We start from the raw sequence: 72089 nt of genomic DNA, 5'->3' as shown, positions 1-72089 counted from the left end.
CGGTTGAGCTGGATCGGCTTTGGCGCGGACCACCGTTAGGTGGCATGACCTTGGCCGAGCCACTCTTTGGTGGCTCGGCTTTGGCCAAGCCAACATGAGGTGGCTCAGCCTTGGCCGAGCCAATATGGGCTGGCTCACACTTTCTGATAGTTTTGGGTGTTGTTCGAGTTGTTTTCGACGCCGTTTTGGACTTTGGCCTCCAGACTTGGCGTAGTTTTGATGGTTTCTTGACCACCTCTTCCCTCTACAATTTCTATGCCTCCTACACAAGAATCCGCACGTGCGCGAGTAGTGCACAATGCTTTTGGATGCGTTCCTTAAGAGTTGAACGGGTCCTTTTGATGCGGATCCATTCATCAGTTGATGGTCTGGAGGAGGAGTCATTTGGTCACTTCTGAGGTGTGTGACACTTCCTGAATTTCAGATCTGCCTCATAGCGAATCCCGTTAACCGGCTCTAGGACTTTGGCTAATTGACGCGCGAGGCGTTGGCGTTGCCTCTGACGAGCCCTTTTCAACAAAATCGGCGTGCCTTCAGAAGTTAACCCATTGACTGATGAGGAGTTCAAATCAACAGATCCAGCTTCGTTGGACGCCGAAAGGGCACTGTAAGGGGCAACTGTAGCAGCAACGGGGAGACGATCATCATCTTTGGTCTTCAGATCTAAAGACCGGTGGACCTTCCTCGAGGAGGAGATCCTCCTATGCTTGTGAGGGGAGGAGGATCTAGAGGAGGAAGACATGTACTCCTCGTACTTTTGTTGGTCAAACTCATATTCGACCTCCGTATCAACCGGGATTAGGATACTTGGTTGCGACACTATAGCCTCGACAGAGAGGCTGTCGGCTCCTATTGTGGTCGCCAGCGTGTTTGCGTCAAAAGTTAGTTTATTCATGGAACTCGATACAACTTCAGCTGTTTACAGTAAGTTCAAAAGAGTTAGTCTTTTTATAAGACTTTTCTTACACGAAAAAAATGAAAACACAACTCTCTTCAAACATACGCAGAGGACGTTTATCATCCGTTGCTTGTATGAGATTTTTGCCTGTGTCAGGGACGCATTAGTCCGTGAACCACCGCGGATCAGATCCGGTTGACAAAATGAAAATTTAATGCTCTTGCTTCACAAAGGAAACAATCACAAAAGTGATAATCTCGACCAAGTGAGATTACGATTCTTCTCGAGATCAAAACCAAGTTTGATCCGAAGGAAAGAGAAATGAGCCTCAGATCCTTCGAATAGCTCTCTCTTTATGCTGAAGTTCACCAAGATCTTCTAACCCTCCTCTGAAATTTGTGAATCACTCTTCAATTTGACAGCACATCGCCTAGATTTCAGATCCCCCTGCATATAGGGTCATAGACTTGTATTTATAGGCTTCGGTTGTAGTGTTTTTGGATAAAAATTGATGATTTGACGTTATCCTTAGTTAATAACTGATTAACCATGTTTAGGGATAGCTTCAAAATAGTTGGAGAGGCTCTAGAATGAAAGAATTCCGAGAAAACTATCGAAAAAATGCGTTTTCAACATTTCTGGACGCGAGCCACCAAATGGTGGCTCGGCCTTGGCCGAGCCACTGGCCTTGGCTGAGTCATTTTCGACGCGACTCGGCCACCATGGGCTTTTCTAGTTTGTTCCTGTTCTGGCACTGATTAACCATGTTTAGGGATAGCTTCAAAATAGTTGGAGAGGCTCTAGAATGAAAGAATTCCGAGAAAACTATCGAAAAAATGCGTTTTCAACATTTCTGGACGCGAGCCACCAAATGGTGGCTCGGCCTTGGCCGAGCCACTGGCCTTGGCTGAGTCATTTTCGACGCGACTCGGCCACCATGGGCTTTTCTAGTTTGTTCCTGTTCTGGCGTTACACGTATTTTGTCATTTCGCTGACTTGTACGCTTCACCGATTCGCTTCATGTGTTTCGTTAACTTGGAGGTGGCTGACGAGTGCGCGGGTCACTTGGAGTTGGCTGGTGAGCGTACGGGCCACTTGGAGGTGGCCGGTGAGTGCGCGGGCCACTTGGAGGTGGCTGATGCTACGTCATCAACGGTTCACCGCTTTGTTGTTTCGACGGCTCGTCGCCATATTGTTTGACGGTTCGTCGCTCGATGGCTCATCGTCTCGAGCTGTGTTCGGGGACCTATAGGTAAGTTTTGACGCCTACAATGGAACTTTATCGTCAACATAGCACAGGGAGGTTCTTCGCTACGTAACCGTATGTCATGACTCATGCCAATGTTCTTCATTACCTATGACTCCAATCATGCCAAGATCAAGCTATATATAAACAATCGCTCTTCATTACCTATGACTCCAATCATGCCAAGATCAAGCTATATAAAAACAATCGCTCCATATATTCTTTTCATCTCTCTATCCACTTTTTCATCTCGCTATCCACTGTGCTAATCTCAAACCGAAGCGAGATAAGAAGATCATATGTTGTTTTGGCTTTTCAAGTAGAGTATGCAGGCTTGTAAACCTTATAGCTTTCTATTCACTAGGTTTTATGCATGTACAATGCATGTGGTTAAATATCATGATTAAGTATTTTTGATTTATTTCCTTACTAAAATTTATTCATTGTTCTACTTTAATTGTTTTTGCTCACTTATGTCTGCTTTAATATTATGATTATTTTTTCTTTGATGTTCATTTAAATGAGCTACACCCAATTTAAATTTTCATGTTGATAATAGAATTAATAAAAAAATAAATGTAATCCAAAGCCAATTTGACTTATCATGTCATTTGGACCGACATTGAAACCCAGCTTTACTTGAGAAAATATAGTGTTGCAAAAATAAAAAATACTTAAAAATAACGTCATAAATAAAATATGAATAATTAAAGCTAATAAGATATGATAATTGGTTAAAATTGGAGTAAAACAACACAAAAGAGAATATAGAGTTTGTTATTAATTCTTGATAGAAATTTTTTAAAAAAAAATTATAAGCTAAAGATTAATTCTAACTTTAGTACACTTTTATATGATGAAAGCATCCACATAAGCATATAAAAGTACTAGAACAAGTTCATGAAAATTCTTTCTAAAAATTCTTAATTTACCCAAAAATAAACTATTCTATAAAATTTCAGAAAATAGTATCTTTCATTTCTTTTGTTTTATTTTTTTTATTGAGACGATATCACTCCTTCTCCATCTTTATATCTTTTGAGAAAATTAGACTACTTTTAGATGTTGAAAAGAGATAGTAAATCTTACATTGAAAGTTAAATTTACATAATGAAAGAATATCAAACAACTATTCTTTTCTTTGCTAAGTTTTGAAATTTTATCATTTAATTGTGATTTTGAATTGTTGATGGTGTGTTTTGTAAATTTTAAAATTTTGAGAGTTTGAGATTTTTAAGTTAGGTGCTTATAATTTCCATATTTTATGTGTTGGTGGTAAGTTTTCGAATGTCAAGATATTTCTTGCAATTCTAAAATTTTGAGGGTGTTTGTAACAATTATTGAAATTTTGTATTGTTTGTTATAAAATTCAAATTTTCCGCTGTCTAAAGATAATATCTAAATTTTATATGTATGGTTATAAGTTTTGAAATTTTAGAATTTTTTTGTGATTTTTAACTTTTGAAGGTTTTTGCCAAAATTTAAAACATTGAGGTCATTTTTCTTGTAAATTTTAAAATTTCAAGTGCCTGGTGATAATACCTTGAATTCATCTTTGTTGTCTGCAACTTTTGAAGTTTTAAAATTTCATGGTGATTTTTTATTACTTATACTTTTAAGGGTGTTTCTATAATTTTTAAAAATTTTAAGGGTGTTAATTGTAAATTTTAAATTCTTCATAGGTTGTTGTTAGTTTTGAGATTTCATGTTTATTGTTTTAAGTTTAGAAACAACAAAATGTTTTGTGTGATTTTAAACTTTTGAGAGTATTTGTGTAATTTTAAAATATTTTGGGTTTTTTGTAATACTTCATATATTATAACATGTTAGTTCTTTACTTTAACAAACTAATATTGTAGTGTTGTTTCATGTATTTTCTTTTTCTTATTTTTTTTAATTGTTGAGCTCTAGGTAGTTCAAATAGAATTCGGATAGGATATAATTATGATTAGGATAGATTAATATTTAAATAAAATATTCAAAATAGTAAAAAGTAATATTGACAATGAAAAGCTTTTTCTGAACTCATATTTTTAAAAGTGAGTATGATTTTATTTGTTACACTCGATCTATTTCTCTGTACTTTAGGACTTTTGGTTTATTTTTCACATCCTAGAAATTAAAACTGAAAGATATGTGTTTTCTTTAGAGTTTAAAATATTAGCAGATGTCTTCTAATTATTTTACGAATTTATGTTTAACTGATGCTAATATGAGTATTAGCTTTTCAGAGAGCATTGTAATCTAACTCTTTGTTATAGATTCTATTCCTGGCTGTTGAGGTGGAAAATAGGCAATCTTTACAGATTTTAGTTGATCTTGTAAATTTGTACACAATAGTATTTTGAAATTTACATGATAATAGAAGAAGTAATTTAAAACAAATTCAATACATGAGAATCTGCTTATATAAATTTTAATTTATAGTAATTTATTGCTAAGCATGTTTAGACAATAAGTAAATAGATCTTAATTTGGCTGCATATATAATACACAATTTTGCTATTTTAAATTGAGACATGCTTAGCAATATTTATTTTATTCCCTTGTTATAATTTGATTTTAGACCTCTTATAATATATATTACTCTTTAGTCAAAATATGATTTTACACCATATATAATATATAAAATATAAGATAATCTTAACTAATCAATGATGATAAAACCAAATTTTATATTTTCTTAGATTTTACCGCTATTTTTTAATTTACATCATATAACAATTATGTAATTATATAAGTATTTAAATTTAAAGTAAATAATAATTATTATATTCAAGATGTTTTGGATATTTTTATTATTATATTCAAGATACTTTGCATGTCTATAATTTTTTATTTCCCACTTTTTTTTTAAGTTTAAATTTATATGTAAATTAAATTATATGCCAAATTTCTTTTCGGCATACTATCACAAATCAACAACATTTGTATAATAACAAATATTAACTCCTCAAATTTCGATTTCATTATATAATGCAAGTTATGATTTTGTGTCTTTATTTTCATGATTAGTATCCAATTTCTTCATTTATATATGTCAGATAAAAGAATTTTAGATCTAAATATAAGTTTTTATAATAGATGTTGATGACCATTTAATTAGTATCACAACTCAAGAAAAATGAAATAAAATCCAAATATAAATTTAGAAATTATGAAAATAAAGATTTCCAATTATATAAAAATAAAAAATTCAAACTAAAATTTGTATATTTAGTAACTAATTTATTTGCATAATAATTCCAGAATTATTTAAAAAATATAAATTAAATTTTCACAATTGTGAACAGATCTAAATTAGGTAGTTAAATGAAAGAAAGATTCAGTAGTTTAAATTGATAAATTGTATTTAGTAATATTAATTTGATAATTAATATTAGGTAGTTAAATGAAAGAAAGATTTAGTATTGTGGTATTATTCCAAAAATATTTCTAATTAAAATAATTAGAAAAAATTTTAGCACGATCTAAATTAGGTAATTAAATTAAAATAAGATTTGGTAGTTTCAATTGGTAACTTGTACTTGGTAAGATTAATTTGGCAATTTAAAATTTTCTAAAATTTTAGTATTATTTAAGATATATTTTTAATTATGATAATTTGAAATAAGTTAAAAAAATTAACACAATCTAAATTAGGTAGCCAAATTAAAGTAAGATTTGGTAGTTTAAATTGGTGACTTTTATTTGGTAAGGTTAATTTCATAATTTGAATTTTACTAAGATTTTGGTATTATTTTAAAAATATTTTGAAAATTAATATAATTTTTTTTTAGACCGGCCATTGTCCTTACACTATTTTTATTATATTTTTACTTGTTAAATAATTATTATAAAAATATTACACATGTGATGATGACAAGCGGGCAACAAGTTACGCCGCTAATCCTTTCTGAATGATATACTGGGTAATTTAAAATAAATTAAAAAATCGTGAACAAGATTTGGAATGATATATTGGGTAATTTAAAATTTACTAAATTTTTTGGTATTATTTAATTCACTTTCTACTAAAATTTGTTGTATTTTTAACACAACCATCTAAAAATAAAAAAAATTAATAAAATTTGTAAAATTTGGAAACTAATTTATTTGGGGAAAATTTTTTAATTGCAGATAATTTTTTTAAAAACCAAAAATATATTTTCAAAAATATTTTAAAAATGAAAAAAATCTAAATAAAAGTTTAGAAATTAGAAAACTAAACTATCTTTATAAGAGTTTAATTTCAATCATCATATTTAAAAACACAATAAATTCTCATATATTTGAATTCAAGAAATCTTGATTTACATGAATAATTTTGAATTCAATAAACTTTCAAAAATTTATAAAATTAAAAAATCTAAATTTTAAAATTAATATCAAAATTTTATTTCATAATTGCTATTTTTTTAAAAACAATCAATGCCTTTTATTCTAACATATTCAATAAATCAAGTCTAGAAAATTAAATCAAAATATGCTTTGAATTATAATTGAAAATAAGTATCAAATATAAAATATATTAAACACATCAAAATAAAAATAAAAATCATGATAAAGTTATATTAAATGCTTGGATTATTTTCTCCAAGCACAAAAGCACCCTGGGTTAAAGATAAAAAAATCACTGATTTATTTTCCGATAGTAATGTTTAGCCGAGATAAATTAAAAATACAATAATTAAATATAAAAAATATTAAACATAGTAAATTAAAAATAATTATTCAAGAAAATTATAAAATCAATGCTTGAATAATATTTCTCCAAGTAAGAGTTCCTTGGATCGTAGATAAAATATCGGAGAATTATTACTCAAAATCAAAACTCAAGATCCTAAAAACAAATTTTCAATAATATTTAAAACCAAGAAAATACTACACAAATTAAAAATTTTATATTGGACCAGAGTAGATAAAAAACCTGAATTATTTTCCTCCATGCAATGAAAAAGCCATGGGTTGAAAATAAAAAAATCAACATTATTTTTTGCATGCATTAATTTTGTCCTAAAACAATTAAAACAACAACTAATATATATATATATATATATATAATAATAGTTAAACATATAAAATTAGAAATAGCTAATTGAGGGTTGCGTAATAAATACCTGAATTATATTTGTCCAAGAAAAAGGGCGTTGGGTCATAGATAAAATATAGCAGAACCTCTAAGTTACTAAATATTAATCTCCACAGAGAAGTCAACACGTGTCTTATAGTTTGCCTAACCGAACTGATACAAAACCAAGATAACATCAGAGATCCGACTCAGCGCGGCCGACTTGTTTGGCTGACATCTCGCATAACCGAGTCCAAAGGCGGTACTACTCGGCCAATCCCCCAATTGACTCCGCAAGCGACCCGACTCAGCCAACTGTTCAGTCGACATCTCGCGCAGCCGAGTCAAAAGACGGTGCTTCTCGGCCCTGAACCTGACGTGTCGAAGGATGGTAGTTTCCTCGAACCCATCACCATCTGACTACTCTCGTAATAATTGCTCTAACAATATCATCATTACTCTAGCCCCCATAGTTTTTATGACCCATTGAACCCAGTCAGCACTAAGCACATGTTGTCGTTCTCATAATAAATGACCCAGTGACTCACCTCCTTCAGCAACCGACACATGTCACATGTCTACCAACTCAGATGCCTAGCTAAACTCAGCCCAAGTTACCTTCTTACCCCTTAACCCACTATAAAAGGAGCGTCACTGCATGTGATAACGCTCTCTGGCCTTTTTTACGTAACTAAGAACTAACTCTACTTTTTCCACTCAAGATCAATTACTATCTCTCAATTCTCCTTTTGGAGATGTGACATAATCTCTTGTGTCATAACGAAGCGCAATTCTCATTGGTCAATTTTCTCTTTACACCTCAAGTGCTTAATTGCAAGGTTTCATGATATGAAGCAACCATATCAAGCAAATAAAGGTTATCAGCATAAGAAAAAGAACTGGTACCAACCAAATTTGAATTTTGAAAAAGACTAAATTTACCATTTTTAAAATAATAAAAGTAACCAAATTTGTCCAATACATAAATAGAAATTAAATTCCGTCTAAATGACAGAGTTACATAAGTCTCTTTCAAATCTAAATAACAACTGGACTTTAACAATAACCTGTAGGATCTGATCCAATCACACTAAAACACTAGAGGGGGGTGAATAGTGTTCTTTTAAAAAATTTATGCAAAAACGATTATGATTTGCAAAGAAGATAACACAATCACAAAAAATAACAATCGCAAACATAATATTTTATACTGGTTCCACCTCCCATGTGTACATCTAGTCCCCAAGCAAATCCCGCTTGAGAGTTTTACTATAATTTTAAAAAATTTACAAAACCAAAACAGCAAACCTGACCAATTTGCAAGTCTCTGCAAATTACACTCAATCTCTTCACCAAGAGATTACACCTCTCACACCCAAGAGAATACTTTTCTTGAAGGAAGAACACAATTCCTATAAGCCTTGAATGTGTAGTAATGTATAGCAGTGGTTAGGAACTTTTTAATCTCTAAAAATTGCCTAAATAATTTGTATATAGGATGAAGATCAAATGCTATTTCAGAAATTGATTTTTCTCAACATTTAGGCAAAAATCTGAATTTTGAACTCTTGAGAACGCACAAATATTAAAGCTTATGGATAGGAATCAATGTACCAAATTTCTGAGCTTATAACCTATTTATATCCCTTGAAAAGATAATTTTTTAAACAAAATAAACGGCTATATACAGTTTCAAAATCAAATTTAGATATACAGAAAAACTGTATCTGTAGTCAACTACAAGACATAGTAGTTGACTACTCTGTATTAATTCTCATTCTGTATAGTCTGGAAAATTGCTTAGTAGTCGACTATAATGGTCATTAGTCGACTACTCTGTAAAAACAGAAGTTTTGAAAATTTGATTCTATACTTAGTAGTCGACTACAAAGTCAATTAGTCGACTACACTGTAAAAATACAGATTTTGAAATTCCGTCTAAGAGTTGATTAGTCGACTAATATTAGTATTGGTTGACTACTAAAGGTTAGATATATGATTTATTTTGAGACTCGTTCTTTAACTATAAACTCTAATGGTTAACATAGGGGATTTCTATTGTTAACCACACACTAAGCATGTGTTAGTGTGTTCTAATACTATGTGTGTGTATGTGTTGTGAGTGATCAAGGCTTGTACATAAAATCTAAGCAAAGAAAATGAGAAAAGTTATATTTTTGACACATAACATAGCTTGTACATAAAATCTAAGCAAAGAAAATGAGAAAAGTTATATTTTTGACACATAACATATCTTCTTCATTGCTTCATGTTGCTTTGAACCCATCATGTACTTTGTTCACATATCTCGATCATATTTGATATTGATAGCTGCATTGATATGTTAGTGCATAATAATACACATAGTACATAAATTTTTATCATCAAAACTATATATTTGGGACAATATATCCAACATAACCTAAATGTTTCAATTGCCTCAACTGCAACCTTCTTGTCATGGCAATATAGATGTATCTTTCCCCCCATCACTTGGCTTTCGGTAGCTTAGGCAATTCTGCATAGACACACTGATGTCAGTTGTGGTAGCAGAATTTAACCATCACGTGTGTCTAGGTACCGAAGATAATAACCTCAGAACAAATAAAATTGAAAAGTTTACCTTTCTTTGCATGTCATGCATAATAGTTGGTACAATTTTTCTTCTTATATTCCACAGCCCCACAGAAGAGACAACAATCTCCATTATTTGCTTTTTGTTGTTTCTTTTGTGGTTCAGCTTCTGCAGCTTCCTTATTTTTTCATTCTTTTCATCCCTTTGTCCTTATAAGTACTAGCCAAATGAGCACTTTCTATCTTCTCTTGCTTCAACATTTCCTCTTCTTGTACACATTGTGAGATGAGCTCATTAAGAGACCAAGTCTCATTTAGGTAATTGTAGCTCACTTTGAATTGACTGAAGAGTGTGAGAAGGGATATAAGAACCAAATGCACAAGCAAGTACTCAGAGAGTTCAAACTTAAGTACCTTTAGGTTTGAAGCAGTATGAGGCATCTCCATGATGTACTCCCTAATGTTCCATTTTCCTTTGTATCTCATTGAGATAAGATTTGCCAAAAGTATACTAGTTTAAGCCTTTTCATTCTTAGCAAATCTTTTCTCAATGTCCTCAAGGAACTCTTTGGCAATAGTTATCTTCTCAAACATAGTGCCCCTGAATACTTCTGGAATGGCCCTCTTCATGATCATCATACACATGCGATTTGACTTCTCCCACCTCTCTATGTCCCTTTTCTCATCAGTGAAACTTTTGTCCGTAAGAGGTGCAGGAGAAGGAAGCATTAACGCAAGGTCGAGATCCATAACTCCAAGCACTATCATAACGTTTGCTTGTCATGACTTGCAGTTAGTGTCATTTAGCATAGGAATGGAATTAATATTGGTAGTGATATTTGAAACAGAACTAGTACTTGAATCAGAGAATAATATAAGAAAATACATAAGCTCACATAAGAAAACAAATTAAAATTTATAAATTCAAAATTGGCAATACTCATCTCAAGATACCTAACACAATATTAATATTTACTCTTTGGACAAAAATATTAATTTGTAAGTGGTACTCTTGGTGTAGTGATCAAACATTGACAATAAGACATGTCAAACAATAAACCTTTCTTTGGACCGATTTATTATTCACATGTAAAACCGAATAATTATCCATGTTTATCACCATATGTATGCATATGATTTATTCAAATATCAACCTCCTTTGGGCTGATTAATATTTAAATGAACCATACACACACTACCATATTGGTGTTTAAAATAAATTGATCTACACAAGACTTTGGTAACATGTTATTTCAATCAATTCTTTTCAACACATCATATATCTTTAATAAACTTTTATGCCAATATTTTGAACCCAATAAAATAAAAAAACTAAATTCCAAACAAAAAAATATAGAGATATTTTTAAAGTTTGGATGATATTATACATGCAAATAGGACAAAATTAAAAATAAAATAAATCTTAAATGTCAGGCCATCACTGCATGTGGGTCTGATCCAAATAAAAAGAACCCAAATTCCAAAAGCCCAACCTACAGTGGCCCTTATCCTTAAAAAAATAAAAGAGAGCCCAACATTAAAGTGGGCCTGGATGATTTTATTATTATTATTTTTACAGCAGACAAAAATGGAGCTGCAGCCCAGGTCAATGGTTAAAAAAATTTCGTCATTACAGTAAAATTGTTTTGCCACTGTAGCAAAATTATTACGCACTATAGAAAAAAGTTTGGTACTGTAACAAAAGTTGTTTTAAAAAATGGGCATTGTAGCAATTTTTCGCAGACACTATAGCGGCAGAAACAACACTGTAGCATTTTTTTTAGATTTCTATTATGAAATCTTCCTTTGATGTTCTTTGAATTAAATCAAAAAATTAAGGAAAATTTGCTTCAAGGCCCCAAAACTTAAAAAGTTATGTTCATCATCCCCCTATACTTTTACCCATGTGTATAAACCCAGAATACAATGTAAAATTGTGTTTCAGCCCCGCTAACTCAGCATGATGGGAGAAAAATTTCTAATACCCTATTCTACCCCTCCCGCCCACAGCGCTACAGTGTCGGCGTGTTGGTAACCGCGCCCACCCACTTTGTATCTCAAATCAAGGCTCCCTCTCTCTCTCTCCCCTCTCTCCCTCCCGCCCACAGTAGCTAGCGAAATTCCTAAATCTCCACTTTAGGGTTTTGTCTCAATCGGCAAAAGATGGCCAAAAAATCGACGACGAACCAAGATTCCCCAACTTTATTAAGAAAAGACGATGAATTCGAAGTTGTTCGTCGTCCTCCTCCGCCGCTGCAAGAGCGAGAACCTGCACCGACGAACGACGAGCGACAAGACTTGCCTTCGATCGAGGCTAAAGACCTCCCCTCGCCGGCGTCGAAGTCTTCATCCACCCATGCGTCATCATCAGGGAATGGAAGCACTGATGAAGCCACCCAAACCCTGTTAGGCATGCAAAAGGGGTTACCGAGAAAAATGACAATTACAAGTTCAAAACAAGAATTAAAGAAATCCATAAAAAATTAAGTTAACGTTAAATTTTCCAATTTAGATAGATTGATATTACAGATTAATGTTGGTGCATTGTGAACTACATGCCTGGATCCGTAAAATGTAACATATTAATGTTAGCAATGAATGAATGGCTGTTACGTTTTGTTATAAGCTACTAACGTTTCTTATAAACTGTTAACTCTGGACATTATGCGTTAAGTTTTATTGATGGATAACAAGTCTAGCGATTGTTTGTTAAGGTGTATAGCATAATTGTTATATTTCATTGTTGCCTCTTAACTACTGGCCATTGGATGTTAAGTTTAGAGAGGTTGATGTTAAATGTTAAATTTTAATACAGGAAAAAGTCTAGTGTTGCTGCTAAAATTAGACCTACAGCTAGTTTCAACGCATATTATGATTTTATGAAAGTACTCGAACCGAGGATGAGGCGGTGTCACTGGGATGCGTACAAATGGTGTACATTTGAGCATTATGTATTGTTTGGTCCCCCAGCAGTAGATCGACCGACACTTGAACTTGTTTTAAGTTACTATGTAGGAAATAAAGTGATGTTTTCTCTGCCCGATGCCGAAAGTGGGAGAGAAAAGATAGTTAATTTTGATATGGACTTGGTTCATGAACACACACTAGTTTCCCAATTGATGGGGAAATAATTTACAGTAATAGAGACTCTCACCCTAGGCTTTGGATGGAGTACTTGGCTGAGCAATTTACTAGAAGTGAAAAAGAATAGCCGAATGCTATGCAAAGATATGTGGAAGGGCTACTGGAATCTATTGTTGAATCAAAAAAGAAGAAGGATATTGAGGAATTTGTGTTGCTGCAGATTCTTTATCAGTATTCAATGGTTTGGTTCCCTAGCAGTGTCCAAGGCATCCCTAGGCTCTTGTTCAAATATGTTGATTGCATTGAAAGAGTGAGGAATGTGGCTTGGGGGAAATACATTTATGACCAGACGAAGAAATGAATTAAGATTGCTAGGGAAGGTCTGAACAAACCAGGAGTTTCATATGTGCCTGGATGCATGCCTCTGATCCCTATAAGTAGTATTAACTTTTTTTTTATTGTTATGGTTAACATGTGCATGTGAACGTTTGCCTATATTCTGTCAACTAAAGTTAAAAGTAATTAAGGTTAATTGGTTCATGTTAACTATATTGAGGTCAGTGTTAAGGTTTGTGAGGTTAGTGTTAACTATATTTCAGTTCAATTCTGTTAACTATAATCATGTATAAAAAATAGTAGTGCATACTAACTGATTAATTGGAACTATTTGTTTGCAGCTATGGTACTACGAAATGACAGGGATTAAAAAATATGCCCTAAGCAATTGATTCAAACCACCCCTCACTAACTTGGTGATGATTGGAGAGAAGTCTGGATCTATCTGAAAGGACATAATAGTTACAAAAGTTGGAAAAGCTAGCATTTCTATTGTACAGAAACTGATAAGTGAATTTGGCCCATAGGTAGGCAAATATCCACTCAAAAGGCCAAATATGAGGGACGATGATTCTATGAGGATTAGAAGAAAAGGGATTCAACCACTCCTAGTAAAGAAGCAGATACGATATTCTCCAAAAAAAGTTATCAAGGAGAAGAAAGCAGATAGGAGCAAGAAGATTGGAGAAGAAAAGAAGGGTGAAAAGAAGGAAGAAAAGAAGAGATCATCAATAGGTTTGGTAAGATCTAAGATCTAAACCAGTGTACATTAAGTTTGTTATTTTAAGTATTAAGAATATTAGATGAACTATTAATAATTAGCGCATATAAGTTATGGATTTAAGTAGTATTAGATGCATGTTAATAATTAGCGCATATAAGTGAACTTTCTAGATTTAAGCAGTATGTGTTAACTGTAGGTCTTCACATGTTAACCTTTATAAGCAATTGTTAACTGTTTTATTTTTTCTAAATTATAGATTATATCAAATGCTATTGATGATGATTTTCAAAGGAAAGATGAGATTAAGGAGTTACCATTTGAGGAGGAGCTCAAATTCTGGAGAAATGTTGCTAAACTAAATCAGAGAATATGTCGTGCACTGAGGCTCTCAAAGAAATTGTATTGTCAAACCTTCATGAACAAGATTCGTAGGCTTAACGAAAAAGTTAAAGGATTGGAGGGATTTGGTGACTTAATAGATCCTAAAGTATTAAAGGAAAATATGAAGAAGCTTATTGCACAGCAAAAGAAAGGAAAGCCAACTATGGATGAAGCTGACCGACATGATGCCAATAGAGAAATCCTTGATAATGAGTTCGTGTATGATTATGAAGAGGGTAACCTCCGGGAGCATTTCAGTGGAGACGAAGAAGTGAGAGACGAACTAAACATGAATGAAGAGGACAAGTAGTTGGATGAGAAAAGATCTGACATGGTGGAGGAGACACAATTTCAGACTGGGGATGTGCATACGCAGTAGCAGGGGAAAGGTGGGCTTGAGGATATTCCACTCTGCAATTTTATGAAGAGGCCGAAGAAGACGGTGATCAAAAACTATGTGGGTTATAGGAGTAGATCTCCAAGCACAAGAGCAACCAAGAGATCACAACTGGTTAGGACATCATTCACCGAAGAAAAGAAATCGAAATCTAAGGAAGGGGAGCACAAATGTGAACCAATTATTGTCAGTGATAAGGTAGACAAAATAACGGTTTACTATGAGGACAGCGTTGCCAAATGGGTCGTGTTAAAAAGTACGTATTTGAAGGATGTTGATTATGCTGCTTTGATGGAGGCGAATAAGGGTATTCCTGATGTAGGTAGGTTTAGCTTACGAGTGTTGGATAGCGGTGAGGATTTTGTACATAACCCTACAGAATACTATGCAACGTGGCAGCTAAACTCATAGCTGAGAAGAACAAATAGCTTGCGCATTACTGCAAGCAGAAATGTAGCCAATAAGTGCTGATCAATGTTAATCCTTTTACTATAATATTGTTTTATTATCTGTTAACTCTCTGCTATAAGTTGTGAATGTCAAAATGAAATATGTTATTTTACATGTTTAAGATATTAATATTTAGTATTTTAATGTTAACCCTCTTTAATAAGTTATGAACGTTACTAGCTGCTTGTTATGTTTCAGTGTTTAGATATTAACTTTTATGATTTAGCTTTTAACCCTCTGCAATAAGTTATTATTCCGAAAGGAATATGTTATGTTTTAGTTTTTAGATGTTAACTTAGAACATTTAGCTTTTAACCTGCTTCCTAACCGTAATTTATTATTTTTAAGACACTTGGGTGTCATCGTAACGTTGAATAGCACGATTACGAGGACGGAACTACTTTATTTGATCCGAGGAGGAAGGAACGATGACAAAGTAACTTGCATATTTAAACACGTTACATATTGAGTGAGTCATTATGATTTGAAAGAGTAACATTTGCATTTTTATGACAGGTAACGAGGCGCTATTAGATAGAATACGGTCATGGTTATAGTTGCCTGAGAATGCTGCTATAAACAAGCAGTATGGGATCGTGACATTATTTTTTGCATAAGATTGTTACTCGAAATCCTCAACTTTATATGTTACAACTTATGGATAGCACGTTGCAAATTATAGTTAACATGTTGTCTTTTACATTTAACATGTTACATGTTATAGTTATCATGGTTCATTTATAGTTAACACGTTGCTAGTTACAGTTAACATGGTGCTCATTAAAGTTCATGTGTTACAGTTACAGTTAACCGCGTTCATATTACTATTAACATGTAATCAATTATAGTTATCAGTTTATATATAATAGTTAACATGTTAACTATTATGGTTAACATGTTACGTGTTATGGATAACATGTTAGATATTACCTTAAGTTGCACCGTAGAAATTTAATTACTTAGCATGATAAATAATTGCTCTTGCTTATTGTCTTATTTTTATAAAATAGCATTCACTCTATGGAGACCGTCCTCATCTGCAACAACTATATGAAGTTTATATACAAAATCATATTGTCGCTGGCTGATCAATACTCATTGTCTCAATTGTTCGTCATGACCATTAGCATTGTCTCGAAGTCATATTGGATGAAAATGTAGTTTTTCACTATAGCTCCCCAACTCATAGTTCTTACCTTGAGCCTGTTAATAAAATTATCAACTTCATGGACCATATGAAGGCTGCATTTGATCCTGATAAAGTCTGGAGGGCATATCAATATAAGGAAATCCCATGCGAGCCTCAAAAGGGAACATATGTTGCAAATGAACTGTATCACTTTATTAAAGAATTTTTATCCACAAAACTAACCACAACTAAGTTTTATATTTTATGATTTGTAGCTACGACTGTGGAATATACATTTACCTTTGTGTACGGGCTATTCTCCAAAAAGGTGATGTACTACATATTACGCCTATTGATGATTCGTTTGAGGTAGTACGTGCAAGGCTAGCAGCGGAGCTGATAATAGAAGGTTGGGAATTAAAAAAGCTCAATGGCACACTAGACACAAATGACCCAGAATTAAAGGAGAGTGCATCAACCACAATTGTAAAGGCCGAGGAAGAATCTTAGCTAGACAGAAAAAACAATCTTTCCTTTTTGTTTGTATAACTTATCAATCTGTGGGGTGTAATGTGATACTTATATGCTACTCTTTGTACATTGACATTAACTTATGGTTAACATGTTAAAATATATTGTCAACATCTTATTGTTAATAGATAATTCATTATAGTTAACAGCTTACAAATTATAGTTAACAGATACTTTATTATAGTTAATAGCTTACAAATAAGAGTTAGCAAATAATTCATTATAGTTAACAGATTACAAATAAGAGTTAACATATACTTCATTATAGTTAACAACTTACAAATAAGAGTTAACAGATAATTCATTATAGTTAACAGCTTACAAATAAGAGTTAACAGATAATTCATTATAGATAACAGCTTATAATTAAGAGGTAACAAATAATTAATTATAGTTAATAATTTACAAATAATAGTTAACAGATAATTTATTATAGTTAACAGCTTACAAATAAGAGTTAACAGATAATTCATTATAGTTAACAGCTTACAAATAAGAGTTAACAGATAATTTATTATAGTTAACAGCTTAAAAATAAGAGTTAATAGATAATTTATTATAGTTAGCAGATTACAAATAAGAGCTAACAGATAATTCATTGCAATGCATTTTACAAATAAGAGTTAACAGATAATTCATTGTAGTTAACAACTTACAAATAAGAGTTAGCAGATAATTCATTATAGTTAACAGATTACAAATAAGAATTAACAGATACTTCATTATAGTTAACAGCTTACAAATAAGAGTTAACAGATAATTCATTACAATGCATTTTACAAATAAGAGTTAACATATAATTTAGAGTTAACAGCTTACAAATAAGAGTTAGCAGATAATTCATTATAGTTAATAGATTACAAATAATAATTAATAGATACTTTATTATAGTTAACAACTTACAAATAAGAGTATTAACAGTTTACAAATAAGAGTTAACAGATAATTTATTATAGTTAACAGCTTACAAATAAGAGTTAGAAGATAATTCATTATAGTTAACAGATTACAAATAAGAGTTAACAGATAAGAAATTATAGTTAACAGTTTATAAATAATAGTTTATGAGTAAGAGTTAACAGATTATACAATGCATTTTACAAATAAGAATTAATAGGTAATTTATTATAGTTAACAGTTTACAAATAAGAGTTAATAGATAATTCATTATAGTTAACAACTTATAGTTAAGAGTTAACAGGTAATTTATTATAGTTAACAGCTTACAAATAAGAGTTAACAGATAATTCATTATAGTTAATAACTTCCAGTTAAGAGTTAACGGGTAATTAATTATAGTTAACAACTTACAAATAAGAGTTAACAGATAATTCATTATAGTTAACAGCTTAAAGTTAAGAGTTAACAGATAATTCATTACAATGCATTTTACAAATAAGAGTTAACTGATAAGAAATTATAGTTAACAGTTTATGAATAATAGCTTATGAGTAAGAGTTAACAGATTATACAATGCATTTTACAAATAAGAGTTAACTGGTAATTGATTATAGCTAACATCTTACAAATAAGAGTTAACAGATAATTCATTATAGTTAACAGCTTACAATTAAGAGTTAACAGATAATTGATTATAGTTAATAGCTTACAAATAAGAGTTAGTAGATAATTCATTATAGTTAATAGCTTACAGTTAAGAGTTAACAGCTTACAAATAAGTGTTAGCAGATAATTCATTATAGTTAACAGCTTACAAATAGGATAGCAGTGTTAGGAAACAACTAATGACTTATAGTTAACAGGATAATATTGTTAGTTAACAGATTATCGATAACAGTTAACAAATAACGACTTATAGTTAACAGCTTACTAAATGTTGTTATCAATTTACCAGTTATGTTAACATGCTATATATCATAGTTAACATGGCAAATCAGAATGTTCATACATGAGTGTGCCGCTGCATTTTACATTATACTTTAAAGAAACACAATTAACATATTAATATGACAGCAAATTTGTACATCATTTATATATCATATTTTGGTTATAGTTCACATACATACAAAAGTATTTCACTTCATATATACAACTATTACATACATACAAAAGTGTTTCACATCCCTAATATCAAGAAGCAATCAGTTCGTTGCCCAAAAGTGTTTCACAACCCTAATATTATGCAGCGATCGGTTCGTTGCGCAAAAGTGTTTCACATCCCTAATATCAATCAGCGATCGGTTCGTTGCAAGTTGCTCGGTTGTGACCTTCGACGTGGCACCGAGAGCATTTCAAAGGCCGTTTGTAAAATGTTCTATTGTTGATACGTCGTGATCTATTTCTCCCCTTTCTTTTGATAGTATGTGGTGGAAGTAGCTCAGTCTCATCCCTTGGCACAATTCGCTTCTCAAAATCTAGTATAGGATAGAGAATTGACTCATAACTACTTTTAAATGCTTTAATAGACAAAACTCATCGCAATATTGGTAAATGTCTCTCTTCATGTACAAGATGATTGCAAATGCATGTTTACAAGGAATTCGCATGACGTCTCAAGCACGGCAAGTGCATATCTTCTTCTCCAAATCAACCCGGGTAGTTTTATGAGATTGCACTTCAAATATGTCATTTGTAGCTTGTTTAACATCCAATGGACGACCTTTCTCTATATTTTCTTTAAGCACCATCTCTGCTTTTGGACAGAGATATCCACCCCATTTATCTACAAGTACCCGATGATTACTCATTCGGACCATTATTTGTTTACGAATATGCTCAACCATTTCTAAAATTTGTAGCATTCTAGCCTCCCTTATCCAATTATTAAAAGACTCATCGATATTAGATGTTAAGTGCCTATACCTAAAAATATATTAGGAGAGCATTAACCGTTATACAATTTCAGGTCATATATATATCATTAACAGTTCATATATATAGCTAACAATTTCAGGTCATATACACGTTAAATGTTGATAGTTAATAGATTACAAATAACAGTTAACAGATAAGGGATTATAGTTAACAGTTTTAAGATAATAGATAACGGATAATTTATTTTAGTTAATAGCTTACAAATAAAAGTTAACAGGATAACAGTGTTAGTTAACAGATAATGGATTATAGTTAACATGTTACTGAATGTTGTTCTCAATTTACCAGTTAAGATTAACATGTTATATATCATAGTTAACATGGTAAATGAGAACGTTCATACATGAGCGTGATATAGAACCGCTGCATTTTACAGTACCCTTTAAATAAACACAGTTAACAGTTAACATTTAATAGTTAACAGTTAAAAATATAAGTTAACAGAGAACTATTGACAGTTAACAGTTATATATTATAAGTTAGCAGTTCTAGAGTGGACGTTACCTTATTCCCAGAAAGAATGTATTTGCCCACTGATCAGGAGAGTAGTTCACATTAATATTGTATACTCTTGGATCAATTTCATATATCTCTTTCATATAATCATTCTATTCTGTTGTTGTGTATTTATAACAAGCAGCTTGGAGCAAGTTCCCCAAAATATGAGTGTCCTTCGATTTCATGCCCAAGTCCTTAAGCTTTAACCTAAAATTTTCAACGAGATATAGAACACACCTCGAGTGTAGAGCTTCTGGAAAATATTCTTTTACTGATTCTTTAATTTTTTTTGTTCGCATTCAAAATTATAACCAATTGGTAGGAAGGATTGTAAGGTTCAGCCCTCTCATAAAGTATGGACCATAGACCTTGGAGGAACCACTTCCAATTCATCAAATTCTCCTGATCACATATGCAATACACTAAGGGAAATATCCATTGGTCTCCATCGTATGCTATGGCGGAAAGGAGTATACCTTTATATCGATCCTTCAAAAATGTACCGTCCAAAAATAGAATGGGTTTGCATCCACTCAAGAAACCATTGATGCATGCAGCCTAACAAACAAAGAGTCTTAAAAACCTTCCCCCATTCTGTTCAACATGAATATAGCTTCCTGGATTTGTCTCTTTTAGCATGCGCTCATACCTAAAAAAGTAACAAGCAATCATCCAAAGTTAACATGTAATCAGTGTAACTTAACAAGCGAACTGTAAAAGTTAACATGTTACCAGTGTAACTTAACAAGCAAACTGTGAAAGTTAACATGTTATCAGTGTAACTTAACAAGCTAGCAAAGAAAGTTAACATGTTATCAGTGTAACTTAATAAGCGAACTGCGAAAGTTAACATGTTATCAATGTAACTTAACAATCGAACAAAAAAAGTTAACATGTTCCCGATGACATTTACCAAACAAATTGCAAAAGGAACATGTTATCAATGTGTTTTAACAAGCAAATGATGAAACTTAACATATTATGGTTGTAGCTTAACATGATCAACAACAGACTTAACATGTTATCTGTGTAAGTTAACAAGCATTATAACAATAAAGCTCAAAATTTACTATCGTAGTTGATCATACGACTCATATATATATCCCCATACAGCTTCTCTTATGCTCTCTCTTTACCCCCACCATATCTTACTGTAATCAATTATAAGGTTGTAGTTTGTGAGGAACTCCTTTTGCACGTGAACAGGGCGGATTTCTGGATGGACCTTTAGGAGTGGTTGCAATTGTGTTGCAATGAATTTACGTGATGCCCTTGAACGACCTGCATTTTGCCCGTGTTATCCACAAGTGTGTTCATTCACAAACTTCTTGATCGAAAGTCTCTTTTCATTCTTAACAGGAGAAGCAAACAACATCCATGGGCACTCGTAAGTTTCTTTATATCTACAATATATACGGATACATTTTGGTTCGTTCTTTTTAAATTCATAATCAAACATTTTGGCCATAGAATAGTATGTCAAAGCCAATCTTAATTCATCAGCACTTTTAAATTCTTGACCCTCTTCAGTTAATGTAGTTTGCCACCAATCAGGAATCATTATTGTGTTGTTAATAATGTCATCAGATCGCATTACAATGCTACCATTGTGATTATCATTGGGAATGCTTTCTGAACTATGATTTGCTGCTGAAGTGCTATCAATAAATTGTGGCTTCAATGTAGTCATGGTGCTGCAAAAATATAAATATTTTTTCTTAAAATAATGATCAGGGCTTGTAGTTAAATTCTACACTTTTAAAAGTAAACACATATACCGTAAAGCTTAACAACCGTGCCAAACAATTAACATATATCAGTCATATATAACATTTAACCCGTAATAGTTTGCTATACTACTCATTTCTCCACCTTTTAATCACACAATTCACAACTTCTCAAAAATTTAAAGATAACTTACATTTCAGAAGGTTCCTTCGGAGTGTTCTGACATTTGGAAATATCTACATCTATAGTAGCTCGAATATGGATCTCCAGACACCCAATATTACGGTTGTTGTAAAACCCTAAAATTTTGAGATAATATAATTAATGTGTGATTAATTATTTTAAGTGGATATTTATTGAGATAAATATCATTAAATAGTGTATGAGTTCATTAACTAGTATTTTGAGTATAAACAAGTCCATACATGAGAATAGAACGAGTCGAAAACATGCACAAAGGTAAAATCTTGAGAAACTAGAAATTTTCAGTCCGGTTGACCGCAGCTCGGTTGACTGCCACAGTCGACTGCGGAACCTGTATTATGTTTTCCTTTTTCAACTTGGTTTCGGGTATTTTGAGGCCCATGTTCGTTTCTCTGATATATATATATCATATATTCACGAGGTTTTTAGTATTATTTCATACTTTTAAAACCCTAGTAGCCACCAAATGATTCTACAAACTCTAAGTTGATTTTTGGAAGAGTTTAAGGGCTTTCAGAGTAGGATTTCAGTTTTTTTTGGATTTTGGCTTAGAGATCTACCTTGGCATTGCATCTTGCATGTTTTTCAATAAGTCTCGGGAGAGTTTCACCTCTGCTAACCCTACTCCCAAGTTTTTAAACGTTTTTAATGAGTTTTAATATGATTTTATTGAGCCTAATCGACTAATTTGAGTATAAAAGCAATCTTTTTGTATTATATGAATAAAGATCGGATCTTTCTGAGTTTAAAAGATAAAGAACGATTTACAGAGATGTTTTAAGACCTGAATATATTTAACAATATTGTTTAACTGAGTTTTGATGATTTATTCTTCGTATCGATGTTTCGTGCATGTTTAAGAGTTTTGATGATTTATTCTTCGTATCGATGTTTCGTGCATGTTTAAGGGTTTAAATATGATTTATTATGCGATTAATCATGTTTCACATGTTTGATAATTTATTATGCGATTAATCATGTTTCACATGTTTGATAATTTCCTGAGATGTTAATCTGATGTTTACAACGTACTTCACAAGTTTTTATGATGAATTAAACAAGTTAGATCATGAAAAACATGCACGAACATAGATATCACAAAACCTGCAAAGTAGGCTGCTGTTTACGGTCCGGTCGACCGCCGTATATATGCGGTTGGCCGCGTGCTAGGCCGAAGCCTAGGCAGCTTCTAAATCGCAACGCCGGTCGACCGTCGCTTTATCACGGTCGACCGCCAGTCAGGCAAACAGCATGTGCATGTTTTGACTCCTGTTTTCATTTTTGAGGGATTTCTCGATCTTTTCAAGTTATATTATGATACTTATGAGCTGTTTGACATGTGTAGGGTTGATGAACACCAGATATTGACACGCACACCGAGATTGGTGCACGTACACTTAGTATGTATTGATTTGACATGTATTGTCAAGATTTTTGACACACGTTAAGTTGATGAAAGTAAAATAACATATGATAAAGCATTGCTCATTAGTTATGGATGCTCAGTGTGGTTGTTTTTCTCGTAATAAGACCTCGATTGTACCACACTAGGAGTATTTGGTTGTTTTTCCCGTAATGAGACTTTGGTTGTACCAAATATTCGAAGGTGATCGGTGTATTTTTTCGGGTTGTGCTGATGTGCCTATTCACTATTGTACGATCATCTAGAAGCATATCCGGAATAGGGAGATAAAATCTATTACTGTAGAACGATTGAGTAAGAAAGTTAAAGCCACATGTCATTGTGCGAACCTTACAAGACTATCGTTATTTTATGTAGCCGGAATAGGGAGATAAAACCTATTGCCGCATAGCGATTGAGTAAGAACCTTACAAGAGTATCGCTATTACAAGTAGAGATGCAAACATATATACAGTTGTAGTATGATTCCACTATAGATTATCCAAGAATAGGGTATACCTTTGATACGTGGTATACATGATATGGTCTATTGTGGTTTTGAGTTGGATAATACTTCCTTATGATTATGTCAACTACCCGAGGGTAGTTCGAGATGTGACATTGGTTCATTATGGTTGAGGTTTGGAGTATTTTTCTTTTATGTGTTGTATTTCATTCATAGGATTGGAATTGGTATTTAGAGATTTACAATTTAAGACATGGTATATACATGAGGGTTTTCTTGTTTGGATTATTTCGCTCGACGTACTAATTCTCGTGTTGTAGATTTCTAAATACCAATCTTCATTTAGAGTTATATGAATGCTTTTATACTTATATGTACTGACTCTATTTTCTTATATACTCCTACTCCTTCCCCCTGGGGCGGTGGAGATGATCTCGCTAGCACTTTGACGCTCGTTTTTTCCCCCTTTCAGGCAGCGAGTCCGGCGCACGGAGAGTCGCAGGTTGATGGGATTGCATCTTAGATTCCATCTAGTTACTTATATTTGTAGCTATTTCAGAACTCTACATATAGTTGTTTATTTTCAGACTCTAGACTTGTATTTTATTTTGTAGAGGCGGAGTGCCTTAGAGAGATTCCTTTTGACTCTTTATTTTGAGACATGATATATTTGTTACAGTTTAGAGATATTCTTATTCTACTTTAGTTGGACTCATTTGTTGATTATTTCTCATATACTTCTTCTGTGCATATTTTGTTCTTGTACTATTTCCATTATTTTCATATTTTGTACCTTCACCTATTTATTGAATCTACTATAGAGATAGTAACTATGATGGTAAAACATGTCGTAGCATGATGTTGGTGCTTGGCAGGTTTGCCAATCCAGATTTCACCTTGGACTGTAACCTTGTGTGAACCCTGGGGCGTCATAATTGTGCTCCACCATACACTTCATGTGACACCCCCACTTTAGTCCCACATGCACTAGTGTGAAGAAATATCAGTTGTTTAAATAGATAAAAGCCTAATGCTCAAAAACAACTAGTGCTAGCATTTTGGCCGTGAATTGAGCCAACGCTCAAGTTGCTCTCGATGGGTCCCACGGCTTGAACGCGTCAACAGACTCATGGGCCCGGGATATGACAAATTGTATCATAGCAGTTGCCAACCGAAAATGTGGAGCTAAGTGCTTTACGAGGCTAAGTGCTACCCCGTGTGGATGCAGTGGGAGCCATTTTTAGAGCCCGTAGGAGCCACCTCTAGAGTCCACATCGTCTGGCGGTGATACTGGTATGTGCCAATTGTTATATCGTGACGATGAAGATGTCATCTTTGTAAGGTGAGGTGATTGTGACACCCTCACTTTAGTCTCATATGGACTAGTGTGAAGAAATGTCAGTTGTTTAAATAGATAAAAGCCTAATGCCCAAGAACAACTAGTATTAGCATTTTGGCCGTGGATTGAGCCAACGCTCGAGTTGCTCTCGGTAGGTCCTGTGGCTTTCACGCGTCAACGAGTCCGTGGGCCCGGGATGTGACACTTCATATCATCATCATTCTCAATCTCAAAACTGAGATCATGGATCATTTCAAATTTATACACCATTGATAACGCGTCAAATGGAACATTCAATCTCTCAGTCATGTCAAACTTGAATTCAAAAAAAGAGGTTGCATGTGTTATCCTTGAGAGCACTGCTTTCTCACCCCAAGGACACCATGCAAATCAGGGGTTTCTCTGCCATAAATAAAAGGGATTTAAGAGGACTAATGGAGGGAACGTTAGGACAAGAGGAGTGTTGAAGATCATAATCCCTAAGTTCATAAATGTGCACTTTCCACCATAAATGAACTCTATTCACAGAAGAGTGGGTTAAGAGGAGATATAATGGAGGGAAACCCCAAAACTTTTCCCCCAAAACCACCATCAAGTCACCTTAATTGCGACCAGGAGCGATCTCCAGCTTCGGATCTCGATTTCGAGGTTGGGAGAGAAAGTGAGGGGTATTTTCGGGTTTGTGGGTGAAAATACGGGTACAGGAAGATATCTTAGAGTTGGGTCACATTATTTTTTATTTTTAATGGGTTTAGCATATGGGCCAAACTACATGGGGCTGGGCCACTTGAATACTCTATTTTGGGGCCTTGAAGCAATTTTTCCAAAAATTAAATAATCATAAACACATAATAAAAATTGAATCAAAGCATCCAAAATTTTCAAAAATTATACATATTCATAACATGATAAACAAATCCTACTTTTCAATTAAACATGAACATTTCTAATTCGGATTCATACAATTCAATATATAATACCACTTTTGAATCCGAAATCATGAAGAATATATATAAGAGGAAGAACTACTAAGTATTATTCTCAAATTAAACAATACAAAAGAAATGATTGTTAGATTTGAGAACAAACAAAAGAATCACATCACAAATTGAAATGGATTATCAATAGATTAACATGCATGAACACCGCTCTTATACCAATTGTTAGTGTAGAAGAAAACTTTTACTGTAATAGATAAAACCCTAATCAATCCCAAGATTGTTCATGTCAAACTATTGAGATAATTAAGAAGATGTGGAACCATATCTGAATCCATGGAGTAGGAAGTGATATATTTTTGAATTTTTGAGATGTAGATCTTTCAAATCTTGTATGTATATATCCTCTTTAGAGAAACCCTAATCCTTCTGAAGATGGAAAATCAGAAAGAGATTCTACGTAGAGATTTGGGGAATCACAACCCTATTTATATCTAAATGAGTTATTCATAATTATCAATTCAGCCCATCATAGAATTAACAATTATATTTTGGTCTCTATATATATAGGAGGCCCATACTTTTAATTATGCATTAAAAAACTAAACCCTAAATTAGATAATATAATGGGCTAACATTGATTGATAGCATACAATACATATCTATTTAATATATTGGCCCGTATATTGGATTTAAATCTAGCAATATTATCTAATATACAATAATTATGACCGCATAATTACATATAATATCTCCAATACTTACTAACTAAAGTAGACCACTATATATAGAATCGCGGTAAGTTTCAGAGCTAATGCAATGTAGAGAGAAATAAACAATTAACTGAAAATAGTTTGAGAACTAAATACCTGTGCACATCTCTATATCAAATATTGGTGAAAAAATATTGGAGCATGCTTTACGTATTCATTACTCTATCTGTGCTTCAAGCTCTCAACTATATCAAGTTATTGAAATTTATGAGATAGTTTCATCAGATAAAAACATAAACAGATAAGAGTACCGAATGTAACATCCACAGCTAGAGTATACAGGCTAGAAAATGAAACAAATTTTAGCAGAGACATGCTAAAGAACATACGTTTACGGAGATTCTACTAGAAATTCTCCATATTTAAGCAACTAATTAAAAGGTGTTACATATTGGCTATCAGCAAATACCATTGCAAATTTACATGAGCTGCATGCAATGGAATAACTATCTATATTCCATAAGTATTCATCATCTATTAGATAGTTATAGAATATTCCACTGCATTAATCATAGTCATTAATTTGTCCATTAGATAGTTATAAAATATTCCAAATCTAACACTCACTATACCACTATGATTTGTACTTATTCCCTAATTTGCACTCAAAGGTAAATCACAACCACCTATTTTTAAAGTAAAGGTTGTGACATAGGTAGTGGGTTCTTCACTATTTTTTTAATAGCGGAGAGTATCCAAATCCACCTGAAAGGACCCAGAGCAGCCTGCTACTTGGTTAGATTTAACTTGAGTTAGAACATGGTAGGTGTATCGATAGAAAAACTTGGGTCAACCTATGCTAAGATGAACAGCCTAGAACTCAAGCTAAACCCAAACTTTCGGTCGTTCTTGTTGATCACCAGCCAAAAAGCAAAGATCAACCATCTCCGACGGCTCATCAAACCTCATACGGCTGAAAAAAATGGAGCTGCAATGTGCATTATGAAATTCCCCGACTCATCCCCTTTTCTCTTACTGTAGTAATTAACATATGGGTTTGTTCTCTCCAATAAATTTTTATGATTAGTTGTGATAGACGCATAATGATATTTTGTATTTCAACTCTATACCTCTAAGAATAGAAACCAAATAATCACATTTCAGATTCTAACATTGTTATTATGTACTTTTCCCTATCAAAACATCCAAATGGACAGCTTGGTTTATAGTCTTCAGCATTCTCAGATTGCCAGTTGAAGTAACAGATTCAGCTGTTCATGAAATTCCTTCGGTGGTTATTTAACACATCCGAATGCACTCAAGTCTGCGGAAAATATACAAGTTTTACATTATCACGTCAAAATAAGTTTTCACAGAATCGCAATATTGAAAAACAAATGAATTTCCGTCGAGATTTGTTCTTCATGCCCCCTCTTTACCACCTCAGCTTGCTGGAACTGAAGTGAGACCTAGTCTGGACCTCTGTTGAAAATTATTACCAAAGAATGTCTCCTTGATTTATAATATTACTTCATGGCAGCGTCTCTGCCCCCAATGAAAACTAAAGAAAAACCAAAGAGCCAACAATACAGCATGTTGTTGAGAAAATTTTCTATTACACAAATATAATGGACAAAGAAGGAATAAGAAAAAAAACCCTACATTTTGCGTTCAATCATGTTTCTACAACCAAATCAGCATGTTTCTACAATCGAGTTTGCTCGCATTACCCTCCATCAGCTATGTTTTTACAGTTGAGCAGTTGCTTTGATTTCTGAGAGTTCCTTATTGGAAGCTTACTCAAAACTTATTTGCCAAAGGGAAGGAGAGTTCTTGGAAATATTTACGGAGCATTATTTGTGCATATTAAGCTTGCAGTCCTTTAGCCGGAGTTGTCTTGAAGCACTGCAGGAAAATCAAACTGTTCAGAACTTGTGACCCCCAGATCAGTGGCGGTGAGTGCACAGGGACAAAAGAAGAAAAATTATGTGCAAATTACAACAAAATCCCTTGATCTAGAGCCAGTTTTACAAAAGAAAAAAACCTCGTTAAGTTCAAAAAGAAAAACCCTGTTAATTTACAACAGTTAATAAAATCCTTGGATTTTAAGTAGCCTCAGGCTAAATTTGTGATGCATGAAAGACAGAATTCCACTGAGAGTTTTGTGCAATTCAGATATGGTTTGTGGACTTTTAAGTTTAATCCACTTACAAAATAAATCACAAGTTTAACCTCCAACTATTTAAAAACTAAGTAAGGATTGTAATAATTACCATAAGTCAGGGGGTTTGTTGTTGGTGCCGCCATCCATAAGAACGGCTTAAATTTTTGAAGCTAGAGGCAGTCAAAGGGGATTGATAAGGCAATATACTTCAAAATCCAGCAATACATGTACCGATTATGCGAGACTAGAAACTCATATCACAATAATCACATGAAATTCAGAATAAAGTTCGGCAACTAGGTGTATCTATTGAAGAACGTCATGACCTGATCAGTAATCAAGTTGCTGAGACTGATGAAGTAACCTAGCGCAGAGAATAGGTAAAATCTCGATGACGTAGTTAAAACAAGGCCAATTCAAGTCAGAGACTGAATAGAAAATTAAAATTGTGAAATGACAACTATCTGAAGAGCTAAAAAGAAAGAAATTACTCTTGCTACAAGGAGTATATTCCCAACAATAAAAAAGTGGGATCATGTTGTAGAACTTGTTCTAAGAATCAAGTACAAAGATATACGCAGAGAAGATGCAACTATGAAGGAGAAACTGAGATATGCCTGTCAAAATATAGCTATAGAAGTACTACTCGACACACTGAGTCCAGAAAAAGTAATTTCTTTTAAAAATTCAAAACTAGCTCTTAATTCCGCTTACTAGAAAGAAAATATATGGAGTCAACTTTACAATAAAATGCATATTAAATGATGAGATAACATTTACTGTCTACCTCCAAGAGATTTCTCGAAGTTTATCAGTTGAAGCACAAAACCCAAATTTGGTTGAACTTGTGGTCGTTTACTCCTCACAAGTTCCAGAGCTTGAGACCGGCTCATCCTATGCTGCTTCATCAAATAAGCAACAACAATCGTTCCACTGCATTATTATGTTATAAAAAAATTAATGTCATAAAGATATTGGTATGGAAGAGGTAAAGTCAGTTTTTAGATAGATTATTATAAGCCATAAGATACTTTATCCAGGGAAAAAAAACAGTTCTAAAGGAAAGGTTTGAAAATAAACAATTTTGGCTCTTCAGTTATAAATGTCAGTGAGCAATATTATCTAGGAAGATGGAAACATAATCACTGGACATTAAAATCAAATAGGCTTCCTGAAAAAGTGAACAGTCTCCAATAACAGGTAAAACATGCCGCTGCATCAGAAGGTTCAAACTTCTTTCTAGATATTTAACATCATCTAACTGCTTCAGTTTGATCTCAGATTATAAGAAGCAAACTTCAAGCAATTTGATGTGATGTTTTAAATAGCTTGGTTTTCTGAGATCTAGTGCGGGTTGAGGTGGGCCTAACAAAAACATCTGATAGCTAGTCTTATAGCAATTTAGATGTGAAAATTTGTATGTTCGAAAAAGCTGCGAATTACATACTTCATGGGTCCCATGTAATTTTTCATTGACAATATTTTGATCTCGTACCCTCCAGATAGACCTGCATAGTTGGCAAGGTTATAAATGTCGGATGTCGGGTTCATCCCAGACGGCTGAAATCCATGTTGGATAGCGGAAATCGGGGATATATCGGGGGACATGAACTAAATATCGGATTGCCATATCGGGTGGTTCTCATATGTATAATTGTTGGCCTTCTTATTTTGATGATGATTTAACAAACAATTTACATCTAATATTGTTTGTCTAGTATTTGTTTATTTTGTAGAGGCGGAGTGCCTTAGAGAGATTCCTTTTGACTCTTTATTTTGAGACATGATATATTTATTACAGTTTTGAGATATTCTTATTCTATTTTAGTTTGGCTCATTTGTTGATTTTTTTTTCTCATATACTTTTTTTGTGTATATTCTGTTTTTGTACTATTTCCATTATCTGCATGGTTTGTACCTACACATCCATTTGATTCCACTAGAGGATATAACTATGATTGGTGAAACATGTTATTGCACGGTGTGGGTGCATAGCAGGTTTGACATCTTTGGTTTCAGCTTGGACTGCAGCCTTGTGTGAACCTAGGGACATCACTCTAATAGATAAAAGCCTAATGCTCAAAAACAACTAGTGCTAGCATTTTGGCCGTGAATTGAGCCAACGCTCAAGTTGCTCTCGATGGGTCCCACGGCTTGAACGCGTCAACAGACTCATGGGCCCGGGATATGACAAATTGTATCATAGCAGTTGCCAACCGAAAATGTGGAGCTAAGTGCTTTACGAGGCTAAGTGCTACCCCGTGTGGATGCAGTGGGAGCCATTTTTAGAGCCCGTAGGAGCCACCTCTAGAGTCCACATCGTCTGGCGGTGATACTGGTATGTGCCAATTGTTATATCGTGACGATGAAGATGTCATCTTTGTAAGGTGAGGTGATTGTGACACCCTCACTTTAGTCTCATATGGACTAGTGTGAAGAAATGTCAGTTGTTTAAATAGATAAAAGCCTAATGCCCAAGAACAACTAGTATTAGCATTTTGGCCGTGGATTGAGCCAACGCTCGAGTTGCTCTCGGTAGGTCCTGTGGCTTTCACGCGTCAACGAGTCCGTGGGCCCGGGATGTGACACTTCATATCATCATCATTCTCAATCTCAAAACTGAGATCATGGATCATTTCAAATTTATACACCATTGATAACGCGTCAAATGGAACATTCAATCTCTCAGTCATGTCAAACTTGAATTCAAAAAAAGAGGTTGCATGTGTTATCCTTGAGAGCACTGCTTTCTCACCCCAAGGACACCATGCAAATCAGGGGTTTCTCTGCCATAAATAAAAGGGATTTAAGAGGACTAATGGAGGGAACGTTAGGACAAGAGGAGTGTTGAAGATCATAATCCCTAAGTTCATAAATGTGCACTTTCCACCATAAATGAACTCTATTCACAGAAGAGTGGGTTAAGAGGAGATATAATGGAGGGAAACCCCAAAACTTTTCCCCCAAAACCACCATCAAGTCACCTTAATTGCGACCAGGAGCGATCTCCAGCTTCGGATCTCGATTTCGAGGTTGGGAGAGAAAGTGAGGGGTATTTTCGGGTTTGTGGGTGAAAATACGGGTACAGGAAGATATCTTAGAGTTGGGTCACATTATTTTTTATTTTTAATGGGTTTAGCATATGGGCCAAACTACATGGGGCTGGGCCACTTGAATACTCTATTTTGGGGCCTTGAAGCAATTTTTCCAAAAATTAAATAATCATAAACACATAATAAAAATTGAATCAAAGCATCCAAAATTTTCAAAAATTATACATATTCATAACATGATAAACAAATCCTACTTTTCAATTAAACATGAACATTTCTAATTCGGATTCATACAATTCAATATATAATACCACTTTTGAATCCGAAATCATGAAGAATATATATAAGAGGAAGAACTACTAAGTATTATTCTCAAATTAAACAATACAAAAGAAATGATTGTTAGATTTGAGAACAAACAAAAGAATCACATCACAAATTGAAATGGATTATCAATAGATTAACATGCATGAACACCGCTCTTATACCAATTGTTAGTGTAGAAGAAAACTTTTACTGTAATAGATAAAACCCTAATCAATCCCAAGATTGTTCATGTCAAACTATTGAGATAATTAAGAAGATGTGGAACCATATCTGAATCCATGGAGTAGGAAGTGATATATTTTTGAATTTTTGAGATGTAGATCTTTCAAATCTTGTATGTATATATCCTCTTTAGAGAAACCCTAATCCTTCTGAAGATGGAAAATCAGAAAGAGATTCTACGTAGAGATTTGGGGAATCACAACCCTATTTATATCTAAATGAGTTATTCATAATTATCAATTCAGCCCATCATAGAATTAACAATTATATTTTGGTCTCTATATATATAGGAGGCCCATACTTTTAATTATGCATTAAAAAACTAAACCCTAAATTAGATAATATAATGGGCTAACATTGATTGATAGCATACAATACATATCTATTTAATATATTGGCCCGTATATTGGATTTAAATCTAGCAATATTATCTAATATACAATAATTATGACCGCATAATTACATATAATATCTCCAATACTTACTAACTAAAGTAGACCACTATATATAGAATCGCGGTAAGTTTCAGAGCTAATGCAATGTAGAGAGAAATAAACAATTAACTGAAAATAGTTTGAGAACTAAATACCTGTGCACATCTCTATATCAAATATTGGTGAAAAAATATTGGAGCATGCTTTACGTATTCATTACTCTATCTGTGCTTCAAGCTCTCAACTATATCAAGTTATTGAAATTTATGAGATAGTTTCATCAGATAAAAACATAAACAGATAAGAGTACCGAATGTAACATCCACAGCTAGAGTATACAGGCTAGAAAATGAAACAAATTTTAGCAGAGACATGCTAAAGAACATACGTTTACGGAGATTCTACTAGAAATTCTCCATATTTAAGCAACTAATTAAAAGGTGTTACATATTGGCTATCAGCAAATACCATTGCAAATTTACATGAGCTGCATGCAATGGAATAACTATCTATATTCCATAAGTATTCATCATCTATTAGATAGTTATAGAATATTCCACTGCATTAATCATAGTCATTAATTTGTCCATTAGATAGTTATAAAATATTCCAAATCTAACACTCACTATACCACTATGATTTGTACTTATTCCCTAATTTGCACTCAAAGGTAAATCACAACCACCTATTTTTAAAGTAAAGGTTGTGACATAGGTAGTGGGTTCTTCACTATTTTTTTAATAGCGGAGAGTATCCAAATCCACCTGAAAGGACCCAGAGCAGCCTGCTACTTGGTTAGATTTAACTTGAGTTAGAACATGGTAGGTGTATCGATAGAAAAACTTGGGTCAACCTATGCTAAGATGAACAGCCTAGAACTCAAGCTAAACCCAAACTTTCGGTCGTTCTTGTTGATCACCAGCCAAAAAGCAAAGATCAACCATCTCCGACGGCTCATCAAACCTCATACGGCTGAAAAAAATGGAGCTGCAATGTGCATTATGAAATTCCCCGACTCATCCCCTTTTCTCTTACTGTAGTAATTAACATATGGGTTTGTTCTCTCCAATAAATTTTTATGATTAGTTGTGATAGACGCATAATGATATTTTGTATTTCAACTCTATACCTCTAAGAATAGAAACCAAATAATCACATTTCAGATTCTAACATTGTTATTATGTACTTTTCCCTATCAAAACATCCAAATGGACAGCTTGGTTTATAGTCTTCAGCATTCTCAGATTGCCAGTTGAAGTAACAGATTCAGCTGTTCATGAAATTCCTTCGGTGGTTATTTAACACATCCGAATGCACTCAAGTCTGCGGAAAATATACAAGTTTTACATTATCACGTCAAAATAAGTTTTCACAGAATCGCAATATTGAAAAACAAATGAATTTCCGTCGAGATTTGTTCTTCATGCCCCCTCTTTACCACCTCAGCTTGCTGGAACTGAAGTGAGACCTAGTCTGGACCTCTGTTGAAAATTATTACCAAAGAATGTCTCCTTGATTTATAATATTACTTCATGGCAGCGTCTCTGCCCCCAATGAAAACTAAAGAAAAACCAAAGAGCCAACAATACAGCATGTTGTTGAGAAAATTTTCTATTACACAAATATAATGGACAAAGAAGGAATAAGAAAAAAAACCCTACATTTTGCGTTCAATCATGTTTCTACAACCAAATCAGCATGTTTCTACAATCGAGTTTGCTCGCATTACCCTCCATCAGCTATGTTTTTACAGTTGAGCAGTTGCTTTGATTTCTGAGAGTTCCTTATTGGAAGCTTACTCAAAACTTATTTGCCAAAGGGAAGGAGAGTTCTTGGAAATATTTACGGAGCATTATTTGTGCATATTAAGCTTGCAGTCCTTTAGCCGGAGTTGTCTTGAAGCACTGCAGGAAAATCAAACTGTTCAGAACTTGTGACCCCCAGATCAGTGGCGGTGAGTGCACAGGGACAAAAGAAGAAAAATTATGTGCAAATTACAACAAAATCCCTTGATCTAGAGCCAGTTTTACAAAAGAAAAAAACCTCGTTAAGTTCAAAAAGAAAAACCCTGTTAATTTACAACAGTTAATAAAATCCTTGGATTTTAAGTAGCCTCAGGCTAAATTTGTGATGCATGAAAGACAGAATTCCACTGAGAGTTTTGTGCAATTCAGATATGGTTTGTGGACTTTTAAGTTTAATCCACTTACAAAATAAATCACAAGTTTAACCTCCAACTATTTAAAAACTAAGTAAGGATTGTAATAATTACCATAAGTCAGGGGGTTTGTTGTTGGTGCCGCCATCCATAAGAACGGCTTAAATTTTTGAAGCTAGAGGCAGTCAAAGGGGATTGATAAGGCAATATACTTCAAAATCCAGCAATACATGTACCGATTATGCGAGACTAGAAACTCATATCACAATAATCACATGAAATTCAGAATAAAGTTCGGCAACTAGGTGTATCTATTGAAGAACGTCATGACCTGATCAGTAATCAAGTTGCTGAGACTGATGAAGTAACCTAGCGCAGAGAATAGGTAAAATCTCGATGACGTAGTTAAAACAAGGCCAATTCAAGTCAGAGACTGAATAGAAAATTAAAATTGTGAAATGACAACTATCTGAAGAGCTAAAAAGAAAGAAATTACTCTTGCTACAAGGAGTATATTCCCAACAATAAAAAAGTGGGATCATGTTGTAGAACTTGTTCTAAGAATCAAGTACAAAGATATACGCAGAGAAGATGCAACTATGAAGGAGAAACTGAGATATGCCTGTCAAAATATAGCTATAGAAGTACTACTCGACACACTGAGTCCAGAAAAAGTAATTTCTTTTAAAAATTCAAAACTAGCTCTTAATTCCGCTTACTAGAAAGAAAATATATGGAGTCAACTTTACAATAAAATGCATATTAAATGATGAGATAACATTTACTGTCTACCTCCAAGAGATTTCTCGAAGTTTATCAGTTGAAGCACAAAACCCAAATTTGGTTGAACTTGTGGTCGTTTACTCCTCACAAGTTCCAGAGCTTGAGACCGGCTCATCCTATGCTGCTTCATCAAATAAGCAACAACAATCGTTCCACTGCATTATTATGTTATAAAAAAATTAATGTCATAAAGATATTGGTATGGAAGAGGTAAAGTCAGTTTTTAGATAGATTATTATAAGCCATAAGATACTTTATCCAGGGAAAAAAAACAGTTCTAAAGGAAAGGTTTGAAAATAAACAATTTTGGCTCTTCAGTTATAAATGTCAGTGAGCAATATTATCTAGGAAGATGGAAACATAATCACTGGACATTAAAATCAAATAGGCTTCCTGAAAAAGTGAACAGTCTCCAATAACAGGTAAAACATGCCGCTGCATCAGAAGGTTCAAACTTCTTTCTAGATATTTAACATCATCTAACTGCTTCAGTTTGATCTCAGATTATAAGAAGCAAACTTCAAGCAATTTGATGTGATGTTTTAAATAGCTTGGTTTTCTGAGATCTAGTGCGGGTTGAGGTGGGCCTAACAAAAACATCTGATAGCTAGTCTTATAGCAATTTAGATGTGAAAATTTGTATGTTCGAAAAAGCTGCGAATTACATACTTCATGGGTCCCATGTAATTTTTCATTGACAATATTTTGATCTCGTACCCTCCAGATAGACCTGCATAGTTGGCAAGGTTATAAATGTCGGATGTCGGGTTCATCCCAGACGGCTGAAATCCATGTTGGATAGCGGAAATCGGGGATATATCGGGGGACATGAACTAAATATCGGATTGCCATATCGGGTGGTTCTCATATGTATAATTGTTGGCCTTCTTATTTTGATGATGATTTAACAAACAATTTACATCTAATATTGTTTGTCTAGTATTTGTATTTTGTTATTTATTATAGACAAACAATATGTTGGAGGATGGATGGAATCGAGCATTCACGATCATATCAAATGGAGGTTGGCGGAATTATGGAGTGAAGCCTATGCAATTCAAATTGAAGATCCAAGTTCTAGCTTCATCCGCAAGTGTACCAAGTTGAGCTACTACGAATATCTATTAAGCTTGGGTAATTTAGTTTAGGTTTTATATTATGTGTGTTGTTACTTTAAGCTCAATTATATACACACATACACATTTTGGTTTTTGTATATATATAGTTATATATATACATATATATTTTGGTTTGATAGTTTTCAAGTTTTAATATGAAACAATTAAATATAATTAGAAAACATATTTTTGTTTCATACTTACATGCATATATATGATTTCATCAATGTCAATTTTATTTAGTTCAATGAAATCATATTTACTTTTGAAATGTTTGTAAAATATGCAATTTTCTAAAAATATTATTTTCTTGGTTTATAGACTTAATAACAATTATATACATCTTTTATTAAGTCTATATAATCATTTTGTAAAGTTTCAAAACATGGTTAAACTAAAATATCAAAACTCATATGTTTATATTTTCATGTTTTGGACTATTTTGCAAAATGATGATATTTTACAAATGGAAAATATAATTTGAGAAATTCCTTTTGTAACATGTTCATTTACATGTTTATATACATTTTCCAAAGTTTTATTATTTTTTGACATCATTTGTTATATTTAACAAATTTTTAAAATCAACAAAAACAGGTTCAAAACCTGAATATTTTCAGTATCTGTTTGCGGTCGACCGCTACGGTCGACCGCCCCTGAGTCCAGAGACTCAGGAAGTTTTTCAGAGGCTCCCCCCCCCCCCGAGGGCCGCCCGCCCCTGAGTCCAGAGACTCAGGAAGTTTTTCAGAGGCTCGCGGTCGACCGGATGCTCTCGCGATCGACCGCCACGGTCGACCGGATGGAGTCCAAAGACTTTCCTCTGTTGTTTTGTTGCTCGCGGTTGACCGCGATTTTTCCACGGTCGACCGCCGATCGCCCAACGGTCATATTTTGTACAGAATCAGATTTCTGATTCGTTGGGATTTCTGGTCTTTTGTTTGGGGTTTTTGCTGTTGATTTCTCTTCCTATATAAACCCCTCAAACCCTCTTCTACCAACAACACCCATGAGAGTGTTTTAAACAAGTTTAAGAAAGTTTTAACAAGGGTTTATGGTTGGTTTAAGTTTGTTTAAAAAGATTTTAAGCATTTGAGAGTTTGATTTTGTGAAAACAATTTCACAAGAGCTTGAGGAGATCATCAATTGAAGTTTGGGCATTCAACTCATCTCTCTCTCACTCTTGATCTATAGAGAAGTTTTCCTAAACTCATTCTAGCTATTTATTGTTTTGATTCTAATTTTCATAAGCTAGATTTATTTGAGTTTAGTTTGTTTTATTGTATCTCATTATTTACACACACAACCATTGAGCTTATTGTATTTCATACATAGTATAATTTGGGTTGTAGGGAGTGTAACTTAGAGATTGAGCCTATATTGTGTTCTCATCTATTGTAGAGAACAAATTATTTGTATTTGTGAGCTTCATTGTGAGGATACACTTTGTAATACACTTGTACACCGAGAGGAGTGGTTGGTGAGAGACAGGGTCGAATTCAAGAGGAGTGACGTCGGTTGACGAACCTAGGGAGAGGTCGCATCCGAGTACTTGAGGAGGACACGGACTAGGCCAACACTTAGAGGGTGTAGAGTGTGATTACAAGTGTGTAGTTGTAAAGTTTTCGGTTAGCTAAAAAACCGAGTGTGAGGTGTAAACGTTGTTCGAGTAAGCGTAGAAAACCCGGTTGTGATAGTGAATTTCTCCCCGGGAGTAGGGAGCGAAGACGTAGGACGGAAGGTCCGAACTCTGTGATCATATTGTATGTTTACATTGTTTATTTGCACACTATCATTCTTGTTTTGTTTATGTTTATTTCACCCTTGTGTTAATTTGTATATCCTTACATATATCTCATAGTATATCTCATTGCTAGGATATATCTTTTTGTTCATATTGCTTATCCTAGCTTATATAACTTGTTATATTTCATACTTGTTAGGATAACTTGTTATTAGTTTTAATTGGTATAAAATCGGATTAGATTAGCATAAGACCCTAATCACCCTCCTCTAGGGTCTAACAATAATATCATGTCCTAAATATAATCTAAGCATTTCTAAATTCAATATAAGCATACTTTACAAATTCTAGAGGCGAGGCAGAGCCGGCGACGGGACGTCGCAGGGAGGCAGTGGTGGGGCTCTTCTTCTTTGTCTGCTCAGGGTCCTTCAGATGAGTCACCGACCACCCTCTTTCTTTCATCCCGACGACGGGATACCCTGCCGCCCTCGGGTTCGATTGGGGTTCGGAGTTCGGGGCGCAACGGGAGATGGACGATGGGGGGCCGAGATTGAGGTGGGGAAAGGACGTCGTCGTTCACGAAAGGAGTGATGGGTTCCCAAGTCCACTGCAACCCTAATTTTTCTCTTTTCTTTCTATCGGGTTCATAAGAAACCCTTAACATGAGAACAGGTCAAACGGGCTTGAGTTTTTATCACTAAACTCAAACCCGATAACAAAAAATAGATCTAAAAAAAGGGTCATATTGGCCGATTTTTCAAAGCTGAAAAATCGGTCGATATGCTCGATGTGGCCCCGATATTTCCGATTTGGCCCTGAAAACCGATATACGAGTTGAAAACGCTCATGTCGTGTCGCTCAAACCATCAAACAGACATGTCGGCCGACATTTAAAATCTTGATAGTTGGGTAAATTGACAAGGACATCCTAACACTTTATTAGTGTAGTAAATCCATGCTGCTGATCATGGTCAATAAAACGTAGAATGCAAATATTAAAAACTCAGGGTTTATGGATGCTTCTGCACCATAAAACACATTAGACATGAGCATGAGCATTTATTTTTAGTATGTTGTTAAACGGGGATAGTTATCTAGCACAAGTGAAAGTACTAAAAACTCAATAAAATTTTGTGCAAGCTTTTCATGTCCAACTATCAACCCACGCTAATCATCTGTTCATTGAAGCCATGTTCAAGTCATAGCCAAGAGCAAGTGAGGTCTCTTCTATAAACCATTCAAGGTATTTAATTTTGCAGGGAGGTAGACCTCTCTTTTTCATTTCTTGAGCTATAAAATAGAGTGAAGCCATAAATTCCATTAGGCAACCTAGGCATAATAAGGGTGTGAAAGATAAAATGATAACTATCTCCTCATCAAAATCGTCACTTTCCAAATCGCTTATAAATCCAAGATGCATAACAAATTTTCTACAGACTATTACTGTAGAACCCCGAAATTCTTTTATATGAATATATATAAATTATTAGTAAATAAATAATTCTTTTATGATAAATAACTTGAGGTCATTGATGTACATGATAACAAGTTATTTGAGATGATATGAGAGTATGGGTGTAGAGTTTTGTGTGTTGGTTTTGCAAATAAGCAAAACATGCACAAAAACTGAAAATGTCCAGATCAGTCGACACATCAGTCGACTGACTGTATCAGTCGACACATCAGTTGACTGATACGCTGATTTCCAGTTTTTCAGGTTTCGGGTCTGTTTTGATTTGGTTCGGGTTTGGGTCGGGTTTAACCGTTGGTATATATCCCCTCTCACCCGAAAACACCCCCTCTCATCCTCAGTTCAGAGAAACCCTAGCCCTCTCTCTCCTCTCTCAAACCCTAGCCTTGTTCTTGGTGATTTGGGGAAGGAATCGGAGGATTTTCGGCGGGATTTTTAGTTTGCAGCGAAAGGAATCACTCCCCCTCAGATCCAGGAGCTCTTCATCACCTCAGAGGCGAGTAACATCTCGCCCAACCTTGTCCCATTCTCTTTAAATGTTTTCAAATGGTTTTATTGAGATCTCTTTGGCCTAAAACGTATTTTGTGTACAAAGATTGGATTTTTATTGCATATAACATGAAGATGTGCATTTTCAGTTTGATAAATAACCTACTAATGTTTTGTGAATTTAAAATCCAGATCTGAAATGTTTTATAAGAGATTTAACATGGGTTTTGCCTAAAAAGGGATTTTTAACATAAATACACATGTTTAGAGTTTTGTTTATGTATTTGTACATGAAAGTTATGTTTTAGTTAGTTCATACATGTTAATATACGTATGGTACATGCTTGGGATTGATGGGGATGTGTTTAGATCAGTTTGAGGTGAAAAACAACCTGAGCAGAGTTTCTGCAGGCCATCGGTCGACTGATCCGTCGACCGACGGGCATATTTCCAGTCATCAGTCGACTGATCAGTCGACTGACGAGCTGGTTGTGTTTTCTCAGCTTCTCGGTCGACTGGTCAGTCGACTGGTGAGCTGAGGCTATGCTGCCTGAGCTTCATCAGTCGACATATGAGTCGACTGACGTCATCAGTCGACACATCAGTCGACTGATGAGGTGATTTACAGATTTTTGATCTGTTTGAGTTGTTCTTCAGGGTCGCCTCGATGACCTGACACTTGTTCACCATGTTAATGATTTATCTGTACATGTGGGTTGACTTTTGACATAAGTTTAGACATGTACATCGGGATGCGTGCGAGTTTAGATTTGGTGTATCTTTCCGCATATACTTTACACAGTTACAAAGTCCTCGTGCTGGACTATGATCCCTAAAGTCCTCATGTTGGACTATAATCCCTAAAGTCCTCGTGTTGGACTATGATCCCTAAAGTCCGAGTGTTGGACTATAATCCCTTGAAGTCCTCGTGTTGGACTATAATCCCTTAAATGCAAGTAGTAATATGACATTCATGTTAGCTATGGTTTGGCACTGTAATTTGTTCTGAGATTAGCTGTATTTCTTGATTTATTGATTCTGTAATAGAACCTCGGGTTTGGTGTTTAGAGATTTACAATTTGAGATACAAGGTATATACATGAGGGTTTCCTTGTTTGGATTATTTCGCTCGACGTACCTATGCTCGTGTTGTAAATTTCTAAATACTAAAACCCTCTTTAGTAGGATCAATGATTTTAGATCTATTATATATTATCAGTATTTTCTTATACAACGAGCCCTATTCCCTTGGGGTTGGTTGTGATGTTGCTCGCTAGCGCTTTGACGCTCGTTGTCCCTCCCCCTTTCAGGTAACAAGCCAGGAGCCCGGAGAGTCGCAGGTTGATGGCGACATATCTTAGTGTTTAGCTGTCTAGTTCTGTTCATGTTGGAGCTCCACTGTAGTTTTTATTAGACACTTGATAGTATTGTTCTAGAAGTTGTAAAGGCTGTGTGCCTTATTTTCTTCTTGTCAGACATTTGTATATGAGACTTGTTGAGTATTCCAGATTTATCTACTCAGATCTTGACTATGTATTTCTGTATTGTTGGATGATGAGATATTTATGTGACTGTTATCATTTCATCAGTATTCTTTGTATAATCTTTTACCTGTTTTGTACCTACACCAGTTATTGATTCTACTAGATAGATGTTAATTGTGATGGTGAAACATGTTATTGCACGGTGTGGTGCATAACAGGTTTGACATTCTTGGTTTCACATTGGACTGCAGCCTTGTGTGAACCCAGGGGCGTCACAATTACGATGAAAATTTTCTTTTAAGGCATATTGTCTTCAAATTCTAACTTACAACCCAGGATAATTAGAGAAGAAACCTCTGAAACATATTTGAGAGAGCAACACAATATGATGATGACTTGATGAAGCTAGAGAAATCTATAGAAGTCCTTATGGCGCCTATCGATGACAAATTACGCAATGATTCCGTTTTCCAATCTGAAGGAATTAATAGGATTCCATATAGAAAGATCTCCTTTCATCCTCCTTGCTAGCACATTTCTTAGTTATATCATCATTTCAGCCTTTTCACACTAAAACAGGTAACAATAGAGCATATCTATACATTTAGAAATCTTTTGTGCGAATATGGGACACTGCAAAAGTAAGAACCTCTAATGGAAATGAGCATTGCTAGCCAAACTTCAAACCCATGTCAAATTCCTAAGGCTTCGTTTGGATACCATGATATTTTTCTTGTTGTGTTTTTGTAAAAAATTGTAAAAAAACACCATGGTATCGTGTTTTTCCCTTAAAATGTTTTCAAAACACCATATTATATTTTTTGTCAACACTAGTTTGACCCATTATAACATTAGTATTAAACATATTATTAATATATTATATATTAATTATAATAAAATATATTATAAATGTTATTATTATATTACAAATATTTTAATATTATATAATATATTATAGTTTTTAATATGTTAGAGTTTATTAATAGTACTTTAATAATATATTAGTATTTATGATATAAATACATATTATTATATTATGAATATATTATTTTTACATTAAAATTTGTTAGTAATAAATTATTTTATTATTAAAATTTATTTTACTTTATAATAAATTATATTATTTATTACATAATATATTAAATTATAAATATTATAGTACATTTACTATACAATATGTTATTATAATATTATTATTATATTGTTATGTTACTATTAAATATGTTACTATTATATAATATTTTATAATTATTAACTTATTACAATTCATTTATTAAAAAGTTAATAATATTATAGCGATTATACTATTGTATAGTATATTATTATATCATTATTATATTATTATTTATTATCAATAACTTTGTTATTATTTTTTATTAGTTTATTTATATTTTATTATTATTTATTTATTATATAATACTTTACTAACATATTAAATATTGGTATTTAATATGTTATTATATTATTTTTTAAGATATTCTATTTATTATATTTTTATATTATTTAATAAATATTACTAATATATTAAATTAACTATAATATAGTATAGTATAGTATAATATAATAAGCATGTTGATAATAACTCTATATTAATTATATTTAATATATTATGTTAGATATTATATTAACACCTTCTTAAACTCAAAATCAAAACACCAAACTTAAAACACCTAAAAGGTGTTTTAAAATAAGTATTGTGTTTTTTGTTTGAGGATGATTTAGCTCAAAAACACCATGGTTTTCAAACGCATGGTGTTTTGTTTTTGCAAAAATACCATAAAAATAAGTAAAACACCATGGTATCCAAATGGAGCCTAAAAAACATATTACAGGAAAGATAGGGTTTTGCTAACAAACATTCAAACGCTTGGTAGTTTTTGATAGATTGATAGAAAATCCTAATGTATTAGACTTAAAAGTTGAAATCGTACAACTTCGATAGTTTCTTACAAAATGCTTTTAGACTAAAAACGATGAAGACGGAAAATGTAAAATTCCTTGGAGGGATAAGCACCAAGCTGGAAAAAAATGTACAAATCCAAATATGTTCATTCAGACTACTTATTCTTGGGGAACATAATTACCAAGCTTTCTCCATTGGCAAGAACTGGTTGCCAAAATACCTTAGTCACACTACAAAAAATCAGGTCTTTAATGACCAAAATTAGTGAAGAGACTATTTAACCATCATTAATGTGTGTAAATTAACGACGGTTTTAATAACCTTCATCTAGTTATAACAAACATAAGAGTAACGTTGTGAGATGGGATAACAGTTTTCTATTCCCTTCATTGATTTGGTTCCAATACCGTTGTTATTGGGTCTCTTAAAAGACGAAGGAGTCTATTACCATCATTAATTTGAACTCATAATTTAAATAAGAGTACTAATCAAAATAATATAAATAACCCGAAACCCAAAACCCTCTAACCGTAGCTATTTAATTAAAATAAACCCTAGATTAACTGTAACTATTTAAACCCTAGAATAAAACATCGGTCTACTGTTCACGAGGATACCCTGTCTTGCCGATCGCCTGAACTTGCCCAGCGTGCCCCTCCCAGACCGTTACAACCTTATTTCTTGCGATCATCAAAGTTCGTCGCCCAAAACCCCGCACCCCAGGGTCGCCCCCGCCCCAGAGTCACCTCGCCTGCACAGCAAGCCCCGCACGTCTTTAGTGCGCCCAAGAACCATTGGTCGTCCCTGCGATGCCAACGACGAGCCGCTTGTCATACGCACCCGAGGCGGCGTCGGTCCCGACCGCCGCATCACCGTCTCCAACCCCATCGTCGCCCAAGGAAATCGTCCCAGCACCGCCACATCACCGCCCCCCAGCCCCATCGTCGCCCAACGGTAATATCAGCCAGCATTTTTGTTTGCTTTAATTGCAATTAAGTACTAATAGTTTCCCTAGTTTGCACTTTTGCCATAAAGTACCTATACTTAAACTACCTTATAGTTTTTGTTTGATTTAATTGCACTCTAGTACCCTATACTTAAACTACCCTATACTTTGCTCAATGATTTATTTAATCTCATACTAGTACTGGACATTCGACTCTATAAAACAAAACAAAAAACAATATTTTTGTTTTATTTATTTGGACAAGGAAATCGGTTTTTGCTCGTATGCATGACACAACACAGTAAGTTTATAATTAGTTTTAAACAACATATCATCACATACCTTACCCAATGTTTTTTCCATTAACTTACACGTTGCTTCAATGTTATTGTCAATTTGAATTAAAATGTTTTATATTTGACATCATCTACAATCTTATGTATAACAATCCAATGATTATATTTGACTGAACGCTTATGTATAACAAACCATTGCAAATTAATGTATAACAAACCATATTGATATTTATCACTTACATAAAACAATCCATCACAAATTTATGTATAAAAAACCATATTGTTAATTATTATAGCATTTGTTACTTGTAGTTTGGGTCACAAAGATTTTAGAAACATAAAAAGAACGAGTCAATTAGGTTGTTTGTTATTTTTTTCCATCTCTCTATTAGGTTGTAAAATTCGAAGTCATGTGTACAATTTTTGTAGTACATCTCCATATTTTTAAAGGTCATTAATATGGGTGTAGAATATCTAAGAATAACTTTTCTCAGACAATAGCAATATATGCATCTTAAACAATAATAGTAGATGTGTTTCATGAGCCTAGAGGTGGTGGTGGAAGTGAACCAATTAATCAATAAACAGTTTACTTATTATTCATTCAGCTGTTCGATCATATTTGATTCGCTATCTCATTTGACAGTAAATGAATAGCTATTTGTTATTCAGTTCATAAACAAATTGAAACTAACTAAATGTGTATTGGATTTGCTTGGTCATTAAATATTCGTTCAATTTGAGACATAAGCTTAAATCGAAAAGACAATTTAGAGGGCAAATTAGTAAAATGGTGCTTTGGAGGGGATATTTGCAAATATATACAATACTTGTGTGTACAAGTAAAATATAGTCGATTTTTATTAAACCACAATCTAATTATAAACTAATTATATTGTTTTTTTTTGTTTTATAGAGTCGAATATCTAGCATTAGTACATTGCTTGAAATGACACCGAATAAAGATTGGATGGACCTAGTAGATGATGATAGACTTGATCCAAAATATGAAGAAGGGATTAATACCTTTTTAGACTATGCATATGAGAAGCTGTTTAATAGTTTCAATCAAAAGAATGGCAACATTAAAATTCGATGTCCATGTGTTAAATGCAGCAATGTGAAGTCTGATAATCGTGAGTCGGTAAAGACCTACTTGGTTGTTCATGGAATTATTAAAAACTACAGATTTTAGTGTCATCACGACGAAAGACAGGGTGAGTCCATATCTGAGTCTCATGAAGAACAAGAAGAAATGGCAGAAGAAAGCCAGAGTGACGATGAAATACAAGAAATGATTAGAGATTTATTTCATAATTCACCTAGCGTTGTTGCACCCGATACCACGTCGAGTCAGGATATTCTTGAGCAGGAACCAGATGGACATGCAAAATAATTCTACAGACTTTTAGGTGATTCTTGAGCAGGATATTCTAAATGTTCAAAGTTATCTGCCTTAGTGAAATTACTTCACATAAGGAGCCTAAATAGGTGGAGTAATAAATCATTCACAATGTTGCTTCGGTTTTTGAATTATTATTCGTGATAGGAATATTTGCCCAGTAGTTATTGAGAATTGGGCCAAAATACCACAACAAAATAAAGATCATATGTGGGCATCCATTAAGGTACTTTGAAATTAATTTTTTATAATTGGTCTTTAATTCTTATAAATTATATTCTGATTCAAATTTTTTGTAGGATACATTTGATGCCGAGGACATGGAGCAAAAAAGAGATTTAGTAATGAAACACTTACGCAGTTTGTGGAATAAGTAGCGTGGTGACATGCACAGAAAATATGTGAAAAAAATTCATTGCAAGTTCCATTTAGAAATAAACCTGCAGAAGTGAGTGTTGATGACTGGGATTGGCTAGTTAAGGAACATAATTTTTCTTCAAAATTTCAGATATTAATCTCCTAATTTTATTTATTTTGTTCCATGTATATTGCTGGATTGTTGAAATTATCTTTTAATCTTGATGTATAGAAAGCAAGCCAACAAAATACACTTAACAGGTGTAAAAGAAAGATGCTCCACCACACAATCAGTAAACCTTTAAACAAATTGCGTGGGACTTGATATACATTCAAAACTAATTTTCTATTTAATTAAAATTATTTTTTTTTAATTTGATGTTGTACTCATTTTTATTTAATATTTGAATAAGGGTGGCAAGTCAGGAAATCCACGTGATGTGGCAAAATGTTCTATAAAACCTGAAAGAAAGCTAATGAAACACTAGATACTGGGGATCAAGATAAATATGTAAGTAGAATATGTCTTTAAGTTTAATAATGATGCATTATATAGTACTAACATATGAATTTAATTTTTATAGGATGAAATTATCCAAGTCAAACATGCAAACCCTTCACTTTCAGACATTGAGATAGTTGAGAAAATATGGGGGAAGCAATCTCATTGTCACATCACTGTATTTGATAGCGGGACTATTTTGAAAGATTTGAGAGCATCGCTCCCTAGTCGATTTGACCTGGAAGCACGGGTTATAGAAGAAAAGAGAAAGAACCAGATGTTTTAACAACGCTTAGATGAGCAGGAGCAACAACAACATCAACAACAACAAAGGATGTCCGACTTAGAGTCATAAGTAGAAGTTATGCGGGAACTTTTTTTAAGGCAACCATCTTCATTGACTCCTCAAACTCGAGAACATGTGCAAGACAAGGTAATTATTTTTTGTAAAATATCTTATATACTTTTATGATTGACTACTTGCACTAGAGAAAATACGATTTTTACTTAATAAGATAACATTTGCTTAATTGATATTTCTTAATTATGTGAATTTTTTAATTTTTCAGGTTATCCATGCAAGATTAGGAGAGGTAGCTCGAGTGTTCTTTTGATGATGATTAGAGATGAAAGGATGTGTCTTTTTCAGACTTTTCTTTTAATTTATTTTAGATAGTTTCACGTATTCTTTGGAACAATTGAGATATTAACTCTTGTTACTAGTATTAAATATTTGAGGATGGTGAAATTTTATTTATTGATGTTATTAATAAATAAAGTTTTTGTTTTGCCTTTTATTCATTATTATGTATTTTTAATATATTTGTATTGTGACTCTTAGTGTCATGTTGAGAATTATATGATAGTTGCTTATGAATGGAGAGATTGTCATTAATGTATATTAAAATTTTATAGTCTATAATGATGGTTTTATAAACCGTATTTTGTTCATCAACGAAGGAAAAACACCATCGTTGATGGGTTACTAATTACCCATTATTAGGACTTTTACGACGGTATCCAACCGTCATTAATTGGTCTTCAACGACGGGGTTGTCACCTATTATTACACAACGGGAATGAGAAACCATCATTTAAAGTAACGACGAGAAATATCCTCATAAATAATGGTAAGGACGGGAAAAAATCCCCATCATTGATGGTAACGACGAGAAAAAAATCCCCGTCACTGATGGTAACGATGGGAAATATCCACGTCACTGATGGTAACGACGGTGATATTTACCGTCACAGATATGAACGACGATAATATGTTACATCGTTATAGACTCTATAACGACGGGTATTATAACATTCGTGACCCTTTAGCGAAGAAGGCTTCAACGATGGGCGACGAAGGGATTTTTTCTCGTCGTTAGCATACAATAACGAAGGTTTTTAGCTCTTTAACGAAGGGAAATCCCTTCGTTAAAGACATCAGGAGTGAGACATAACTATGTAAAAGGTCCATTTGAAGCTAATAACTAGCTGGTAAATTTAACTAATTCATAAGTGAAGTTTTCTCCATTTTGGGTCATCTCCTACATCTAATGTAATTTAGATAGTAACAGACTTGAATAACGATGATACATATGAAGGTTCACTCCATAAAGAATAAATGTTCTGATTTGTTGCCTTTCAACTAATAACGAACACGCATTATGAAAAGTAACAATCAAGTTGGGAACAATGTTTTAGATATCAGTTATCATGGATTTATCGAACAGTCAAAATCCATATCGGATAGCGGATATTGGGGATATATCAGGGATAACTGGATAAGTCATATTTATCGAAGTGATATTACCGGCTAGTGTATATACATATTATAATATCCTAAAATGTAATCTAATCATACGTAATAAAATATAAACATATCAAATTGTAAATAATCATGTTTAGATCACTAACCGATGGTAGAAACTTGCTTCTTGATCGCACGAGGAAACCATTCGATTGTATAGTCAGTAAAAATGGAATAACATACAAGCAAATAACAAGATAACATAAAGAATGAAGAATCATCAACATAACTATTGTGTAACCACGAGGATATAAACTAACTTACTAAGTTGAGATTTAATAGTTATGAGGCATGTCAATATTCATAAACAAATATAAGCTAATCACCAAATAATCAAGTTCCAAAAGCCACAAATAGTTTGTAATTCTTGAACGTCCAAAGAGAAAACCCAAACCCAAACCAAAGACCGATAATTATGATATTTTGAGCCGACAATATCGGCTGATTACTCACTTTATCGCTACATTATCGCCGATAAACATCCAAAAATGATAATTGATTTAAAATCAAACTTATCACAGCGGAAGGCCCCCAATAAATCACCCGATAATATCGTTTTATCGGCCGATGTTTAAAACACTAGTTAGGAACCACGATCTAATTCACTGAACCTTGCAGGAAGTAATTATTTCTGGATTCCACAATAACTCATCATGTTGGCATGTAGTATAATCGTTTTTTATTAGATACGATAAGGTTCTTACCAAAAAGAGATGGACAGAAAAACTAAATACCTTCTTGATCTCCCTGCAAAACAGTGTACTAGCACTCCACCACCGCTTTGTTTTGCTTCATTGATAAAATCAAAGCACTCATCAAAATGCTCACTTAAGTTTGTTTCTTCGGTGTCAAGCACTGTGTCCAACCCCACAAAGGGAGGAAAAAAATTGAATTAGTTTCAATAATTCCACAGAAGTATGTTACTTATAATCAACAATGTGATCTAACGATAATACAATATTAATTTCTGAATTTCCTGTAAATCACACCTTGATTATGTTAAAGGTATCAGAGAATGCTAAACATAATTACATGATATCCAATTCAACATCCATAGCATGCACAGATTCTTGTAATTCTAAACCATTTGAAAATATAGAAGAGTTATTATTTGATTTTAACTACAAGGATCTAATACAATAGGAGAGACTTCAATATGGAACATGGGCAGAGAATGGAGTTGTGAGATAGGACAAGTGCCCAATCTAAATTTTAAATTTTGTTCACTCTTTGTGGGGTCTCGTTATGTGCACATCTGCACACGTTGCAGAGCTTGAATTTTCTTATAATACATTTTCAACTACCTGATTTTAAATTTCACTGGCTTTTACTATAGAAACAAATAGTAATAAAATTAAAATTCTCAACTAGAAAACTTTAACAAACTAGTATTCTAGTAAACTATGTCTTTAGATTAGTTCTAGTGATTAGATTATTTTCTTTAGTGTAAAAATTTGTCTCTATGCACGTTCGGGCGTCTATGCGTGTGTATGCATGTGTACATATGTACATTTTGCGTGTGTGTGTATTGTGTACATATGTATGTGTATGAATGTATATGTGTTACATACATGATACATGTATGTCTGTGTGTGTATGTGATGTGTCAGTCTCAATATTGAATTTAATCATACCAGTTATAATTTGATGTCATTGTGGGAAATTATACAATATAGAAAAATAGCAATTCAAGTTATGCACTCTAATAGTCATTTTCTTTTAAACATTTCATAACACAAGTTTGATATGCCACATTCGTGAGTAAGGATTCTATCAGAACACCCCCTATGGGGTGATCACCTTCATGAGTAGTTACAGGGTCAGTTTGGGTATTACAACTCTTCTATATATGGTCCCACTCTTATAGGAATTCTGATAGAAAGGGATGATTCTATCAGAACACCCCATTCTTCGGAAAACCAAATTCAAGGGGATACTTAAGGGAGTCAGCTTAGCGGAGATGTGCCCATTATCATCTCACTTATTTCCTCCAGATGATAGCTTTTTCTTTTTCAACACTTGCTAGGAGTGTGAGGCAATTAAGGCGCACCTGGACTGATATGAAGCAGCATCTGCACAAGTGATCAAATTTCATAAATCAACAGTAGTATTCAGTAAAAATACTTAAACTGTTCATGAAGAATGTGTGGCAATCTTGGGAGTTCGTGAGGTAGCTGCTCATGATAAATACTTGGGGTTGCCTTCACTTGTTGGTAAGTCTAAACAGGAAGTATTTGCAAACATAAAGGATATGGTATTAAGACTAAAATTCAAGAATGGTCAACAAAACTTCTCTCAGAGGCCGGAAAAGAAATTCTAAATAAACTGGTAGTCCAAGCCGTTCCAACGTATATTATGACTTGTTTTAGGCTACCAAACCATTTTCTAATGACTAGAGAGCATCATTCATAATTTTAGGTGGGGACGCAACAACAGCAAGAAGATGCACTTGGTCCCATAGAATAAAATTTGCGAAAAGAAAGCATATGGAGGGCTAGGTTACCATAAGTTAAATGCAATCAACTTAGCTCTACACCGCCTCTACTAGAAAAAGCAAGCTTATGATTGGTGACTAATAATAATTCTCCGATCTACAAAGTTTTGAGCTAAAAATATTTTAAAGAGGGAGACTTCTTTAAGGCTCAGCTTACTAGCTTAGGCACAAGCCATCATTTACATGGAGGAGTATTTTTCTGCAAAAGATGTGATTGAGGCAGCAAGAAGGTAAATTCGAAATGGCTCTCAAGTGTTGGGGATTCATTGGTGGTTGCCGAGACCGTGGACCTTCAAGATCCAAACTCCAAGGACTTTTCTCCCTCTGAATGCCCCTGTAAGTGATTTGTTAATTTCTAACCAGAATGATATGGAACGAACAACTCATAGACATCTTATTTTAGCATCAAGAAGCTGGAATGATTAAAATTTTAAAACTATCCCATTGGGCATTATGGAGAATCAAGACATATTGATATAGCATTGCAATAAAAGGGATTATTCATGGTGCGTAACGAGTACCATTTAACTATAGAGAGAAACCTAACAAATGGTGGATCACAAGAGGCGGAATCCAGCAAGAGAGACTAAACAGACTGGAAGTTTATCTGGCAACAAGATTTTCCAAACAAGATTAAACACTTTATTTGGTGCATTTGTCATAACAACATTCCAGTAAAGGTGGTTCTCAATCGGCATGGAACATCTCTAAAGGATGGTTGTTGGGTTTGAGGGGCGAATGAGGAGTCGATGACGCACGTATTTTACGGCCGTCCTTTCCTAATAGGTGTGGGCAGCCTCGGGACTACCTATTTGTTGAGTCGGGGAGGGTGTCTGGGTGATAACAGAGTGGTGGCGGAAGCAAGAGACATTATTAGAACAAGAGACCCCGATTTATTCTTTATGGTTTGTTAGTTTCTGTGGAAAAACAGAAATGAGATAAAGCACAGGATCGCTGAATGGAGGGGGATGAACTAATTCGAGTGTGGATGAAATATAACCATGTTTTCGAATCTTCGATTTCGCCCAAGAACACAGTCGTATCGCCATCTATTGTTGTTCCAATGATATGGAAATCTCCGCTTGCAGGGATTATGAAAGTCAACTTTGATCGGGCAGTGTTTGATTGCGAAAGTGGCATTGGAGTTGGGTAGTGGTATGAGTCATAGAGGCAATTCTTTGATGGACTATCCAAATTTACAGTAATTGAGGAGGTCCGGAAAATGCAGAATACATATTTCTCTCTGAAGCTCCGAAGTTTGCATATGAAGACTATTTTGGAGTATGATTGTGAGGAAGATGCTGCCCAAGTAGTAACTGATGTTAAAGGAAATGTAAAGAGATTATCCTCTTTTGGTCATATTTCGGATGATGCGAGGAGATGACCTGATCCACTTGAGCTATGCAGTTTTGATATAGTGCGTTGAAGTGGAAATGCAGTGGCTCACAAGTTTGCTTCAAAGACTAGGATGGTCCCACTGGCTCAAATATGGCTTGAAGACCATCCTAACTTTATTGTTGGTGATTTACATTTGATTTTGAGCATATATAAGTTAAATCTCAATACAGCCATCAAAAAATTGCAAAAAATGTTGACTTTAAATTTGTTCAAGACTATCAACATAGAAAAGTGAATGAGAAACAAATTTCAACTTTTTAAGTTTAGGAAAAGTGAGGAATAAAGTTAGGGTATTGACATAGATAGAGTGATGGACGCCTAAGATTGTAACGTCAATTAGAAAATTTTGGGGTATCAAAGTGCAAATAAGCCTAGTAATTCGGAAGGCTAACACTGTGCCTTCAATCTTATGCAAGGGTGGGTGTGTGGGTGGATGTGCTTGTGCGCGCGCGTGTGAGCAGGAGTGCCAGCGATGTGTGTGCGTGCCCGTGCCTGTGTATGTTCGTGTGTCAATGTGTGGGTGTGTACATGTCGTGTCTGTGTTCATGTGTGTGTATCCATGCGTGTACATATATTTATGTATGTGTGCACATATGTACGTGTATGCGTGTGTATATCATTATTCAATTTAATCATACCAGTTACACTTGACGCCATTATGGACAATTAGACAGTATAGACAACTACTAATTCAGTTTATTCACCCTCTAAGACCCTAAAATTTTCATTTTTTTTTAACAATTTGATACCTCAAAGTGCCCAAAAAAAATTTGCTCTAATTCTGTTCAAGAATATCAACACAGACAAGTGAACAATACACAGTTCTCTTACCAACTTCCAGTTTTTTTCTTAAGTTTGGGAAAAGAGAAGGACAGAGTTAAAACATTGACGGGTCGGGTTGTACCGGCAGTTCGAAAACCTTGGGGCATTAGAGTGCAAACAAGCTGTACCTTCGATTTTCTTATAAATGAAATCATTGGGAAAAGCAGGATCAAGCGATTTAGCCACAATCAAAACATGGGTTATTCCCAAGCTTTTCAATGCAAATCTGTTGAGCGCCGCCCCCACAGAGCCCATGAACAGGCCCTTCAATTCACGTACTTCGCAGCGCAGATCGCCTGAAGCGTTGCCGCGATCCTCTTCCGCTGGATCTCTCCGATCGCGGACATGATGTTGGTTTATCGACGATCTGGGTCGAGAATTGGTCGGCGATGATTGGAGGAAAGAGAGCGATGGGGAACTTTGAGGAGAGAGAATGAGGGGCTCCAGTAAATATTTCGAAGAAAAATAAATTAAAATTAAAAAAATTTGGTCTTCAGGCCATGTTTACTATATCCACTTCCAAACAGTAATTTTGGGAGTTAGATTGTCGAAAATGCCCTTTTGATGTTGAGGGTATTTCTGAAATGGACTTGGCTTGTTTTGGTTTGGGAGAAGGGCAATTTAGTCCTCACACACCCCCAAAGTTACTGTTTGAGAGTGTGAATAGTTAGACCCTCTTCAGGCTTCACGCTGTGGTCGAACTCTGTGGTGATCTTCATTTTCTGTGTTGGGGTTATTTAGATATTAGTCCCCTACATCTCCTGTAACTCCATATATGAGTCCCTCACGTCTAAATAATTGCGCATTAGTCCCTCAAATCCTAAGAGGTCTTGCAATTTAGTCCCTCAACGACCAAAAATACTCCTTGGTTATGATTTTTCTCTAAAAAACTAATCTTGTTGAAAAAAGGTTATTTGCACTTAATTACTCTAAAGTTTACAGATTTTAACTTCAATATCCTAGAGTTTTTTGTCACTTTGGTACCCTAAAGTTTACACATTTTGTGAGTTGTTTTACTTTTTTTTTGACGGTTTATGATAAGCATTTACTGTTTTAATATTATCACCTCAAAGTTTGTTTTTGGCACTTTGATACCTCATACTTTAGGGTATCTAAGTAAAAAAACGTGTACGTGTTGAGGTATCAAAGTTAAAAAATATATGGAGTCTTTGGGATATGAAAGTTAAAGAATGTGTCCATTTTGGTAGCAAAATATCAAAAAATATTTCAGGTATTAAAGAGTAAAAATTTATGAACTTTGGAGTATCAAAATTCAAAAGATGTAAATTTTAGAGAACCAAATTGCAAATAAGCATTAATACATATTAGCTAAGAGCAATTTTGTCATTGAGGGACCAAATTGCAATAACCCTAGGAATCGAGAGACTAATAAACAATTTCTTAGATTTGATGGGCTAAAAGGAGAGAATGAAGTTTTGAGGCGAATAACCCTTTCTTTTAATTATTTTTCCGTACTAAAAGAATTTGCTGGTGTGTGTGTATATATGATATATATATATATATATATATATTATATAATATATATATATATAATATATATAATATAATAATTATATATATATATAATATATATATATATATATATAATATATATATAAAAAATATATAAGAAAACGGGTATGATTTGTAGTGAATTGATCGATATCCATCTCCACCATCATTTAAATGATTGCAATATTCACATGCACTGCTCAACCCATGTGAATGATAGTTCCCATGTTTTTGAAGAGTGGAGGGATTGTGCACCTTACTACTAAGCACTGAATTTTGTGCTATGGAGCATATATATAGATAGATATATATATATCTATATATATATATATATATAATATTATAATATATATTATATATATATATAATATATATATATATAATATAATATATATATATATATAGAGAGGCTAGGCAGAGAGAGAGAGAGAAGCATTATGGGTATCTTTTAGGCCAAGCAAAAATGCCAAGGTGCTGTTGCTTGGTAGTGATGTGTCATCATACCTCCTCCACTCATTCAAATATGGGACCGCACATTGCACAAGGACTAGTGAGTGAGATGAGGATGTGACACATCTACTACCAGCACAAAATTTTGTGCTTGGTACCAAAGCATATCCCATTTTTCTGTCAATAATATATAATATTATATATATAATATTAATTAGTATATATATATATATATATTAATATAGTTATATTATATATAGAGAGAGAGAGAAAATGGGTATGCTTGGTACCAAAGCATAAAATTTTGTGCTTGGTAGTGAGTGTCCTCATCCATCCACCTCATTCAACTTGGGGGGGCCACATTCAAACTCATGTGAATGTGGTCCCCCATTAAAAGAGTGGAAGATAATATGCCACGCCTCACTACCAGCACAAATTTTGTGCTTCGGTAGCCAAGCAATACCATATTCTCATATATATATATATATATGATATAATTATATAATATATATATATATAATTATATATATATATATGAGAAAAATGGTATGCTTTGGTAGCCAAGCCACAAATTTTGTGCTTAGGTAGTTGAGCGGTGGTATTCCATCCCACTCATTCAATTGGGGGGACCACATTCAACCCATGTGAATGTGCGTCCGCCCTCCATTTGATGAGCTGGCGCATATAGGCCACCTCACTACCAAGCCAAAGTTTTGTGCTTGAGCTACCAAGCATATCCATATTTCCCTCTCCTCTCTCTCTTCCTCTCTCCTCTCTCTCTCCTCTCTCTCTCTCTCTCTCTATCTCTCTCTCTATATATATATATTATATATATAATATATATATATATATATAATATATATTATAATTAATACAGTGCGTTTCTCATACGCATAAGTGCGTACGCATTCAGCCTAAAAAATCAAAAATCACTTTTCAGATTCGCTCTCTCTCTCCAATCAAACTCTCTTCCCTATTAAAATAATCATCCCCTTCTCTCATTCTTCTCTCTCTTCCCCAAAGAACCCAAACGCAGCAGCCCAAGCTCCGCCTCCGAGCTCGTCGCACCGACCCCGACCGAACCACCTCCATGTTAGATCTGAATAATAAAACTTGAGATCTAAACCATAAAGCCATGATTTAATTCAAACAGATTAACAAGAATCAAAAGGTGCGGAAGCATATACCTGAATCCATTGAAGAAAACTTAATTAGGGTTTTGATGATCTTCTAACCTTAGGGTTTCTCTCTTATGGATCTCTTTAGATGGGGATAAGAGAATGAGAGTGACTAACCCTAGATTAGGGACCATAACCCCATATATATAGGTATTGTATATTTGTAATTTGGTCCATCATCAAATTACAGTTACAACCTGGTATCTGCACATATAACCCCATGACTTATTTAAATACCCATTAACCCAAATTAATTGATCACTTTAGTGGGTTATCCTGAAAGATAGCAATACACATTAATTAATCATACGTGCCCACAAATAGATTTATTAGATTAAATCCAACAATCTCCCACTTGGGCACCATATGATTCCTTAAATTGTGTATAACCTTATGAGCTCAAAAACTGCTATCATTGAAAATGGTATTTCCGAACAATCTCGTCCATTGACTATATCAATATAGGATCAAAGCGGCCTTCGTCACATTTATCGTGACTCGACCCATCAATGGTCACATATACCAATACAATCAAACGACATAGATCAAACATGGATGTGCAGCATGAAAATTACATGCAATGTGATCAGTACATGTCTATTTTCAACTGATCCTCCTTTAGTAAGGTCAAAACCAAACATAATGTAACAGAGTGTCTTAACTGAATACTTTATTCTGATCATACAATACAACCAAACATAAAGCACCACAATTACAAACTCCTACTAAATCATGATATCCTCAAATAATACCACACCCATATGAGCAGTATGCTCATGAAAGACCTTGGGTGGCAATCCCTTAGTAAGAGGATCAGCTATCATGGAGTTTGTCCCAATGTGCTCTATGGATATCTGTCCACTCTGTACCCTTTCATTCACAACCAGGAACTTAATGTCAATATGTTTTGACTTAGTTGAGCTCCTGTTGTTATTGGAATACATTACTGCAGATTTATTGTCACAATATAATCTTAGTGGTCTTTCCATATTTTCCAAAATACGCAGTCCCGTGATAAAGTTTCACAGCCATATTCACTGATTGGATGCCTCATAGCAAGCTACAAATTATGCTGCCATAGTAGAGGAAGCTACGAGTGTCTGTTTAACACTTTTCCATGATATAGCTCCTCCTGCTAACATATAAATGTAGCCTGATGTAGACTTCCTGCTATCTTGGCATCCAGCAAAATCAGAGTCCGAATACCCAATGACCTCTAATTTCTCTGATTTTCTGTATGTGAGCATGTAATCTTTTGTTTTCTGAAGATACCTCATAACCCTTTTGACTGCTATCCAATGATCCATACCAGGGTTGCTTAAGTATCTGCCTAACATTCCAACAATGTACGCAATATCCGGACGCGTACATACCTGAGAATACATTAGACTTCCTACAGCCGAAGCATAAGAAATCTTCTGCATTTCCTGAATTTCAAGGTTACCTTTAGGGCACTGATTGAGACTAAATTTGTCTCCTTTAGCCACAGGGGTGTCTCCTGGTCTGCAGTCTTGCATGCCAAACCTTTTAAGTACCTTATCGATATAGCTCTTTTGTGATAATCCAAGAATACCCCGAGAGCGATCTCGATGTATCTGGATCCCTAATATAAAAGAGGCGTCCCCAAGATCTTTCATCTCAAAATTCTTTGATAGAAATCTCTTGGTTTCGTGCAACATGCCTATATCATTAGTGGCAAGCAAGATGTCATCCACATACAGAACCAGAAAAATATACTTACTCCCACTGAACTTGTGATATACACAGTCATCAACAATGTTCATCTCAAAACCGAACGAGATAACTATTTGTTGAAACTTATGATACCATTGACGAGGAGCTTGCTTGAGTCCATAGATGGATTTCCTTAATTTGCAAACCATATTCTTTGGGTCTCCTGACACAAAGTTTTCTGGTTGCACCATATAAATCATCTCATCAATGTCTCCATTGAGAAATGCAGTCTTAACATCCATCTGATGTAACTCAAGATCATAATGAGCAACAAGTGCCATGATTGTTCTGAAAGAGTCTTTCGATAAAACCGGAGAGAAAGTCTCTGTATAATCAATGCCTTCCTTTTGAGTAAAGCATTTAGCTACAAGACGTGCCTTATACCTCTCCACATTACCGTTTGCATCCCGCTTGGTTTTAAAAATCCATTTACAACCAATTGGTTTTGCACCTTCTGGTAATGGGACAAGTTCCCAAACCTTATTGTCTTGCATAGACTTGTACTCTTCATTCATGGCATCAATCCACTATTGAGAGTTAGAACTTTTCATGGCCTGGAGAAAGTTGATTGGATCATCTTCTAACATTCCACTACTTTCCTCATGTTCTTGGAGAAATACAATATAATCATCCGGAATAGCATTTCTCCTTTCTCTCGTGGATCTCCTTAATGGCACTGGTTCTTGAGGTTGTTGAGTTTGTTCTTCTGGAACAGGGAGTTGTTCAATATTGTCATCTTGAGATTTCGGATTTACTTCTTGAGCAACAACAAGTATAGGAACCTGAATATTGTCAAAAGTAACTGTATGAATTGGATCTGAAGCCAATTCCTCCTCAAAAGCAATGTCTCTGACCTTATTTCTCCCCCCAAACTCAACATCCTCAAAGAATGTTGCTGTTCCCGTCTCAAAAATATTCCTTAGTGTGGGATCATAAAACTTATAGCCCCTAGAGCGTTCAGAGTACCCAATAAAGTAGCTGCTAACTGTTTTGGAGTCCAATTTCTTTTCATTTGGCCTATAAGGCCTTGCCTCAGCTGGACATCCCCAAATATGTAAATGCTTTAAAATGGGTTTTCGGCCAGTCCAAAGCTCATAAGGTGTTTTAGCTACTGTTTTACTTGGTACTCTATTCAGAATATAAGTTGCTGTCTTTAGTGTTTCTTCCCAGAGAGACTCTGGTAAAGAAGAATGAGCAATCATACTTCTTACCATATCCTTAAGAGTCCTGTTTCGTCTTTCAGCTACACCATTCATGCTAGGTGAACACGGCATTGTGTACTGTAGGATGATACCGTATTCCTCTAGGTATCTAGCAAATGGTCCTGGACGTTGTTCACCTGAACCATCATATCTACCGTAGTACTCACCACCACGATCAGATCTGACGGTTTTAATTCTTCTGTTGAGTTGATTCTCAACTTCAGCTTTATAGGCTTTGAACATGTCCAGAGACTCAGATTTTTCATGAATAAGATATAGGTGCCCATAACGTGAGTAATCGTCTATGAATGATATAAAATATTGTTGACCATTCCAGGATTCCGTAGGGAATGACCCACAAATATCCGTATGTATCAATTCTAAGACATCCGAAAATCTGTTGGCACCTAATCTCTTAACTTTGATATGTTTTCCCTTGATACATTCAACACATACGTCGAAGTCCGAAAAATCAAGGGAATCCAAAATACCATTAGACACAAGACGCTCAACTCTACCTTTTGAGATATGACCCAAGCGCTTATGCCATAATGTCGCCGAATTTTCCTTATTTAATTTACGCTTAGTACCACGTGATTCCACATGCAAGGATTCATTATAAGAAGCAATTGTATCGAGCAAATATAGGTTGTCATAAGTACTCAAGTAACCAGTTCCCACAATATCTGAATTAAAAGATAAACTAAATTGATTGTTTCCGAATGAACAATGATAACCTGATTTGTCCAATACAGAAACAGAAACCAAATTCCGTCTAAAAGACGGTACTACAAAAGTATCTTTTAAGTCCAAATAAGAACCAGATCCTAATAGCAACCTAAAGTGCCCAATTGCTTCCACATCTACCGATTGTCCGTCGCCCACAAAGATGTGTCTTTCAACATCACTTGGCTTTCGGTAGCTCAGGCTACCCTTTATTAGCACGCCAAGCGTGATATTTGGTACAATCCTTCTTTACGTGTCCAGGCTTGTTACAGAAGAAACAACCCTGATTATCCTTATGTTGTTTCTTCTGAACTGGACCCTTAGCAGCTTCATTATCATTCTTCCTTTTCTTGCCCTTATCCTTAGAGGCATAGGCCAAATGAGCACTTTCTGTCTTATCTTGCTTCAACCTGTCTTCTTCTTGCACACAGTATGAAATGAGCTCATTTAGAGTCCATTTCTCCTTTTGACAGTTATAACTGACCTTAAACTGATTGAATTGTACAGGAAGAGACAACAAAACCAGATGCACCAATAACTCATCACAAAGATCGAGTTTAAATACTTTAAGCTTTGAAGCAATATGAGACATTTCCATAATGTACTCCCTGATATTTCCTTTGCCCTTATACTTCATTGAAATCAAGCGAGCTAAAAGCGTGCTTGTTTCTACCTTATTGGTTTTCGCAAAACGTTTCTCAATTTCGGCAAGAAAATCTTTAGCCTTAGTAAGCCCTTCGGATTCTATGCCCTTGAAGGCTTCCGGAATGCCGCGCTTAATGATCATAAGACTCATGCGATTTGAACGGTCCCACTTCTCATACTCCTTCTTTGCATCAGGAGTGCTATCCGCATTAAGAGGTTGGGGTTGTTCAGTTCTTAATACAAGGTCTAGATCCATGCAGCCAAGAACAATTAATATGTTCTCTTTCCAAACCTTAAAGTTTGTCCCATTTAGCATGGGAATTGAGTTGATGTTAGCAGAAATTGTTGCAGCAGATGCATTAACTGAAATAAAACAAAAAAAAACTCACATCAATAACCATAATTAGTAATCAATAAAATTCAAATAATGACAAATCTCATCTAAGATATCTGGCACAACATTAATATCAAGTCTTTGGACAGTAATATTAATTGTAAGTGATACCTTATTACAATGATCAAACATTAACAATAACTCATGTCAAATAATGAATCTATCTTTGGATCGATTCATTATTCACATGTAAACCTTATAATTGTCACACGCTTATCATCGCAGATGTGTATACAGTCTAAATAAATATTAACCTTCCTTTGGGCCGATTAAATATTTACACGAAAGCATACACACAAACATCTCACATTCCTCATGAACAATCTACACAAGAGAGGTTACTTTGGCAACTTCTTGTTTCAATTAATCAATTGGAGTGAGAGACAACCTTAATACCTTAGTGTCATAATATTTGAATTAAATAATTGATTAAAAACCAAATTAAATTTAAATTAATTTAATTTAAATTTCCATAGCTTAAATAGGGCCCATAACTTAATTGAATAAATTAAGTATACCAAAGTGAACCCATAACGTAATATGAGAAGCCGAGGCTTAACCATAGTGAACACGAAGTTCGCTTGACTTCGAACGCGAGGTTCGTCTGTATTGAGTACGAGACTCACCTAAGCACGAACGCGAGGTTCGTTTGAAAATGAACGTGCACTCACCTAAGCACGAACGCGAGGTTCGTTTGAAAATGAACGTGATGTTCAACTTGAGAACGAACGCAAGGTTCGTTTTGAAAATGAACGCAAGGTTCGATTTGAGAACGAACTCAATGTTCGTTTGAAAACGAACGCGAGGTTCGACCTGAGAATGAACACAATGTTTAACTTGAGCACGAACGCAATGTTCGTCTGAAAACGAACGCGAGGTTCAACCTGAGAATGAACGCAATGTTCAACTTGAGCACGAACGCAATGTTCGTCTGAAAACGAACACGATGTTCGACCTGAGAATGAACGCAATGTTCAACTTGAGCACGAACACAATGTTCGTCTGAATCGAGCATGAGGCTCGCCCGAGAACGAACGCGAGTTTCGTTTGAGAACGAACGTAAGGTTCGTTTGAAGCTTTCAAGCCTCGCCAAAAATTAAGGTAACCACCTCCTTAATTTCCGCACGTTTTCACGCGCACGAACCCCTTGAGGGTTTAATCTGAAACCGCCGCCGCTGAATCAACTCCGGCGAGGAGTTTTGGAGATTGAAGACAGATCAAAAAAAACCCCAAAAAAAAGATAATTATTTTTCTGTCGATTTTTGAACTCAAATCATTTAGATCCAAACCTCAAAAATTGAATCAAACACAAAAGAAATGAACTTTAGAGTTCATAATTGCTACAGATCCAAAAATCGAAAGAAAAAACCAAACAAACAGGAAATTTTACTATTCATCCGAAAATAAAAAACCTTTACTGTTCATCCGAAAATAAAATTTTACTGTACGCGCGAAAATAAAAAACTTTACTGTTCATCCGAATAATTAAAAAACGTTATTGTTTATCCGTGAACAGATCTGAATCAAACACAAATTAAGATCAAAGAACCCTAATTTTAATCTTAATCTCCTAGAACAAATCAATGGTGGCTCTGATACCACTTGTTAGATCTGAATAATAAAACTTGAGATCTAAACCATAAAGCCATGATTTAATTCAAAGAGATTAACAAGAATCAAAAGGTGCGGAAGCATATACCTGAATCCATTGAAGAAAACTTGATTAGGGTTTTGATGATCTTCTAACCTTAGGGTTTCTCTCTTATGGATCTCTTTAGATGGGGATAAGAGAATGAGAGTGGCTAACCCTAGATTAGGGACCATAACCCCATATATATAGGTGTTGTATATTTGTAATTTGGCCCCTCATCAAATTACAGTTACAACCTGGTATCTGTACATATAACCCCATGACTTATTTAAATACCCATTAATCCAAATTAATTGATCACTTTAGTGGGTTATCCTGAAAGATAGCAATACACATTGATTAATCATATGTGCCCACAAATAGATTTATTAGATTAAATCCAACACTCCATGCCTAACTCTCCACTCGCCGAGCAACCCTCCCCGCCATCTCGTCGCCGCCTGCACCACCCTCCACGACTGCGCTCACCACTCCGCCTTCGAGCATGCCGTCCTCTCCGATCTCAGCCCCCCTCGAGCTCGAGCTTGGCAGATCCCTCCGCCCTCCGACATCGCCATCTCATCCCCGATGCCGTTCGCCCAGCCGTTCCCCCATTGCCCAAGCTCCCCTTTAGCCCGACGTCCATCTGCGCCCTGCCCCGAGCCTCCGATCGCAGCCCGAAGCTCACCGAAGCTCGCCGCCCTCGACATCCCCTCGCCCCTCTCAGCATCGATGCTGGCTCATCACCCTCGCCATCACCTCGACCTCCTCCTTTCCACCGCACGAAATCACCGACTTCGAAGATCGCCGCCCCCGCTCAATTTGTTTGATACTAATCTGAGCTTATGATGGTATTATGTAAATTGATACCCATTTGTGTGATACCCCTTTGAGAGAAACAATCCTACAAGGCGTATTATTGCAAGGGAAAAACAAAATTGTATGCTATTATGTAAATTGATAGAGAATGAAAGGAGTTTTCGTTTCTTTTCCTTGCCTGATTTTACCAACTGATGTAAATTTTATTGTAAAAGAATATAAATATTGAGTTGTAAGCTACGTTAGCTTGGGCAAGCAGTTTGAATGTAAGGGTTTCATTGATGAATATCAAATAAATTTTGAATGTCTTATGATATGCATCAAAGGTCAACTGATAAAGCCTTGTTTTGTGAGCATAAGCAGAGAAGAACCAAGAACAAAAAAAACAAAGAAAAAAAACAACTCAGTAATGAACACAACAAAAATAACTCAATATTAGAAGGAATATAACACACATCAGATAGGAATCTCAGTTCTCATAAATCTTCTTGCCCAACTGATAACATCCAATACAAAGTATGTAACTAAAATGCAATCAGATAGGAATCTCAGTTTTCTAATGGATTTCCAATGGCGTAAACAATGAATCCAATCTTCCTCATTTTCTTAACATCAACCACATTGCGCCCATCAAAAATGAATGTAGGTTTCTGCCTGCTCTCATAAATCTTCTTGTAGTCCAAACTCTTGAACTCATCAACAAACACAAATGCACCTACAATCAAAAACCCACATTAAAAACTCAATCAAAATCTTAACTTTTTGGATCCCATTAGTCGGAACGATAAACAGAGCAAATGAAACAGGGCTTTGCGGAGACCTGAGCTTGAGCAAATTTCTTATAGGTATCTATTAATAGTATATAGATGTGGATACTATCAAAATTGAAAATCCACAACGTTAGATGTAATCTATTGCTCATAAACTATCTCAGAATAAACTTCCGAATGAGTTCAGCATATATTACATGCGTATCATATCTGTTGTCAAGATCATCATATTGGAATTTTCACACAGGTGCCTAATTTTTTGCTCGTGGTCATGTTTTGCTCATGATCAAAAAGACATTTAAATAACTGGAGGTTCTTAGGTAGTTCGTGAGTAGTAATGTATTATTTCACGTCCAAGAGCATGCATTTTTAATTGGGAAATCGAAATATTAGAGTTGAGTTTATAGAAATTGATATACACATGTCGGATAGTTTTATTGTTGGCCTTATTATTTTGATGATGTTTAACAAATAATTTACTACTAATATTGTTTGTCTAGTGTTTGTGTATTTCTATTTAGGGGGTGTTTGGTTCAATTTCTAGAAATTATAGGAAATGTTTTCCACTTAAAATATGATTTCCTTGTATTTCTTAAAAAAATTATAGGAAAAGTTTTGAGAAATCAAAAAGTACCAATTTTCTTGTTTTTTGTACTTTGCTTGTTTGGTTCAAAACAAGAAAATGGCTCATAACTTTATAGAAAATAACAAGATTTGGTAGGTTTTTTATTAAATATGGTATGTGTCAGATTTCTGGTGATTTCCTCTCATTTTGAGAGGAAATTGTTTTTTGTAAAATTTGGTAGGTTTTGATATTTTATAGAAAATATTTCTGTAAATTTTTTGTTGAACCAAACACAATTTACAGAAATCTCTGGAAAGCTTTTAATTATAAATTTGCCATTGTCAGATGTTTTGAGAAAAGTTTTCTCAAAAAGTGTGCAACCAAACAGCCCCTTATTGTAGACATACAACAAGTTGGAGGTTGGATGGATTGCGTCATAACGATCATATCAAATGGAGGTTGGTGGAATAGTGGTTGAAGCCTATGCAATTCAAGTTCAAGATCCAAATTCAAGCTTTATCCGCAAGTTTACCAAGTCAATCTATTGAAGATCAAGATCAAGCTTGGATAATTTAGTTTATGAGTTTATATTATATGTGTTAAGTACTTTAAGCTCAATATCATATACACACACATTTTATTGGTTTATATATATATATATATATATATATATACACACACACACACACACACACACACACACACACACATTTTGGATTTTAGTTTATCCACAAACAAAGTTTTTACAAGTATATAAATAAATATTTATATTCATACATGTTTGTTTTTATGTGGATAAGTTGGTTTGGTTTAATTTCATAGATATGAAATTGATATTTTTAAATAGGGTTTTAAAATCAGAAAATCAACTTTCAAACTGTTCTGTTCATGTATCAGTTAATTTGGGGTCGACCGCCACGGTCGACCGCACCTGAGTTTTTACCTGCGGAGTCAAACAGAAACTTTCGCGGTCGACCGTCATGGTCGAATTTTCCCACGGTCAACCGCAAAAATCTATGGAAAATTCTCAGCTTCGAAAGTGGCTCGCTGTCGACCGCGAGATTTTCACGGTCGACCGCCGTTCACCCAACGGTCATTTTGGTACAGAATCAGATTTCTGATTCTTGGGCTTTTTAGTCTTTTCCTTTGGAGTTTTTGGCTAAGGTTTTGGGAGGCTATAAATACCTCATTGATCTCAGTTCTCAAACCAACCAAGAAGTTTTTAAAACAAAAGTTTAATAAGGGTTTAATCTTGGTTAGTTTGTTTTAAGTTTGGGGTTTTACAAAGAGGAGCTTACATCAGTTGTTGAAGAGTTCATCTTCAATATTTCATCATCCTCTCTTTGTGTTTATAAAGAAGTTTTCTAACTCTTTTCTCTAGCAATTTTATTATTAATTTTTATATTCTTATTATTGCTAGTTTGCTATTTGAGTTAGATTTTATTTCACTCATTGTTTACACACACCCACTTGAGCTTATTGTATTTGCATAGATAGTATATTTGGGTTGGTGAGTGTTGTAACATTGACAGTGAGCTTCATTGTGTTCTCATCCATATTTGAGAACAATCATTTGTTATTTTGTGAGATTGTAAAGTTTTCGGTGAGCTAAAAAACCAAGTGTGAGGAGTGTAGACGTTGATCGGTGAACGTTGAAAACCAACATTGTGAGTGTTTGTAAACGTTGATCGGTGAGCATTGAAAACCGACATTGTGAGGTGTAAACGTTATTCGGGTGAGCGTAGAAAACCCGGTTGTGATAGTGAATTTCTCCCCGGGAGTGGGGAGCAGAGACGTAGGACGTAAGGTCCGAACTCCGTGATCATTTGAATGTGTTTGAGTTTGTCTTTGGCGCATTTACTTATGCATTTATCTTATATCGCCAATTGCCTATATTTCGCCCTATCACGTTTGTAGTTTGATTATATCACCCTTGTGTTAGTTTATATATCCTTGCATATATTTTTTTTTATCATATAGGATATATCTTATTGTTCATATTGCTTATCCTAACTCACATATATTGTTGTATTTCATACTTGCTAGGATAACTTGTTAATTAGTTTTAATTAGCATAAAATCGGATTAGATTAGCATAAGACCCTAATCATCCCCCCCCTCTTGGGTCTAACAATTGGTATCAGAGCTTGGTGCTCTTTGATTTAAGGTCTAATCGCCTTGAGTTAAAGATCCAAGTTATCTTTTTGTGCTAATCCAATTTTTGATTTTTGTATCTTGCTTGCATATATACATTATGGATTTGAACGATGCATCTAGTTTAGGTTATGCCATCAATATTGCTCCAAGATTAGATAATTTCTCCTATGCCCAATGGTGTGTTAGATTTAAACTTTTTGTTCAATCTAAACACTTTGATTTAGGGAAAATTATAGATGATGCTTATATTGTGCCCACTACGGAGAAATCCAAGTGGAATAAAAATGATCATCGTATGTTTACAATGAACAATATTTTGTTAGAATATTTGCTAAATGCTCTTGATGCATCTATGCCTAACAAGTTTGTTCATTTTGATAGTGCTTACAACTTATGAAAACTTATTGAATCACATCAAGGGGACTTGGAGGCGATCCGACAAGCTTTGGAGGATCCAGCTTCAAGTTCATATGGAGCATCATGCACACGACTACTAGGCGATAGCCCTAGTGAGGTTTGCGAGTTCGAATCCACTAATGATTTATCTAGTGATGAACTTGCTTGTGCTAGTAAAAAATTATTGCATGCCTATAATAAATTGCATCATATCTTTTTAGACTTAAAAAGTAAGCATGAAGATTTAAAATCCGATCATGAGAAGTTAGCTTCCAAATTTTATATCATTTCTCAAGAAAATATTGCTCTTAAAGAAAACAATGATATGCTAAATTTGGAAAATAATAATTTGAAATTGGATATTGCTAACTTGACTCATGACAAAAATAATGCCATATTAGAAGTTGAGAACATACAAAATAATACTGCTTCTTTCATAAATGACTATTTATGTTCTACTTCTAATAAAAATGTATATGTACCTAATAATAAAGATTTGAATCTTGTGAATAAACGCATTTCATCTTTAGATTCAACTTTGAGAATATGCATTGATAACCATAAGAAACTTATGGACAAGTATGCTAAATCTAGTACTACAAAATCACCTACACACTATGCACACTTATATAGCAAAGTTTATAAATTCTCATTTTGCGGTCGTAAAGATCACATTACTAAATTTTGCTATGATGCACACAAATCTTCTAAGACTAATGCTTCTTGTGCATCTCATAAGGCTTCTTCATCACACACACATGCACATGCATCTATTTCTCATCATAAGCATGCTAGTGTGTTTAAATGTGATCATTGTGGTCGTTTTGATCATTTGGCTAAGTATTATTTTGATTTGAAAAGAAAATCTAGTTTGTCAAATGTTTCTAGTAGACCACATGTTTTTAAGTGTAATGTTTGTGGTAGGTTTGGACACTTAGCGAAATTTTGCTTTGATTTACAAAATATTTTAAAATCGCAAGCTGTTCCAAAAAAACTACCTTTGTTTAATGATGTTTCACATTTTCAAAGAGGTACAAATAAATTTTCTTTGTTTGCAAATGGTTCCCGTGCAATTCCACATGGTCATCATAAACAAATGCATCTTTTTCATTGCACATATTGTAATCGGAAGGGTCATTTGAGTGAGTATTGCTATGACTGATCCTGTGCACCATATATGCCCAAGAGGGTTCATAACCCTAGGGCTTTGAGCTTAAAAGATAGGGGTCATATCCCTAAATCTCTTGGTACCAAGAATTCTTGGGTACCAAAACAAATTTGATTTTTAAAACCAAGTACTTTAGTAATTTTTATTTTTCTTTGTCTTGGTTTTGAAAATTATGCCTTGAAATCTTTGAATATGAAAACAATTTTTCTTTGATTAATTATTTTGTTTTCATGACTATTAGTTTCGATTTTAAATGAGAGGTTTGTAATTATATACCCTCCGGATTTATTGGATGTTTATTCCCAAATCTTGTTTACCGGATGCTAAAATATTTATATGGGTTGATACTAGCTCAAGAGCTAGATATAATTGCCTCTCTTGATTTTTAAAAATCAATGATGATTTGGTTTTATGTTCTTATATGATTTACTTGTGATTTATGATTTCATTGGTTGATTTGTTTTTATTTGAAAACTTTTTACATGATTCTCATATCTTCTTTCTTGTGATTTTATAAATCTATTTTATACATTGTTTTTATGTTTGTACATTTGAGACACTTTTTCATATTGATATATTTATATATGTTCTCATTATCCTCTTGTATATGAGTGATATTTAGCAAATTTTTTTATGCTTGCTCACATATTTGCCATGATCTTTTATTGCATATATTCTATATGACATTTTGATAGGGGGAGCAATCCCTATATTTTTATACTTACTCATGCATATTGATAGGGGGAGCTTTTGCTCTCTTTCTTCTTTTGTTTTCCCCTTTTTGATGTTGTCAAAGGAGGAGAAATATTGTGAGTATATTCTTTCTTGCTTACATGCATGATAATTCTAATTTATATATTCATTTCTTTCATGCATATATCCTTTTTGTAAATTGTTTGTCATCATCAAAAATAGGGAGATTGTTGGCATTATTGTTTTAATGATGTTTAACAAATAATTTACTACTAATGTTGTTTGTCTAGTGTTTGTGTATTTCTATTTATTGTAGACAAACAACAAGTTGGAGGTTGGATGGATTGGGCCATAACGATCATATCAAATGGAGGTTGGTGGAATAGTGGTTGAAGCCTATGCAATTCAAGTTCAAGATCCAAGTTCAAGCTTCATCCGCAAGTTTACCAAGTCAAGCTATTGAAGATCAAGATCAAGCTTGGGTAATTTAGTTTAGGATATTTATATTCATACATGTTTGTTTTTACGTGGATAAATTGGTTTGGTTTAATTTCATAGATATGAAACAAATATATATTCATATTCATACTCATATGTTTCATATTCTATTGTATTTGTGAATATACTATATTCTTTGTTTATAGACTTTATAACAATAGTTTATATCTTTCTTCAAGTCTATAAAATTATTTTGTATTGTTTCAAAACATGGTTAAGCTAAAATGTCAAAACTCATATGTTTACATTTTCATATTTTAGACTATTTTGCAAAATGATGATATTTTTCATTTGGGAGGTTTTTTTGAAAACCAGTTTTTGTAGCATGTGTATTATCATGTCTACAATCATTTTCCAAAGTTTTGTATTTTTTAGAATTTATTTGATATTTTTAAACAGGGTTTTAAAATCAGAAAATCAACTTTCAAACTGTTCTGTTCATGTATCAGTTTGCGGTCGACCACCACGGTCGACCACACCTGAGTTTTAACCTGCGGAGTCAAACGGAAACTTTCATGATCGACCGTCACGGTCGACCGTCAGCTTAAATTTTCCCACGGTCGACCGCCACGGTCGACCGCAAAAATCTCTGGAAAATTCTCAGCTTCGAAAGTGGCTCGCGGTCGACCACGAGATTTTCACGGTCGACCGTCGTTCACCCAACGGTCATTTTGGTACAGAATCAGATTTCTGATTCTTGGGCTTTTTGGTCTTTTCCTTTGGGGTTTTTGGCTGAGGTTTTGGGAGGCTATAAATACCCCATTGATCTCAGTTCTTAAACCAACCAAGAAGTTTTTAAAACAAAAGTTTAATAAGGGTTTAAGCTTGGTTAGTTTGTTTTAAGTTTGGGGTTTTACAAAGAGGAGCTTACATCAGTTGTTGAAGAGTTCATCTTCAATATTTCATCATCCTCTCTTTGTGTTTATAGAGAAGTTTTCTAACTCTTTTCTCTAGCAATTTTATTATTGATTTTCATATTCTTATTATTGCTAGTTTGCTATTTGAATTAGATTTTATTTCACTCATTGTTTACACACACCCACTTGAGCTTATTGTATTTGCATACATAGTATATTTAGGTTAGTGAGTGTTGTAACATTGAGAGTGAGCTTCATTGTGTTCTCATCCATATTTGAGAACAATCATTTGTTATATTGTGAGATTGTAAAGTTTTCGGTGAGCTAGAAAACCAAGTGTGAGGAGTATAGACGTTGATTGGTGAACGTTAAAAACCGACATTGTGAGTGTTTGTGAACGTTGA

General features: G+C 34.3%; 1 protein-coding gene and 1 long non-coding RNA gene across 2 annotated transcripts; both read right to left on the bottom strand.

Annotated features, from left to right (window-relative positions):
- Positions 28177-30716, bottom strand: LOC109830726. The gene is made up of 2 exons (XR_002244402.1): positions 29875-30716; positions 28177-28828 (listed from the first exon to the last, which is right to left on the bottom strand). It is a non-coding gene; the product is annotated as an uncharacterized LOC109830726 (long non-coding RNA).
- LOC109831116 (dual specificity protein phosphatase 1B-like) lies at positions 34376-64472 on the bottom strand. The gene is made up of 5 exons (XM_020398456.1): positions 64252-64472; positions 54420-54709; positions 50312-50432; positions 36074-36219; positions 34376-35027 (listed from the first exon to the last, which is right to left on the bottom strand). The coding sequence occupies exons 1-5, from the start codon at positions 64470-64472 to the stop codon at positions 35005-35007; spliced, it is 801 nt and encodes a 266-aa protein (XP_020254045.1). The 3' UTR covers positions 34376-35004.

The sequence above is a fragment of the Asparagus officinalis genome, chromosome 2 (assembly GCF_001876935.1).
Source record: "Asparagus officinalis chromosome 2, Aspof.V1, whole genome shotgun sequence".
Taxonomy (NCBI): Eukaryota; Viridiplantae; Streptophyta; class Magnoliopsida; order Asparagales; family Asparagaceae; genus Asparagus; species Asparagus officinalis.
Note: the sequence above shows the minus strand (reverse complement) of the source record. Positions and strands in the feature narration are given on the sequence as shown.

Bases quoted from the DNA above. Each gene is read 5' to 3' on its own strand.
- LOC109831116 (XM_020398456.1), bottom strand. From the start codon at position 64,472: ATGTCGAGGGCGGCGAGCTTCGGTGAGCTTCGGGCTGCGATCGGAGGC. The intron at 54,710-64,251 runs GTGAGCGCAGTC...CTCTCCTCAAAG, and splicing joins GCATGCTCGAAGGCGGAGTG to TTCCCCATCGCTCTCTTTCC. The intron at 36,220-50,311 runs GTATTTAGTTTT...ATAATAATGCAG, and splicing joins TTTGCAGGGAGATCAAGAAG to TGGAACGATTGTTGTTGCTT.